We start from the raw sequence: 71640 nt of genomic DNA on the forward strand, positions 1-71640 counted from the left end.
ATTACAAATAAATTGTATATTTCAGCTGATTACATTTAATTAATTAGTAAAGGGAAAGCACAGATGAAAGACCTTTTTTGTAGTATGATTGATAAGGAAAATCAAATGATGCTGAGTGATGGTATGAGGCACCTTTCAGCAGAGCACACAAAGAAAGGAGGAAATATTCACAGATAAAGCCAATCAATATAAAGACAGAGAGTCTTGAAGAAGACAACAAGAACATTTTGTTAAAAGTGAATACAGGTGTTGTACACACGGAACTAATATAATATTGTATTTCAAGTATACTTCAATAAAAAAACCTAAATATAGAGAAATTTAAAAAGAAAAAAAAGCTTACATTTCTCAAGAAAGTATTCCATCTTCTGGAAAATAAAAGGACTATTTTCGGCCTACCACAGCTGTGTCATAACAGTAATAACACTTCCAGTGGGTCCACGGAGTGGCAGCTATTTTCCTATCCAATCAACACCTCCAAGTACATCCTTGGAAAGGAGGAAAGCCCATATTTTCCCTCTCTCATCCATAGTGGTGCAGGTGTCAAAGGATAATATTCTCCAGCATGGTTAGCAATGTCTTACAGATCTACTAACTGTCATTGTTTGTTCTTATAACTGGGATATAATAATACCTTGCTTTACTAACTATCATTTGTCACCTGAGGAAAAAGACAGATGTGCAATAAGACCAAAGCATTTATTTGAGATCTTAGAATTGCAATTGGGGAGCACAGATTCAGGTGGTAACCTAAATTGTGTCTCCCTGGGGAACAAGAGTGAGTTTTTTTTTTTTTTTAAAGACAAAAGGCAATACTTGTACGTGTTGTTTAAAAATATTTATGATTGGTGTTGGTGGCAGAAAACTAATCTTGAACACTACATTAAAAACTAATGATGTTCTATATGTTGGCTAATTGAACATATTAAAAAATAAATAAATAAAATAAAAAATAAAACTTTTAAATAAAAGGGGAAAAAAGAAACCTAATCTTGGCTAAACAGCACTGGTTCTTAATGCCATCATTGAACAAAAGTCTGTTACTGTAGCAAGTTACAGGTGTTCCTGCAGAGCTCCTGGAGTATTTGTGGTTTCACCCTGTTCATAAGGTCACAGTCCACCCAGTGAGGACGTGGGTAAGGTCCACCTCCTTAATGGCCTCCTGGCTCCATTTTGAAACCCTTTGACATAAGTGAGCCTATTTCCTTTCACCTCTCACCCATTTCAAAAGATTAGAATTCATATTTGCCCTATATGTATATTTTTAATATAAAAAAGACTTAGGACATTTTCAGTCACTAAAATTATATCCTATACCTATCAAGTCACAGGCAATACTTATTTGTTTCTTCCTAATGGCCTTTTAATGCTATATTTTATTAACATCAGATTATTACTTACAATGCAAAAGCAGGAATGAACAAAACCATAAAATTTTCTATTTCCCCTACCTCTTCTTTACCAATAAAGTGCATATTTGGAAGCTCAGACTTACTGTGTGATCATTGCTATTTTAGTTCATTCTTTACTTTTTTAAGTAGGTTCCATGCCAGCATGGAGACAAAGGGGCTTGAACTGGACCCTGAGATCAAGACCTAAGCTGAGATCGAGAGTACCACACTTAACCACAGAGCCACCCAGGTGCTCCTCATCATTGCTATTTTAATATCAGTTGCACAAAAATAGGAATAGCTGTTCTCTCAACACAAATTCTAGCAAAGTATCATCCTACTTTCACCACTGATTCAATCACATGTCAATTAAAATAACTAATTTCAACTAACTGAAAATGTGAGTAATTATCTAGCTTAAATTCAACTAGTTTTAGTTACCAGTAGAAAGCCTAGATACCCAACTTGGCTGGTTAAAAAATGGTGAACAAGTATCCCTTAAGATGTCAGTATGCTCAGGCACATCTTGCTGAGTGGCACACGGCAGGCATGGAATAGGTGTGTGGGCCCATAGAAGAGCAGATGATGAATGCAGAGAAGCAGAGAAGCAGGCAAGGAGGAAGGAAAAGCAGAAGGAGGTGAGAAGAAAGACCCAAAGAGTCCCTAAATCCAAGATGTACACAAGTACTTGCTTGCACGTCACTGGGGCCACCTGGTCCTGTGCTAGCAGCCCTTTCATCCAGGAGCTACCCACTACAGGGCACTGGGCTGCGGGAGGCAGGAAGTTTTCCAGGAGGTCACCAGGACCCCAGCCTCAGCCCTTAAAGCCAAGGTTGAAGTGCCCTAGAGATACCTGGGGGATCCTGTGGCCCTGCTAGTCAGGGTCCCTTACATTCCGGTGCCCTTCCTGTAAGCCCTGACTGTCCTCTCCCTGGTCGTCCAGACCTGCAGTTTAACCGTGGTGTGGATGGCCCATGAAGGGTGGTAAACAGCCTTGAGCAATTTAACATCCCAGGCACACTTGACAAGAACTGGTTTCAGTATAGAGCTACCTGAATCACTCACCTGGCTAATGCGTAGCTGTGACATACTTAGAAAAACTACCCTTAGGGCCAACAGTTTATCTGGATACCCTGCCAAGCAAGGGGATAAAAGCTTTAGACAAATTAATGCATTCCAGTTAGCCTAAGCAAACGGAAGGAAGGAAGGAAGGAAGGAAGGAAGGAAGGAAGGAAGGAAGGAAGGAAGGAAGGAAGGAAGGAAGGAATCCAAGATGTACACATAATATAATGCAGGCAGTAAGTATGGAGACATGCAGATGATGGCCAGTTAGGTCTAGCAGGTAAAGATAGGAGAGGAAATGGGAGTTTAATCAGCTCCTTCAGATGCTAAACCAGGAGAGACAAGTAGTGTGCTCCAAGAGCCTCTGCACTGTGTCAGCCAGCAGCATTGGGCTGCCAGGCCTCCAGACCTGTTGGAATTAGATAGGTTCCCTGAACTTGTAGAGTCCCCAGGGTGGACAATACTCACCCTCTGAAAATATTGCTGAGGTGGCGGCTTTAAACTGGCTCAGTCACTCCGCACTTAGACTGGCTGCCTCGTGGGGTCCAGGACTTACCATACTCAGGGCACTGAAACTGGCCATACTCAATCCCCATTTGGACCCACTCTGGATGGGGACCTGGGCTAGACCAGCAATAAAGGCTCCCCAGTCGGTCTTACTGGAAGATACCCTGGCCAGCCTGGCCAGCTCTGCCTTGGCAAGATTGGTTTCTCCATGTCTTCCTTCAATGGAAAACTGTGTCATTAGAGTTTGGAATGAGGCAGGTGGCCTTGTGCCCCCAGAAGCCTGCTCCAGTGACCGGCCTCTCCCGCTTCTTGCCCTGTTGATGCACAGCGCGTGCAGGGGCAGTAAGCACCCTTGGGCAGGCCTGTGTGCTGAGGCTGCTTCCAACCACCTGCATACCTTCCAGGGTAGAGGGAGTCAACCCCCAACTTTTTCCGCAGCAGCTTTTAAATGGTGACAGTCTGCCTGATGGGGTCCAAGTCTTCTCCGGCACTCAGTATTCCCACGTCTCTCATACTGGGCTGGGGCTACTTTTGTCAGTCGCCTGGTCCATCCTGGCAACGCAGTGCAGATACTCGTGGTTCTACCTGTAGAAACGATGAGCATTTGTGTAGCTTTAGTGCTTGGAAGTTGGCATATGTTGAGTACCCCCTCGAGCTCAGGATGATTTTTGGTGTGTGGGACCTAGAACTGGGCAGAGGTCAGGAGACGCTGGGACACAGGATCAAGATCTTGGGGGAACAAGGCCTCCGTAGAATCCCAAACCCTAACCTACATAAATGTGCATATTTCTCCTGAAGGCAGAGAAAGAGCACACTGTCCTGACTTGCCAAGGTGGGGCCAGTGGGTTGGCTGCTGTAACCTCCAATAAGAGACACTTAGTGCCCTGGTTGTTGGAGAAGGCCGAGACCCTAGAGGAGGCAAGTCCAAGGGGGACGGACCGTCACCACGTGCATCTACAACCTCAGGGTGAATGTGCAAGTGGTTGGGTCTGGGCTCCGGCTCAACAGGCAAGCAAGGCCCTATAAGGCCCTGGTCGGCCAAATGGGCGCGTCCTGCCCACATGCAGGCCGGGAAGTGCAGTGTAGCCAGTGATCCAGAACAGGCCAAGAGTCCCAGAACTGGGCTCTGGGGGGACAAGCGTTAACCTACCCGATGGGCAGAACTCCCCCTGAAGGTAAGGCTCAAGTTTACTCGTCAGCTCCCTGAACAGGGTACTGAGGGCTGGTCAGGGGGCCATCTAATGAGAAACACCTGGGAGCCCTGGTTGCAAGAGCAGGGACTCACCCTGAATGGTGGAGAAGCAGGTGTTCCGGGGCTTAGAAGAAAATGCCATCAAGCTTCCTCGACACCTCCTACTGGCTGCTCTCAGGAATGAAGGAGTCAACAGAGAATAAGAAAGCATGGGATCCAACTGAACTGGAAGAAGACCCTGTCCCATACACTGGGAGAAATGCTTTTTACAATATCTGGAGAAGTCCAGAAAGCAGAACATTTGAAGGCAGAAGGCTCTAGCAGACCATGACTGAAGAAATGTGAAGGAAGTGTTAGTGTGGGCCAGTCGATCAAGGAGGGCCTCCAGGAGGAAGATTTTAAAGAATTTTGGCGGGTGGAGGGGCATGGAGAAAAAAGAGTTGGAGGGTAGACTCCTGTCCGGGGAAGCTGGCAGCTCACTTGCCCAGGCTGGAGAACCACCCTAAGGGCTCTGACAGTGTGGTGGTGATCCTGCAATTATAGTCGGGCCCTGGCCTGGACACTCAGCTCTCCTGAGAAGACTGATAGAGGAGCCAGCGGTGAGCTAACCCTGAGCTGAGCTGTCACTGACAGGAGGGGCTGGAGTAGGGTAGGAAGTGTTCACAGGGCTCTTTTGTCCTTGAGGGAAATACCCAGCCCTGGGCCTAGAGCTGGTTTGGGAGGAAGCTGTTTGGTTAGCTCCCTTTCCCTCCACCCAACCCCCTGCCCTTCCTCTCCTCCCGCACCCGTGACGCCTTGGGTTTCTTCTGGCCACCCCGGGAGGTTGGGCGTTCCCACCTGGGTCAGCCAGTGGCTGGTGGGGGCTGCGGGCTCCTTGGGCGCCTGTCCCACTCTGCCTCCTCCATGTGCACAGCCCAGCAAGGATGGCTGAGCCTTCCCATGTCTGCCTGGATCTGTCCAAAGTGTTCTTAGCACGATGAGGGGTTGGCGTGGGATCTTAGCTCAATAGGGTGTGTGCTGGGGTTAGAAGGGCCCTGGGAGGTGATCAGCCCCCTTGTATTACAGAGGAAGAAATTGATGCCCCTAGAGAGACCTGAGCAGGACTAGGCAGTGCGTTAGTGATGTAGCAGGAATTGGGCCCAGATATCCTTGTTTCTGGCTAAGGGCAGTTCCCACGGCACCTCCCAGAGTCTGAGGAGAAATCCTCAGGGTGAATGGCTTTCTGCAAGTCCTCAGCATTACTCTTCCTAACCCTGTTCCCAGAATGACAGCCGTGCCCTGAAGGCACTTACAGCTTAAAAGACAACTAATTTTTTAAAAGATTTATTTATTTGAGAGAGATAGAGATTGACGTATTTATTTGGGAGAGAGAGCCTGAGAGAGAGAGAGAGAGAGAGAGAGAGAGTGTGAGCCCGGGGTGAGGGGGGGCTGGCGGAGGGAGGAATCTTCAAGCTGACTCCCTGCTAGCATGGAGCCCTACAAGGGGCTTGATTTCAGGACCCATGGTCTCTTGACCTGGGCTGAAACGAAGAGTCAGACGCCTACCAGACTGAGCCACCCAGGCGCCCCAGAAGACAAGTATTTTTCTGTTGCCTCTTGGTAAGCAAAACCTGTCCCTGCCCTACAAAACTGCCCTGGCTCCCCATCACCCAGGGGAGAAAGCTGAGCTGTTTAACACAGCACACATAGCCCTCTGGGAGTGGGCCCACCCTGCCCTGCAGCCCCCTCCAGGCCCTCACCTGGGGGCACATGGGGCCCAGCATCCCTGCGCCCCTCTGGGCCTTTGTCTTTGCGGCTCTCATCCCAGGGTGCCCTTCCCCACTAAGGGTGCGGTCCTACCACCGCTCTTGGCTCAGTTCAAATGTCACCTCTTCCAGGAGCCTGCCCTGTTCTTCCCACTGGAACCAATGTCTTCCTCCCAGAAAACTGCTCTCACACCACTCTGGCTCTCAGCACTTGCTCTCCTGGAGCACAGTCCTTTGCATATGTTGCCTTTGCCTTCCTGTCAGTCCTGGAGGGGAGATCTTACTCATGTTCACGTCTTCCCGAGCACACAGCCTGGGGCTTGAAATATGGGAGACCTCACATTTGCTCAGGGATGTGTCCTTACTAGCACCCCAGGCCCTTGACCCGGGAAGCCTGTATGGAGGACCTATTTTGGCACCTTCCCTTAACCCCTGGCTTCCTCCAACCTCTCTGCTTCCATCAGGCAAGGTGGTCTCCTCTTCCACCTCTACTGTCCCTTCTCTCCAGTCTTCATACAGCCTTCCCTCTCTGCCCCAGCCCCTCCTGACCACTCTGCCTTCTGAAAGCCCAAAGCTCCCCTGTGTGCTACACCTTGGCCCCGAGTGCATCCTGCTTTGCACTGCTGTAATGGCACAGGGACTAGTGGCTAAGAGTTCAGACTGGCTGTGTGACCTTAGGCAATTTCCTTAACCACTCTGTGCCTCACTTTACCAATAAAATAGGATAGTAACAGACCTACCTTGAGCATTAAGACACTATACATAGAAAGTTGAAAGAGCTCAATAAAGAAGAGGTATTACAATTAGTTATCTTTTTATTCATGCATACAAGTATCAGTTGAGCACCTACTATGTGCCAGACAGCAATGCCACATGCGGGGGGAAATTGGTGAGTGAGTGAGAATACATGGACAGGGGCGCCTGGGTGGCACAGTCGTTAAGCGTCTGCCTAGGGCTCAGGGCATGATCCCAGCGTTCTGGGATTGAGCCCCACATCAGGCTCCTCCGCTGGGAGCCTCTGACGTGTTCAAATAAACCTTCTCCCACTGTGTTCCTCTCCTCGTCCTCTGGGACCTCCATTATCCAGATATTATTTCACTTTGTGGAAGTGCTGAGTTCTCAAAATCTCCCTCCGTGATCCAGTAGTTTTCTTTCTCTCTTCTTCAGCTTCCGTATTTTCCATTATTTTATATTCTATATCACTGACTTCCTCTTCTGCCTCATTCGCCATCCTTTTAATAGTCTTCATTTGGTACTGAATCTCTGTGATAGCATTTTTAATTGGGGCCTGTCTAGATTTTGGTTCTTTTATTTCTACAGTGAGGGATTCTCCAGTGTCTTCTATGCTTCTTTAGCCCGTCTAGCATCTTTCTAATCATTGCCTGAATTCTAATTCAGATATTTGACTTATATCCATAGTGACTAAATCCCTGGTAGTGAGTACTACCTCCTGTTCTTTTTTTGGGGTGAATTTCCCCATCTCATCACCGTGTCCAGAAAAGAAAATCAGAAAGAAAAAATAAAACACAATGAAAGGAATCAAACAAACTATACACATACATATATATACATACACACACTATAGATATGTACACACACATTTATAAAATGTATATGTATAAACAAAAATAAGAAAGATGAAAAAATAAGAAAAAACTGAAACAACAAATAAAAGGCTAAAAAATAAAAATACATAGAATGCTACTCAGTGTTTTCCCTAAGAGCTGAAGTTTTACAGCCCTCTAGGATCAGTAAACTTGACAGGAGTGAGTTGTTTGTGCTGGCCTCCTGGGGGAGGGGCCTGTTGCACTGACTCTCAGGTGTACCTCAGCTAGTGCAAATGCACGTCTCGTAAGCAGAGGCGAGCCTCAGTGTAAGCAGCTCTGGATTCCAGGATGTGGTGCTGTTTCACTCCCTGAAGGCTTGCAGCACCAATGGGTGGGATGAGTATGGCTGAAGGCTGTTCTTTACCCAGGAGCTGAAAATTTGCCCCCAACTCTTCAGCGAGCCCTCACAGAAAAGCAATCAATCAGTCTTAACCTCCTTGGCTTCTGTCAGAACTCTGTGTTCAGGGGCGCCTGGGTAGCTCAGTTGTTAAGCTTTTGCCTTCAGCTCAGGGAGTAATCCCAGGGTCCTGGGATCGAGCCCCACATCAGGCTCCCTGCTCTGCTAGGAGCCTGCTTCGTCCTCTCCCACTCCCCCTGCTTGTGTTCCCTCTCTCACTGGCTGTCTCTCTCTGTGTCAAATAAATAAAATCTTAGGGAGAAAAAAAAAGAACTCTGTGTTCAGCCTGCCAGTGACAAAGCATTTTGATCTCAGGCATGCAAGTGAGTTCCAAGTCCAATTTCTATGGATTCCTGTGGCACAGACCCATGCTGTACCTCCTGGGTGTCGTGGGTCTTGCCATGCTTCTGCCTCTTGCTGGACCCTTCCCAGAGAAGTGATCACCCAACTGTGCTGTGATTCGAAGTTGAGGGCTATATAGAGCAGAAAGCCAGTTCCTAGATTCACGGTTTTCAGCCAGCTTCCCCAAACTGATGTCTGGGAACTCTGACGTATTCAGGCACCACCCGTTCTTCTTGTGACACCCCCCCCAGGACCCTGAGATCATGCTGTCACACCTGGGATTCCACCCCGCTTTGCCACTTGAACACCTGTAAGCCAGGGACATCCCCCACAGTAGCAGACTTCTAAAAGTTACAATTTTGCACTTTCTTCTTACAAAACTTTGCAGCAGCCTCCTTAAGCCTGCAGCCTCCCCTCTGCTGTATCCTCAGCTATATCACCCTCACAGTTTATTCCCACTCACACCACGTGGGCTCTGAAGCTGCAGCCGGTGCCCCAGTGGGAGCTGGAGGTAGCTCTTGAGGTGGTTCAGGATGTTGCTGTAGCTCCAGGAAGAGAAAGTATCATCAGCATGATTGGCTTTCCATGTCCCTTCTAAATAAAGGAAACTTTTCCCACCACTCAGTGTTGTCTGAGTCCAAGAACCAATCCCTGGGAGGTCTGCCCAGACTACAGGCCTTGGGGACAGGGATCTGAGAGTATTCATTACTTCAGGCCCAACCACAGGCGATGGAGGCTTGCTCTGTGTGACCCAACCTGTTCCCTCCCCAGGCCGATATCAGCCACCCCTGTCCTCCTCACCCCAGCCTCTGTCTGTTTTTCCTTCTCCCTCTGGCCCTCCTCCCCTGCTTGTGCTCTTTTCTCTCTAATGAATAAATAAAATCCTTAAAAAATAAATAAATAAAAGAGTGAGTGTAAAGATGGACCTTTTAGGCCTTCTAGACCTGGCGGGAAACACTCTCCTGTGTGTATTTCTTTGTCATTTTTCCCCTTGTGCTGATGGCTCCAGGAGTGCTTGACCTCCTATGGAGTGAGAAGGCCCATTGTGGAGGGACTCTGGGTTCCTGAATGACCACATGAAGGTGTTCAGCCTCCAATCTGAACAGCCACTCAATACCGTCATTTGGGGAAATCTATGGTGACATGCTACCAAAATTTGGGGAGTCATTTGGTAACTCAGCTTAACGTAATATACCTACAAAATGTTGAAATCACCAAGTTAACGTCAATAGTTATCAGCCTAGTACCTTTAAAAATGACCAGAGGGGCACCTGGTTCCTCAGTCAGTAGGGCACGTGGCACTTGATCTCGGGGTTGTGACTTTGAGCCCCACATCGAACACAGAGTTTACTTAGAAAAACAAAACAAAAGAAAACAAAAGGACTTACAAATGACCAAAGTCAATTAGGCTCTAACAGTTGAGCTGGGCGGTGGTGGGCTGGATCCTCTTGCCTGATCATTCAGCCACTGCGACCTGAGCACTCAGATGATGCAAGTGCTTATCAGTCAACCAGGTTCTCCCTCTAGGAGCTCAGGTCTACAGGGGAAGATGGACAAACATGAAACAAAAACATGAATGAGAAGAGCAATTGCTCCGTAGGAAAAGAGCAAGGGACTACAACTGGGTCCTGAGCTCCACCAGGTGAGGGGTCTGACAAGGCTGTGCTGACATGACATTGAGATTTCCTGTGTCAGGAAAAGAGGGAGACAGCCCTGCACAAATCTGAGTATATTTAGCCTGGCAGGGAGCTCAATGATGCAGAGGATTGGGGGCAGAACTTGTTGTCAGAGTGGAGGTTAGAAAGGAGGCCAGGGTGGCTGGAGGAAGCTGAGGAGGAGAGCAGAGAGGAAGGGAAGGAGGGGCAGGGCCTGGGGCAGGTCGACAGTTTCAGGGTCCTGCTCCTAGTGCTGTGTGGCCACATTTTCCCACACTCAGTGGCTTAACCCAGAAACACTTACTGTCTCACAGTCTCAGCGGTGCTCAGTGGGGGGCTCCTGCCAGAGCCTCTCAGTAGGTTGGGGCTGTTGACAACACCAAGGCAGGACCTGCTTCTCTTGGAACCTGAGCTCACTTACGGGTGTTGGCAGGATTCAGTCTATCTCCAAGGCCTGAGTTCTTCTGTCTGTTGTTGGCCTTCAGTGCTAGGCCATGTGCACGTGACTGTGCCATGGTTGAACATAGGGGCTCATTCCCCAGTGCAGGGATCTGAGAGAGAACAGGGGTCAGAGTCAACACGGGGCTGGGCACTGAGCTTTTATAACCAAATCTTGGAAGGAGCTTTGGGTCATGGTGCCATGTTCTGTGGAATGGAAGTGAATCACTAAGTACAGACCACACTCCAGGGGAGGGGGTTACACACGGATGTGTACACAGGAGTTGGGCATCCGAGGGAGCCAGTGAGGAGAGAAGGTGAAGATCCAGGCTGCACCTAAGCATTCACTGGGGGCTCCGGAAAAGGTTGTGTTGAAGTAAGTGGCTATAGACATGGAGATGGCATGGGGGCGAGGGTGAGCATTGATATCCTAGAGAGGAGGCATTCCAGCACCTTCTTGTCTGAGGAGGAGCCCAGGTCATGGCAACCCACTGAGTGGACCCCTAGCCACATCACACCCATTGGAAAGGAGGTGATGGTTGCAGCACAGGACAGGCAGTCTCTAGGGGTAAGGGTGGATTCTGACCTTCTTGGGCCAAGGCTCCAATCCCTTCTTTAGGGTTTGCTTCGGAAATTAGAAAGCCTAAGATCTTGGGAAGCTATTGCTCATCCCTCTGTAGGTGGGGCTGTCATCTTCTGGGCCTCCAGAACGTGAGCACTGATGAACACATGTGTGCACACAAGAGCGAGTGTGCACGTGCTCACGTGCGCACACACACACACACACACACACACACACACACATACCAGTAGGGACTGTGGGGCAGGATCTGACCAGTAGCAGCCTCAGAGAAGGTGAGAAGAGGAGGAAAATGTGGTTGGAGGTATTTCCTACATGTGACACCACTCCTCCAACCTCCTAGATATTATCCCATGTATGCCTGTGGACGTCTGGAGGAAATACATGCTAGAATAATCTGTATTGTACAGACAAGACACAGACCATCCCTGACAGGCACGATGGCATATCCAGGGTCAAAAACAGGTAAGAATGGAGAGTTGTGTCTGAAACCAGGTGTGTTTCCAATTGGTGCCCTGGCTGTACCCAGACCTTCCCTGGGGGCTGTGGAGAGGGGTGTGTTGGTGTTACTGTATACAGATGTGGCCTTGCATGCAGAAAGGGGATGAGCAGCGGGCAGCCCAGAGCATTATTTGGGTAGATGTCAATCCAGGAGTGGACTCAGGGAGGGGATCCCAGGCAGTGAAGTCACTTCCTTGACCACAGACCCCAACAGAATTTGGAACCCCGTAACCAGGCACCCACATTCTAGTGCAGTCCCATATCAGGCTCACTTGGCTGGAGACATTTGATAGTGAAAGATGTTCTCTTGCTGCTTGCCCACTTCCCGGGGCTCTGGCTTCCAGAAACCCCAGGGTAACGGCTTACTCTCATGCTGCAGACATTGGCTCAAACCTCGCCCCCGATGCCTGAGGGCATTTGGTAGGAGGGGTCATAAGGTAATACGGTGAAGCCTAGGCCAGGCCAGGTCACCTCTCTGAGCCATCCCAGGGTAACCCCATCCCTTTCTCTTGAGGTTCAGGGAAAAAGGGACATGTGGGGAGGTCCTGCCCTGGGCTGGAGGAGGTTGCGGGGCAGTGGATACCCTGGTGATTCCTTCATGTTCACTCCAATGTCGTGGTGGGCAGGGTGGAAAGAGGATTCCTGAGGTGCCTCTTACCTGTGCCAGAGTGAATCCAAGGGCCTGAAGCTGTGTCACTTTTCTCTCCTTGGTGGAGCTGTGTGCATGCTGGGGTGTGGTGTGTCTGGAACGCCGTCCCCGGGGTCTGAGGACCAGCAAAGGTAGCCAGACAGGGCTCTGAGGCCTCCTGCCTGGCTGACACACACTGTCTTTACAGAGCTCCACACAGGACATGGGGCAGGAGCTGGATGATGAGATCCTCTGCTCTACCTCCTCGAAGGACAGGAAGGTGCCCCACAGTGCCAACAGAGACCGGCACTGGCTCAGGGTGAGTGCGGGTGCTGGGGTGACCCAACCCCCAAGGCCCCAATGCAGCAAAGGGGCCCCAGGTCCAGAAGCCAGCCTGCTACTTCCCTGGGCTCCCTCCTAGAGTCCTGCTCCCATAGGACTCTGCATCCCCATCTCCTCCCCAAACTTGCCCTCAGGGCCCTGCCCCTGCCTTGGCCAGATGCAGAGTCACTCTCCACATATTTGTAGGAATATCAGAAAAGAGCCTTTAAACCACGTCTCATCCCATTCATCTAGAATCGCCTTGCGCTGTGCTATGCATTTTCCTAACTAGTGCTCCTAGGGGTCCCCGTTCTTCTGCAAGTCTTGCACCTGAACATGGTGAGTTGGGAGACTCTTCCCCAAAGGCACATGGGGCTCATGGCACTGTCTCTGGCTCTGCCCTTTGGTTGTGAAAGACCACATCCCTGGGACCCCTCCAGGGTGAGGAGCAGGGGTCTCATTGTGCTGCCCAACATTCCAGAAGACCAGTCAGTTACCACAGCCATTGAGCCCTTCACTGATGCAGGACTTTGATGTGATTCCCTTCTGTTGCCAACTCACAGTGCTGCACTAAACATCCTACTTGCCCTAATATCCTGAGCCCTCTCACCTAAGAAAACGTCTCTGTGTTCTCATCTGAAGAATGGAATATGTTGTCAGAAATCACAGGATCAACGCCATTCACGCAGGGAGGTGCTATCAATACTCAGCTAACAATCTGATCTGAGATACTAACATATTCAGATATCACCTACTTCAATTCCTTGTGCGGATGCCAAGAAGCTTTTTCCTTTTTCCTTAAAGAAGTATCGATCGATTGGTGGATAGATGATTTGAGAGAGAGGCAGGGCTCGAGAGTGGGGAGAAGCAGAGGGAGAGACAGAATCCTCAAGCAGACTCTGCCCTAAGGACGGAGCCCGACGAGGAGCTCGATCTCAGGACATTGAGATCATGACCTGAGCCGAAACCAGGAGTCTTACGATTAACCCAACGAACCACCTGGGCACCTTATTCTTTTTTCTACCGTAGGCCCTCTTGTTCCCCCTCTTGCCATAAGTCACCGAGATCTTGGGGTTTGGTCTGCGCTCCAACTCCCAACCCTCCTGGTGGCTACAGTGCTGACTGCATGTCTCCTCTGTTTCACTTCAGGGTAAAAACGGCTCAACCATGAAGACGAATGAGCCCTGCGTGCTCTGGACCAACCGGGCTGACCTGCTGAAGAAGCGAGTAGAACACCTGGTGCCCGCCTTCCTAGGCAGAGACTTCAGCTACATCTCCACATTCCTGGGCACATACAGGGCATTTGCCACCACCCAAGAGGTGCTGGACCTCCTGTTTACAAGGTGAACACCCTGCCCCTAGCAGTCCAGTGGGATTTGGCCACCTAGTGGTTGTGAGTCTTGGGAATGTCACCAAACTTGTCCGAGCCTCAGTTTGCTCCTCTGACTGGGGCAGAGTTATTATAGGGACTCAGTGGTGTCCTTTAGGGAAAGTACACTTGGGTGCCTGGGCCTGCGGAAAGGTCTGCTAGAGGGGCTGTGGTTGTGCTCATTTATCATTGTCCCGCTCCTCGTGATGAAGCCTCTGCCTCATCCCTCACTATCACCGAGGTCTTGAGCTGAGCTGTTTTGCCATTTGAAAGGGAGATTTGAGACTCCACCTGGGGTCTGTGTCCTGGGTGAAACCAGAGCAGGGATCCCTGGGGGTGAGCAGGGGGCCCAGACCCACTCAGATATTTGTGGTGGGGCTGGTTGGGCCCCTTTCATTCATCAAGCATTCAGGAAGCCCCACTCAGTGCAGGCGCTTTCTCTAGGAGCTGACTGTGATCCCTGCATGGAGCAGACAGCACCCCAGGGCTCCAGACTAGTCGGGGGTCAGACAGTGACACTAGACATGTTTAGAGGTAGCAGCCACAGGACACTGCATGTGATGCCCCCCCCCCCCGGCCTCCTCTAGATATGGGTGCGTTCTCTCTGACTGTGATGATCTCGGCGGAGCCCAGAAGCAGTGTAACACGTGAGTGAGAGCTTTGGCTAATACAGGAGGGCCTTCCCTCTCCATGAGGGCAGCGAGGGGACCGTAAGTTGGAGGGCCTTCTGGACCCCCATCCCACACACCTGCGATTCCTGTTTTAGGGTAAAGGTCTGAAGGCTTCTTCTGGAAAAAGGGAAGGGGTCCTGGGCAGCTGTGGGAGGGGCGTAGGCACCGTGGGAGAGCAGAGGGGGCTGGAGGACCGCTTCAGCCCCTAAGAGAGTCATTCCCCATCCCCGCCCCCTCCCAGCCCTGTCTCTACCCCAATCCTGGGACCCAGAACAAAGGGTGTGGGGACCATCACACGCAGTAATCTGTCGGAACCTGGACACTGGGTGTTCAGAAGGTGCTCAGGAGACCCAGTGAGTGTTCAGGGACCAGACGTCCCCCACTCCGTGGGAGATTAGCGTCAGTGGAAGGAGACCCACTCATGGCACCTAGTGAATGAGGCAGCACGTAGGCACAGGAGGTAAAGTTTGGGGTATTGGGAGGGTCCTGGGAAAGCCTGGCTAGAGACAGAATCCCTTTGTTCTCTCCTTGGTTGGACATTCACAGAGCAGTGCTGTGTGCAGTGAGGGCAATGTACAGGCCAGACACCACCCCTCCCTGGCTGCGTGCAGTTGAATTCAAGTGGCAAGTGGGCAAAGAGACAGACTGAGTGCGTCCAGCTCCCCCAAGAAGGACACCGATGGTCACACCGTTGATCAAGGACTCCCACTCACAAAGGCTTTTTGCCAGCCCCTCCTCTGTGACCAGGCCTATCTCAGGCAGGATTGCCAGATCCCAGGTGGACAAGGAGTAGGACAGGCCTCTGACAGTCAGGAGCTGGAGGCCCAGGGGCCCAGGTTCCCACAGGGGTTCCCTGGGACATCTGTGTGGGACGGTGCCCTGTCCTCTGACTCCTCTGCTTACCTGTCTGTCGCCAGGGCCATCGCCTGCATCCTGGACACCTGGCTGGGCCAATATTCCCGGGACTTTTTCCAGCCCCCAGAGTTTCCTTGCCTGAAGATGCTGCTGGCATATATGGCACTCAATATGCCAGGCTCAGACCTGGAGCGCCATACCCAGCTTCTGCTCTCACAGCTGCAACACCTTGAGCCCACGGAGCCAGAGGCTGGGGGTGAGGAGGATGGGGGATGACAGCTGTGGGCCTGTGGAGGGGACAGGGTGGGCCACACAGAGCTAGCCTCCATCGCCTGTGCTTGGGCCGAGAGCAGTGAGTAGTCTCAGATCCCTGTCCCTGTGGGCTACAGTCCAGGAAGACCTCCCAGGGATTGGTTCTTGGACTCAGACAACATTGGCTGGTGGGAAAATTTCCTCTATTTAGAAGGGACATGGAAAGCCAATCATGCTGATGATACTTTCTCTTCTTGGAGCTACAGCACCAGCCCCACAGCAAGACCCTGAACCACAGCAAGAACTCGCCCCAGCAGCCACTGTGGTGCCCGCTGCAGCTTCAGAGCCCGAGCTGGCTGAACCCATCACTGCTGCCGGAGCTCAGCAGTCAGACAGAGCAGCGATACCACTTGCCATGGCCGGGCCAGTGCAGCTGGTAGTCACAGCTCTAATTCATTCTCCTGAGCTGGGAGAGCCAGCTGAAACTTTGCCTGTCCCGGAGGTCGAGCAGAGTCCTGCCCCTGCTACTGGGGTTGCTGCCGGGCCTGAGCAACCCCCTGCCTCAGTGGAGGAACCAGCCCTGGCCCCAGAGCAGCAGCTCGTGCTGGCTGCAGCCCCAAAGGATGCCTTCGCCTTCCCTGTCGTTGCACTCTTCGTCATTCTTGTGTGTTTAATACCCCTGTATTGTGGCTTAATATATTTTGTTCTTTAAATAAAGTAGAATTTGAGTTTACATAAAATTTCAATTGTATATCGAGATGCCATCAGGTATATTCAGAGTGTTGCACAACTTCTAGAACATTTCCATCACAGAGACACCTGTGCTACTCATCAGGCACTGCTCATTCCCTCACCCCAGTCCCTGCAACCACTGCTCTTCTCTCTGTCTCTGGTACTTTACCTTTTCCGGCATTTTCATGTGCCTGGAATCCTACAATATGGCCTTTCGTGTCTGGCTACAGAACACAAGAGTGTAACACCCAGTGCACCATGCAATACGTGCCCTCCTTAATACCCATCCGCAAGTAATGAATCCTGGAACTTTACATCAGAAACTAGGGATGTCCTGTATGGTGACTAACATAATATAATATAATAAGATAAATAAATAAATAAAATTAAAAAAAAATAAATATATAGATCCTTTGCCAAAGATATTTGAGGATAGAAAAGCCATACTGTAGAGCAGGAGTCAGCAAACTTTTCTGGTAAAAGGCCAGATAGTGAATATTTTAGGCTTTGGGAGCTATACGGTCTCTGTCAGAGCTAGTCAACTCCATTGAGGCAGTGTGAAAGCAGCCTTAAAAATATGTAAACAAATAAATGTGGCTATGTTCCAATAAAACTTTATGGACACTGAAAAAAAAAGAACATAGAGTGATTCATAATTTTGTTCAATTTTTTATAAAAATAACATTGGTATTACAAAGGAATGGGAGTGCTTGTTCCTGAGAGAACAAAGATTATGGGAAGCCCCAAAATGAGTTATTTCCATTATCTGGGATAGGGTTCCCGCTTATAAGGATGCCTCGAAAGGCAGAAACCACAAGAGAAATGTCTGGGTCCACGAGACACATTTAAATTCTTTCGTTTTCCTACATGGGCCACATTTAAACTATTCTAACATGCATCTTAAATCTTCCCATTTCTTACTAACGAGTCAGGTAATAAAGTAAATAGTTCTTTAGGTTTTAGCCATATTATGTGTATTTAGTAAAATAATGATTTAAATATGAAGAAAAGAAGACACATTCCTTCTACCAAGAAATAATCGCCCATAACACATGGTGTCTCTCTTCCAGGCCTTCCCCTCCGAGTGCTGTGTGTGTGTGTGTGTGTGTGTGTGTGTGTGTGTGTGTAACACGGTGGGGCAGGGAGGGTTCCAGGGCTGGGCTCTTGTTCTACCCGATGTCTCCACAGTGGACAGGCACTGTGGCTCCTGTCCCCTTGGGCATTCTCAGTGGTGGCACTCAGCAGCCCCATCCGTTGAACGACTGAGCCATTTCCAATTATTTGACTCTCATAATTAAATTGTTAAGTATGTCTGTGTCATAAATCTGTTTCTTATAAGCACAATTTCTGGAACACACTTTAACCACATTTTGGAGTATTGGTTGCAGGCTACATCTATGCTTATCTATAAAGGTTTAGTCTTTTTCGGGAAAAGAGGGAGCCCCAAGTCTGTAGATGAACCCTGAAATCATGAGGATGAGAAGCCAGCATTGAGACCCTCAAGATACCTGAGAATGACCCATAGAGCAAGGAAGAGCCTGTATAAGGGTATCTTCCCCACAAACATCCCTTCTATCTTCATGAAACAAGATGTTAGTTGTAAGTTACATTCTACACAGACTTGTTCCTCAGAGATGGAAGCATATGGCACATTCCTGATGGTTTCACACATACTTTTGACAATGCTTCTATCTTCAAGAAATAAGGTGTTATTTGAAACAATTTCTCTCTACAGTGTTTTATATTAGAGTTGTGGATGGCTTTTTCCTTCTGCTTCCACACATACATTTGAAAACGCTTCTATGTTTATGAAACAAGATGTTAGTTGACATTTGCAATCTACACAGACTTGCTTCTCAGAGTTAAGCATATGGCACTTTCCTGATGCGTTTGCACATACTTTTGACAATGCTACTATATTCAGGAAGGAATATGATAGTTGAAAGATGCTTTCTCTACACTGTGGTTTCTTAGAGTTAACTCTATGGCACTTTCATTATGCTTCCATACATACATTTGAAAATCCTTCTATCTTCATGAAACAAGATGTTCGCTGTAAGTTGCATTCTACACAGACTTCTCTCAGAGTTAAGCATATGGCACTTTCTTGACGCTTTACAACATAGTTTAGAAAATGCTTCTCTCTTCAGGAAAGAAGATATTACTTGAAAGACAGGTTCTCTACACTGTGGTTTCTTAGAGTTAAGTGTATGGCACTTTCCTTATGCTTCCACATATACATTTGAAAACACTTCTACCTGAAACAAATTTTGAATGGAAAGATGCATTCTACACAGACTTGTTTCTCCAAGTTAAACATAGGGCACTTTATTATGCTTTCATACACTTTTGAAAATGCTTCCATCTTCAGGAAAGAAGGTATTAGTTGGAAGATGATTTCTATATACCATTTTTTTCATTGAGTTAAGTATATGGCAACTTCCTCTGCTTCCACACATATATTTGGAAAAGCTTCTCTCCTCATGAAACAAGATATTCGTTGAAAATTCCATTCTATGCAGACTTATTTCTTTCAGGCACACTTTTGAAATACTTCTAACCTCAAGAAAGATGTTCATTGAAGGACTATTTCTCTACAGTGTTGTTTCTTAGAGCTGTGTATTGCCCTTTCCTCTGGCTTCTACATAAACATTTAAAAACTCTACCATCTTCATGAAACAAGATGCTAGTTGAAAATACATGCTACACAGACTTGCTTCTCAGAGTTAAGTATATGCCACTTTCTTATGCTTTCACAAACGCTTTTGAAAATGCTTCCATCCTCAGGAAAGAAAATGTAGGTTGAAAGACAATTTCTTAACACCTTTGTTTCTTGGAGTTAAGAGTATGACACTTTCGTTATGTTTCCACACACACATTTGAAAATGCTCTGTCTTAATGAAACAAGATATTAGTTGCAAGTTTTATTCTACACAGACTTTTTCTCAAAGTTAAGTCTATTGTACTTATGCTTTCACACACACTTTTGTAAATGCTTCTATATTTAGGTAAGCTTATGTTAGTTTAAAGGCCATTTCTCTACAGTATTCTTTCTTAGAATTAGGTATATGGCATTTCCTTAGACTTCCACACATACGTTTAAAAACCCTTTTATCCTCCTGAAAAATGTCAATTCCAGGATGGTTTCTATATAGTGTTCTTTCTTAGACATAAGTACCTGGCAATTTGCTTAAATCTCTACACACATTTCAAAACTCTTTTGTTTCAATTGTGTCGAATCCCTTGTGCCTTGAGTCCTAGTGTTCAGATCATTTCGGACCCACAGGACTGTATAGGGTGAAAATGATTACCCCTAAGCTATTTGTGGCTTATCTGATGGCAGTGCGGACATCTGCCATGAAGGCTGAGTTGAAGACTAGCATTAGGGTGAGTTTCCAGCTTTCCGTGTGGCCTCAGGGGTTGCTGGCAGCTATGGTGAGGGTTCAATTTTCACTACAATCCTACTCTCCTTCTCCATTCTTGGGGTTGCATTTGGCACGTTCCCCTTCGGCATTACTGCTTGAGTACTCTGACATCCACCAGGTGTCCCAAATCCATTGTGCCCTCAGACTGAGGGTTCAGTCCCTATTATTGCCACAGACAGTGCCAGGGTTAGGGGTCCATCGCAGAAATGGTAGGGCCGATTGGAAGGCAGTGTGGAGACCTGCCTTGGGGACTCAGCTGAGGACTAACAGTAGGGCGAGGCTCTGGCTTCCGGTTTTGCTATCAAGGGGATGCTGATAGTGATAGTGAAAGTTAGGATTATCCCTAGAATCGTGCTCTCTCAATAGAAGCCAGGGGCTGCATGTGACACTGTTTCCTTCTGTGTTTCTGACTGAGTAGTCCGGCATCAGCCAGGTGCTGCAAATCCATTGTAACCTCAGACTTAAGGTTTGGGCCCTTTCAAAATGAGAGGTCATGTGTAGGGTTAGGATGCATGGCCAGAAGGCAGTTGTGACCAATAGGATGGTAGTGTGGAGAATAGCCCTGAGGGCTGAGTTGAGGACTTGCATTAGGGTGAATTTTGGATTCCACTGGGGCCTCAGGGGGATACTGATCAGATTTTCGCTAGAATCCTCTTCTTCCCCTACATTCTGGGGGTTGCATGAGACACCCTTTCCCTTTGTATTCCTGCCTGAGTAGTTTGGCATTGGTCAGGTGTCCCAAAACCTTTATGCCCTTAGGCTTAGGGTTCAGTACAGTCAGTGCCACAGACAAGACTAGGGTTATGGTTCCAGTCCAGGAGAGGATAAGATGCAATTTCATGGCAGTGTGGAGACCTGCCTTGAGACATGAGTTGAGGGCAAGCTTTAGGGTGAAGCTCAGGTTTAGGATTTGGTCTCAGGGACTAGGCCCATCGTGGGGTAGAGGAGGGTCATGTCTTCGCCAGCATCATTAGCTCCACCCTGGTGATTACCCAGAACTTGGCTTGCATCTGCATTCTTGGAGAATTTGTCTTTTGCCAATCTTGTGTCCCAAATCCCATTGTTTCTCAGACTTAGCATTTGGGCCAGAAGTGCAAGAGCCATGCCTAGGGATAGGGTGAGAATCTGAGAGATAGTAGGGACCTATGTGATGGTGGTGCAGAGAAGTACCCTGAGGGCTGCATTGAAGTCTAGCATTAGGGTAGAATCTGGTGTTCCATGTGCCCTCAGGGAGATGCTCCTAGTGTTTCTGAGGCATGATGACTGCACTAAAATCATCATAATCAGCAACATCTCTCGAGGTTGCAAGTCCCATGGTTTCCTTCGTTGTTCTTGCCTGATTAGCCTGGCATTGCCTAGGTATCCCAAATCCATTGTAGCCTCACAGATCAGGTTCAGTCCAGGTCAGGGCCACATCCAGAGCCAGGGTTTTTGTTAGAGTCCTGAAAGGGACCAATTGGATGGCAGTGCAGAGTCCTATCCTGTGGGCTGAGTGGAGGGCTGGCAGTATAGTGAGCTTCAGGCTTCGGGTTTGGCCTCAAGAGGGATGCTCACAGAGTTGCTGAATTTTGGGTTTTGGGCTCAAATCCTGTTGCCCAGCAAAAATAGAGGGTTGCAATTGCACGGTTTGCCTCTGTGTTCCTGACTTATTAGTATGGTCAGTAGAGCCAAATCCACAGGGCCTTCAGAACTAGGGTTCATGCATCATCAATTCCAAAGCCAGGGCTAGGGTTTGGGTTACAGTCCGGAAGTTAGAAGTTGGGTTACAGTCCGGGAGTTACTGATGGCAGTATGGAGGCCAGCCCTGAGCTGGAGTTGAGGGTGAGCTTTAGGGTGAAGCTCAGGGTTAGGGTTTGGTCTCAGGGGTAGGCCCTTCGTGGGATAGAGAGTCATGTTTTCACCAGCATTATGCTATTAGCTCCACCCAGGTGGAGGCCCATTGCATGGCTTCCTTGTGAGTTCTTCAAGAAATTGTGCTGTCTTGCGTCCCAAATCCTGTCCATGCTCAGACTTAGCATTAGGGTCCAAGGAGGGCCAAAACCATTCTTAGGGATAGAGTGAAAATCCCAAATGGTAGACACCTACCAGATGGAAGAGTGGAGAAATGTATAGAAGGCTGATTTGAAGGCTATAATTAGGGTGAGCATCTGGCTTCCCATTGGGCCTTCAAGTTCTCCAGCAACAGACCTGGGGGTTGCAAGTTGGATAGTTTCCTTTTCTGTTATTGCTAATTACCCTGGTGATGACCAGGTGACCAAAATCCATTGAAGCCTCACAACTAGGGTTCGGGTTTGTTCGGGGCCACATCCAGGGCTAGGGCTTGGGTTATAGGCCTGAAGACTTTAGGTGACAATTGCAAGGAAGTGCAGAGTCCTATCTGACAGCCCGAGTGAAGGAGTAGCATAGGGAGAGCCTCAAGCATCATGTTTGATCACGGGGATGCTCACTATGTTGCTGTGTTTCCGGGTTTTGGCTCCAAACTTATGCAGCAACAGCCGTGAATGCATGTGTCATGGCTTCCTTCTGTGTTCCTGAAACTGATTATCTAGCATTGCTTGGGTGAGCCAAAGAGAGTGCTCCCTCAGGGCTAGGTTTCAGCACAGTCATTTCCACAGCCAGGGCTAGGTGTAGGATTACAGTTCGGGAGGTGGAAGAGGGTCTATGCGATGGCTCTATGAAGACAATCAATGAGGCCTGAGTTGAAGGAGAGTTTTAGGGTGAAGCGCAGGGTTTGGGTTTGTTCTCAGGGACTAGGCCCATTGTGGGATCCAGGGGCAGGATTTCTGCAACATCATGCTATTGGACCCACGCTGGTGGCTACACGTGGCATGAGTTATTTCTTCATTCTTAGAGGATTTGTCCACTGCCAGTCTTGTGTGATAAATCTCGTAGTTCTTCAGACTTATGATTCAAAATTACAAAGGGCCAGACCATGCCAAAGGTTAGGGTGAGAATGCGTAGTGTAAGGCACAGAATTGATAAGGGTATGGAGAAGTGACAAGCAGCCAAGGCTGAAATCTTCCATTTCAGGGAGACTCCCATTTGGTTTCAGGGAAAAGCACTTGTTGTTCCTCAGCTATAGTTTTTTGACTAAGAATATGATCTCCACTCACATACCGAGGGGTTGTAAGTCATGCGATTTCCTTCTAACATCTTGTCTATTTAGCGGGACATTTTCCAGGTGTCCAAAACACATTCTAGCCTCACATATAGGGTTCAGCTATGGTCAGGGCCACATCCAGGGCTTGGGTTCAAAGACATTCAGGGCCAAAGTATGGCAGAGGTCACTTCTATACTGAGTTCTGAATGGACAGCTTCCAAAGGGGTAAAACTTAGACTTCAGGTTTGGCCAGGGGATGTTCCTTGTTTTGCTGAGTTCCCGGATTTGGTCTCGAAACCTGACGGGCAGCAAAGCCCAGAGCAGCATGTGGGACGGTTTCCTACAAGGATCCCTAAGATTATCTGGAATCGGTTATGTGAGCCAAATGCAGTGCTCCCTCAGGGCTAGGTTTTCGGGAACAGTTATATCTAGAGCAAGGTCACCAGAAGACATCAATCCAATGGCAAGGCAGAGACAATCCTTGAGGCCTGAATTGAGGGCAAGTATGAGGGTGAAGCACCACAGGGTTAAGGTTTGTTTTGAGGGACTCACCCAATGTGGGACTGAGGAGCAGGTTTTTGCCAGCATTACGCTAATAGCCCTACCATGGTGCTTCCCCATGGCATGAGTTGTTTCCAAATTCTTGGGCCATTCTTCTCCATCATCCCCCCTTGTGTTGCAAATGCAGTCCTTCCTTGGTCTTAGAATTGGGGCCAGGGGAGGGAAAGAGCCCTGCCCAAGTTTAGGGTGAGAATCCGGGAAAGGGTCATCACCTCATAGAAGGCATGGCTCTTCCCACCTGTCCAATATCCATTGTCCCCTCATAAATAGCGTTCAGCTTCCGCGAAGAAAACATCCAGGGCTTGTGCCTGGGTTATACTACTGAATCTGTTATGGGCGAATTGCCTAGCAGTGCACAGCCCTATCGTGAGTGCTGAATGGAGGGCTCTCATGAAGGAGAGACTCAGGCTTCGTGTTTGGCGTCAGGCACAGGCTCATTCTCTGGCTGAGTTTCAGGTTTTTGGTTGTCGTGCAAAAGAATATGCAGCAGTTGGAAGTGGCACGTTGACCTTCTCTGTTCCGCACCATTTTGTCTGGCATCAGCTCGGGGAGCCATAGCCTTGCTCCTGCAGAGCTAAGTTTCAGGCAACAGTAGCTGTGGCTGCATGTGGCATGGTATCCTACTGTGTTCCTGAGTGGTTATGTAGTTTCAGGTAGGGAGCCAAATGCAGTGCTCCCTCAGGGCTAGGTTTTAAGGCACAGTCATTTCTACAGTAAAGGCGCCAGAAGATATTAATCAGGTGGCATAGTGGAGAGCATCCCTGAGGCCTGTTGAGGATGAGCTTGAGGGTGAAGCACAGGGCTAGGGTTTGTTCTGAGGGACTAGCCCATGTGGGACTGAGGGGCAGGTTTTTGCCAGCATTGTGATAACAGCCCCACGATGGTGGTCCCCATGGCATGAGTTGTGTCCGAATTCTTGGGCCATTCTTCTGCGTAGCTCTTGTGATCCAAATCCTGCCCTTCCTCGGTCTTAGAATTTGGACCTGAGGAGGGAAAGAGTCCTGCCCAAGGTTAGGGCGAGAATCTGGGAGAGGGTAAACACCTAGTAGACGGCAGTGCGGAGAAGTGCCCTGAGGTGTGAGTTGGGGGCTCACATTAGCGTGAGCATCTGAGTTCTAGTTTGGCTCAGGGAGATGTTCCTTGTGTTCCTGATGTATAGTGTCCTCTGTAGATTCATGGTCCTCAGCAAGATCCTCCAGGGCCGCAAGTCTCAGGCTTAACTTCTTTGTTTTGTTTTGTTTTGTTTTTCCTGTTTAGCATGGCATGTCCCATGTACGCAAAATCCATTGTCCCCTCAGAAATAGGATATGGCTTAGGTCAGGGCCACATCCAGTGCGAACGTTTGGATTATAGTTTCAAATATGTTAGGGGCCTACGCATGACAGAGTACAGTCCTATCATCAGGGCTAAATGATGGTTCTCATGAAGGGGAGCGTCAGGCTTTGTGTTTGGCGTTATGCAGAGGCTCACTGTCCTGCTAAGTTTTTGTTTTTTGGCCTCAATCCTGTTTTCCAGCAATTGGCGGTGGTTGGACCTGGCAGGCTTTCCCTCTCTGTTCCTGATTGATTCGTTTCGCATCAGTCAGGTGTGCGAAATCCATGCTCCCTCAGAAGTTGGTTTCGGGTAGTAACAGCTGTGTCTGCATGTGGCACAGTTTCCTACTGTGTTCCTGAGTGGTTACGTGGCATCGGTCAGGTGAGCCACCAACAGTGCTACCCAGGGCTAGGTTTCAGGCACAGTCAGTTCCACAGCCAGGGCTAGGTTTAGTGTTACCATCTGGGTGCTGGAAAGGTGGGTCCAATGTGAGTGTGGAGACCAGCCCTGAACCTGAGTGAAGGGCCAGCTTTTGGGTGAAGCGCAAGGTTAGGGTTTCGTCTCAGGGACTAGCTCAGCCTGTAGTTGAGGGACTGGTTTTCACAAGCATCAGGCTTTTAGTTCCATCCTGGTGGTGGTCCATGACAGGGCTTGCTTCCTCATTTCGTGGTTTTATTCCCCGTCATTCTTGTATCCTGAATCCCAGGGTTCCTCAGACTTCAAATTCAGGCCTTCAAAGGGCCAGAACCATGCCAAGGGTTAAGCTGAGAAGCTGGAGATGTTAGGCATCCAGATGATAGTGGTATGGAGAACTGCCAGGTGGGATGAGTTGACGGCTGCCATTTAGGTGAGCCTCTGGCTTCTCATTTGACCTCAGGTAGATGAACCATATGTAGTCTTACTGAGGGCTAGGTTTCTGTCTCAGGCAGTTCCACAGCAGAGCATGGTTTATGGCTATTGTTCAGGAGCTTCAAGGGGTTATCAGATGGCAGTTTGGATACCTGCCCAGACGTTTGATTTAATGCCATTTTGTGTTTAAGGTCAATGTTAGGTTTTGGTGTTGGGGACTCTGCCCAATTTGTTGTCACTTTGGAAGTTTGCCAGAATCATTCTCTTAGCTCCACCATGGTGTTCTCCCTTGGCTTGGATTCCTTCCGCGTTATTTGGGGATTGTCCTGTGCTAGTCTTGTGTCCCAAATCCTGTCGTTCCTCAGCTTTAGTATTCTGACCCAACAAGATCCATAGCTTTCCCTAGGTTTAGTGTAAGAATCCAGAAAATGGTCAGCACCTATCTGATGGCTGTCTGGAGAAGTGCCCTTAGGGTGAGCATCTCCTTCCCATTTTGTCTCAGGGAGATGCTCCTATTGTTCCCTGAGGCATGGTGTCTTCGGTAGAATCATGATCTCCAGCAACATCCCTCGGAGTTTCAAGTTCCAGGGTTTTCTTCTTTGTTCTTGCTTGAATAGCCTGGCTTTTCCCAGGTATCTCAAATCCATTGTGCCTCACAACTAGGGTTTCATTCTGCTCAGGGCCACATCCAGGGCTAGGATCTGGGGTATAGTCCCGAAGACATTAGAGGCCAAATCGTGTAAGTGCAAGTCTTATCGTGTGTGTGGTGTGGAGGTCTGACATAGGATGAGACACAGGCTTCGGAATTGGCATCGGTACTATGCTTACCATTTTGTTGCCTTTCTGGATTTTGCTCAAATCCTATTTTTGAGCAACCCCTGTTATTTGCAAGTGGCATGGGTACCTACTGTGCTCCTGACTGATTAGTCTGGCATTTGTCATTTGATCCAAATCTAATGTGCCTTGAGAAGATGTTAGTTGAAAGATGGTTTCTATATTCTGTTTTTTCTTGGAGTTTAAGTATATAGCACTTTCCTTAGGCTTCCACAAATACATTTGAAAATGCTTCCATCTTCATGAAACATGATGTGAGTTAAAAGGTGCGTTCTACACAGACTTGTTTCTCAAAGGTAAGCATATGGCACCTTAGTTTTTGCACAGACTTTCCAATATACTTTTAACCTCAGGAGAGATGTTAGTTGAAAAACATTTCTATATAGTTTTTTTTTTTCATAGATTTAAGTATATAGCATTTTCCTTAGCCTTCCATAATACATTTGAAATCACTTCTATCTTAATGGAACCAAATTTTATTGGAAAAATGTGTTCTCCCCAGACTTGTATGTCAGAGTTAAGTATATTGCATTTTCTTTATACTTTAACACACCCTTTTGCAAATGTTTCTACATTCAGGGAAGATGTTAGTTGAAACACAGTTTTTCAATATTGTTGTTTCTTAGTCTTATGTGTATTGCACTTTCCTTGTGATTCTATACATACATTTGAAAACGCTTCTATCTTCATGAAATGAGATGTTCCTGGAAAGATGTATTCTTCACAGACTTGCTTTTCAGAGTTTACGTATATGGCACTTACTTTATGCTTTTACACACATTTTGAAAATGCCTCCATCTTCAGGAAAGGAGATGTTAATTGAAGGAGGGTTTCTATATTTTAATAAAAAAGAAATTTGTATTCTCTTTGGAAAAAGAAAGAAAGTGTGTTCTGTACATTACTTTTTCAGGAGTTAAGCGATTAACACTTTTCTTAGGCTTCCACACATATATTTGAAAATGCTTGTATCCAAAAAACAAGATGGTTGAAAGGTCTATTGTACACAGACTTGTTTGTCAGAGTTTAGTATATGTTTCTTTTCTTATGCTTTTCCTCATACTTTTGTAAATGCTTCTATCTTCAGAAAAGATGTTAGTTGAAAGACCGTTTCTCTACAATGTTGTTTCCCTTATGCTTCTAAACATACAACTGAAAACACTTCTATATAATTTCTTTGCTGATCTTCTGCTTAGATCATCTGTCTATTCCTGTTTGTAAAATTAATGTGTTATTATCAATATATTTCTTTATTTTGTTTGTTAATTTGTCCTTATAATTGCTCCCACATTGGGTGCTCAGCAAGCATGATCTCAATATTTACAGTTGTTGGATTTTCCTGTTAAATAGACCCTCTAAGTATGATGTAGTGTCCCTCTACTCTTACTATGGTCTTTGATTTAAAATCTGATTGATATGAGTTTTGCACTACAGATTTCTTTTGAGGTTCTTCTGTGTGGTAAATGGTTCTCCATCCCCTCACTTTAAATCTTGAGGTGTCTTTAGTTTCCAAAATGAATCTCTTGTAGATAGCATATGGATGGATCCTACATTTTTTTAATCCAGTCTCAAACTCTGTGTTTTTTGATGGGAGCATTCAGTCCATTTACACTGTAACACTCTAACCGAAGGTTAGAGCAGTTAAAAGTACATTGCTGAAAGACCTAGAAAGGTCCAAACACTCTTTAAAAGAACAAAGCAGGAGAACCACATTTCTTGATTTTACGACCTGTAAGAAAACAATAGTAATCAAGATAGTGTGGTATAAAAGGCTTCAGAAAAGACTGATCAAAGAGCAGAGTCCAGAAATAGATCTACACTTTACATACTGGTTTCTTGACCAAACACAAAGATAATTCAATGGCAGGAGGGGGATTTATATTTTATGTACTATTCAGTTTTTTATTTATTTGGAATAACATGATGTTCTTGAGATTCTTCAATTTTATCACCTTGATCGAAAGCTTGATTCTTTGCTGAGAAAGAATACTTTCTTTCATAAAAATATAGTATGTGGGTTCACTTAGCCTTTGTCCTCTTGACGGATATTTGAGTTGGTTCCAATTTGGATCTCCTATGAAAAGGTAGCTAAAAACTTGATAAAACTCTGCTTGTGGACCCTTGTTTTTTCTCTCTTGACTAAGTACTGAGGGTTGGAGTTACTGGGCTATGGTAGGTGTTTATTTACTTTTAGGAGAAACTGCCCTGGAGTGTACCATGTTACACCCCCACAAGTAACTTATGAGTGTTTTGGTAGCGTCAGATCTTCTCTGACCCTTGGTGATGATGTGTTTTTCAATTTTTAGCCCTTTGAGTTTGAGTATTAGGTCTCTTAGTTCTAATTTGTTTTTCCTGACAACTATTCATGTTGAACCTTGTGCCCCTGTTTACTGATATGGTTTGAAGTGCTGGGGTTCTGAGCCTATGGTCAAGAAAGAATTCTGGAGACTTCTTTGGTGCAAAAAGGTGGTTTTATTAAAGCAGGGGGACAGAACACCTGGACTGCAAGAGCTGCCCTGGGTTTGTGAGGAATGGCTGGTTATATGCTTTGGAGTTGGGTGAGATAAAGACAAAGGGAAGTTTCTGAAAGGACTTTCGTATGTGGGAGAAGATTCACAGGATCCTGGAGTCCTAGCTATTTTTAAAAATAATTTTTATTTTGTTATATTAGTCACCATACTGTACATCCCCAGTTTTTGATGCAATGTTCCTAGCTATTTTCAAACTAAGGTTGTTCTTCCCCCTTCAACATAGTTTTAACATTAAGACAGTTGGGAGTTTCCTGGTGTAATGTTATACTCTGCCTGCCTCAATTTTGTCAATGGGCTGCAGGGTATAAGGAAATGTAATTTTATCTACATATTCTATTTACCTTTGTTCTCCACATCATTTACCACCATTTTCCTCTAAGAAGGACAATCCATCATTTCTTATTCTCTCTTTTTTTTTATTTTGCACAGCACAGTGAATTTAAATCCGCCCTCTTGCTCACACTTGCAAGAAGGGAAGTCAAACTGCACACTTTAAGAGACATTCCAAATGTTGTCTGGCACTTTGATGCAGGAAGGATTTGCTCCCATCTCTTGCTGGCTTAGGACACTAAAAGGCACATAAAGTTTGTGGCTCAACCCCTCTGGGCTGGGCTGAGGCAAAAGGTGGACAGGGATGTGGTCTGCAACAGATGGGCAGAGCCTGGGCAGAGGCTAATGTTTTTATTCCCAGAGGTAGTTTGTCCGGTGTGGATGCTCTGGTGTCCTTCATATGCCCAGTCCACCAGCTCACTGCTCTAGATCCAAGGTGGGTCTCCCTCTTGGTTCCTCCATGGAGTCAGTGGCACTGATGACATTCTTCCTGGAGACGTCTCAGTCTATGCGGTGTACCCTGTCCTGGCTGGTAAGGTGCAGACCACATTGGGACCTTCCCAACCCATGGCCACTGTGGGGCTGGAGCTTGTGTTGCTGATGGGGACTGAGCAGGACTTCCTCTGCAGAATGGTTGGTGCTCAGCAAAGAGGATCTCAAGTACCTACAGCATCTTCATTCCCAGTAGCTTGAAGCCCCTCCTCTCAAAGTGCTGGATCACATCCTCAACCAGACACCAAGCCACTGCTGTACCCCATCTGGTTTTACCACCACCAGGGGCCGTTCCTGGGACTAAGAGGGCTCTCCCTTCCTGGTGTAGGTGAGCAGGTTTGGCCACTCAGCAGCCCATGATGCTGGGCTTTCTGACCACTGGCAGAGTACAGGGCTCACTTTTTCATTTTCATGCCAGTTTTTGGTTTGTTTGTTTGTTTGTTTGTTTACGTAAGCACTATGCCCATCGTTGGGATCAAACTCAGGACCCTAAGATCAATTTGCATGCTCTACTGACTGAGCCAACAGGTTGTTTTAATTAACAAGGAGAAGGAAGTATCTCTATTTCTCTATCTGTTCGATTCCAGTACACTTAAGAAATATATATGTATTTACATGATATATAAATATATGCATATTGTATATGTAAATGTGCAATACTGATATGAATTTTATTTGATGTGTATATGAAAATTCTCATGTACTTGATATATAAATATATACTAGAGATATACAATATCTACAATATTTAATGTGTTACACAAATGCATCAGATAAATACTTGATATTGAATACAGCAAACATAATAGATGTAATATATTTGTAACATACATTATAAGATAATGTCCAGATTTCCTCTTAAAAGTTTACAATTTTAGTGTTCCTATTTGGATGTTTGGTCCATATTAAGTCAAGTTTGAGATACTGTGTGATTTATGGAAGTTCTTTAGTTTGTCTGGAAATATTCTAAAGTTCTAGAAACTTTTGCAATGTCCTTTTCAGTAGTGTTTGTAACAACTGCTCAAAAGAAGATTCAGGACATTTCCATAACTCCAGAAATATCCCTTTTGCTTTTTCACAATCACTTCTCCCTCCTTCCCTAGAGCACTGATATTTGTTACATTCAAACAAGACAGAAAAGTCAAATCCCAGACTATTCAGTTCAACATGAGATGTGTTAACAAGGTCAGCATCTACTCAGGATGCAGACCCCACCAGTGACAGGAACACAGCCTACTTGTTTGTTTGTTTGTTTGTTTGTTTGTTTATTTAAATTTTAGCTAAAATACAAATATTGGTTTCTGGAGTAGAACTCAGTGATTCATCACTTACATATAACACCCAGTGCTCATCACAGTAAGGACCCTACTTAATATATGCCAACCTTCTAGCCAATCCCCTTACCCACCTCCCTTCTTCTACCCTCTGTTATCTATCATTTTGAATCTCTGGTTATTTCCCTCCCTTCTTTCCTCTCCCCCCAATATGTTCATCTGTTTTGATACTTAAATTCTAAATATGAGTAATATCATATGGTATTTGTTGCAAATGGCAAGATTTCATTCTTTTTGATAGGTAGTAGTCCATTGTGTGTATATGTACATATAAATATGTATATCCATATATACACCACACCTTCTTTATCCATTTATCAGTCAATGGGTAGTTGGGCTCTCTCCATAACTGGGCTATTATTGATAATGCTAGTATAAATACTGGGGTGCATGGACCACTTTGAATCTGTATTTTTATATCCTTTGTGTAAATACCTAGTAGTGCAATTGCTGGTTTGTAGGGTACTTCTATTTTTAGCTTTTTGAGGACCCTCCATAATATTCTCCAGAGTGGCTGCACCCATTTGCATTCCTAGCAACAGTGTCAGAAAATTTTCCCTTTCTCCGCATCCTCTCCAACAACCTCTTGTTTCTTGTGTTGTTCATTTTAGCCGTTCTGACAGGTGTGGCTTGGATTTGTATTCCCCTGATGAGTGATGTTGAGCATTTTTTCAAATGACATCACTTCTGGATGTCTTCTTTGCAAAATTGTCTATTCATGTCTTCACATTTCTGACCAGATTGTTTTTTTTGGGTGTTGATTTTGTTCAGTTCTTTATAGATTTTTGGATACTGACCGTTTATCTGATATTGTCTGATGGAATTTCATTTAGGAAGTAAGCTACTCACTTTTCTGGTGAAAGTGAGTGCATGTGTCCGGCTGTTGGAAGCATCAAGGGTGGCCAGAACAGCTCCCTGATAGAGAGGGGTTCAGGGCTGGGAGTGGCAGGGGCAGTGAAGTCTGGACATTGGGGTGCCACCTGGTGTCCATGAGGGAAAGAACAAGGCAAACCCTAACAAACAATTGAAGGCACATTGAGCCAGCTGCTTCCCATTGTGCACTTGTCTTCTGATGCTGACACTCTTGGCAGAGCTTCCTGTCCCAACACTTCACTGGCCTCTATCATCATCTTTCCAGTGGTTACCTTTTTTGTGGCCTACTATTTTTTTAAAAATCACATTTATGTCAGTTTTTCAGAGCACCAGTTTTAAGCTTTACTATTTTTCCCTACCATGCATCTGCTTTCTTCTAATGAAGCTCTGCTTTTATATTTGTAATGTAGTTGTTACTACTTCCTTCTGTACCATTTGCTATTCCTTCTCTGTTTCTTATGGGAGAAGCTTCCTTAATTGATTTTCAGCATTTCTTCTTCTTTAAGACACATGAAACTCTCACTGTCCTTCTACACCACATCCCACACAAAATTGTGTTTTTCTTACCCTCAGTCTGGAATATTTTCTAAATTTTACTGTAATGTGTTTCTTGACCCATGGCTCATGTAGGAGTGTATTGATTCATATTTGAACCAGAAGGGATTTCCAGGTTTCTCTCTGTTGTTGATTTCCCATTGAAATCCACAATTTTCAGAGGGTTTACTCGGTGTGATTCATTCTTTTAATATTTGTTGAAACTTGGTTCATCATCCAACATATGGTCTGTCTTGGCAATCATTTCAACTTGAATGCCAAACGAGGGATATTTGGAGTTGGTATGTGTAGTGTTGGATATATTCGGCCCAGTTGGTCAGTCAGGTTTTTCTATTCTCCATGTCACGACTGGGTTTTCCAGCTTGTTCTAGCAGTTATTTTGAGACTGTGTAAAACCTCCAGTGATGCTTTGGGATTTTCTGTTTCTTCCTTTATTTTGAGGTCATGTTGTTAAGTGCATAGAAATATAATATTTTTATATTGTCCCGCTGCCCTGCCCTCTTAATTATGAAATAGTCCATCTTCCTCAGGTAATAATTCTTCACTTGGTGTTGGTGTTTGTCTTATAGTAATAGAGCTGCACAGCTTTCTGTTTGTTTGTTTCTGCACAGTGTTCATTTGTGCATCTTTTTAGTTTCAACTTTTCAGTTTCAGTCGGCATAGAGTTCGGTCTGTTGTTTATTTCAGTCTGCCTGTGTTTGCTGGAATTTGCTTCTCATTAGTCTACCTACATTTCGTGGAATCAATACATGCAAATCTTTCTGTTCTGTGCCACCTTCCTGCTCTTTGATTCTTTAAACTTCTTTCTGCTTTTGGTTTTCATGAATTATTTTAATTATTCTATTTTTTCCAGTATTTCTCTATTAATGATAGTAATTTTAATTGTCCTTTGTGACTATCTTTGATATTCAGCTTTATTTCTTTTTTTGATGAATTATTTGTAATGATTCTATATTTCTCCTCTGCTTTCTAGTTATGTATATATATAAGTTGATATTCATTTCTATGTCAGTGAAGATAGGTACACATAATTATTTCACTTAAATTTGCAGTGAGGCTAGAGATTCAATACGTAGCCCTCTTCAAAATGTGTGGTTGAGAGCAGTTTTCTCATTTCTAAACAGTCTTAAGACTTTAGGACTCACTAGATTGACTTTTAAGTGTCACCCTTGTATTTTTTTTCTCATTTTATTTTATTTATTTATTTTTAATGCATATTATTTTAATTAAGAAACTGTATTCACTGTGGAAATATACAGCATATGAATAGACCATTTTGGTAAGTGTACAATTGAGTGGTATTAAGTATATTCACAATGCTGTGAAACCATCACCACTATCAATTTCCAGAACTTATTTTTTAATGAAATCCTTTTTTTTTTATTAATAATGATTTTTTATTATATTATGTTAGTCACCATACAGTACATCCCCGGTTTTCGATGTAAGGCTCGATGATTCATTAGTTGTGTATAACACCCAGTGCACCATGCAATATGTGCCCTCCTTACTACCCATCACCGGTCTATCCCATTCCCCCACCCCCCTCCCCTCTGTAGCCCTCAGTTTGTTTCTCATAGTCCATAGTCTCTCATGTTTCATTCCCCCTTCTGATTACCCCCCTTTCTTTATCCCTTTCTTCCCCTACTGATCATTCTAGTTCTTATGTTCCATAGATGAGAGAAATCATATGATAGTTGTCTTTCTCTGCTTGACTTATTTCACTAAGCATTATCTCCTCCAGTGCCGTCCATGTTGTAGCAAATGTTGAGAACTCATTCTTCCTGATTGCTGAGTAATATTCCATTGTATATATGGACCACAACTTCTTAATCCAGTCATCTGTTGCAGGGCATCTCGGCTCCATCCACGATTTAGCTATTGTGGACATTGCTGCTATGAACATTGGGGTGCATATGGCCCTTCTCTTCACTACGTCTGTATCTTTGGGGTAAACACCCAGTAGTGCAATGGCTGGATCATAGGGTAGCTCAATTTTTAACTTTTTAAGGGACCTCCACACTCTTTTCCAGAGTGGCTGTACCAACTTGCATTCCCACCAACAATGTAGGAGGGATCCCCTTTCTCCACATCCTCTCCAACAATTGTTGTTTCTTGCCTTGTCTATTTTTGCCATTCTAACTGGCGTAAGGTGGTATCTCAGTGTGGTTTTGATTTGAATTTCCTTGATGGCTAATGATTTTGAACATTTTTTCATGTGTCTGTTAGCCATTTGTATGTCTTCATTGGAAAAGTGTCTGTTCATATCTTCTGCCCATTTTTTGATTTGTTTATTTGTTTCTCGTGTATTGAGTTTGAGAAGTTCTTTGTAGATCTTGGATACCAGTCCTTTATCTGTAGTGTCATTTGCAAATATATTCTCCCATTCCGTGGGCTGCCTCTTAGTTTTTCTGACTGTTTCCTTGGCTGTGCAGAAACTTTTAATCTTGATGAAGTCCCATAAATTCATTTTATCTTTTGTTTCTCTTGCCTTTGGGGATGTGTCATGAAAAAGTTTGCTTTGGCTGATGTCGTAGAGGTTGCTGCCTATGTTCTCCTCTAGAATTTTGATGGATTCCTGTCTCACATCGAGGTCTTTCATCCATTTGGAGTTTATTTTTGTGTATGGTGTGAGATAGTGGTCAAGTTTCATTCTTTTGCATGTAGCTGTCCAATTTTCCCAGCACCATTTATTGAAGAGACTGTCTTTTTCCCACCGGATGTGTTTTCCTGCTTTATCAAATATTAGTTGCCCAAAGAGCTGAGGGTCCATTTCTGGGCTCTCTATTCTGTTCCATTGGTCTATGTGTCTGTTTTTGTGCCAGTACCATGCTGTCTTTGTGATCACAGCTTTGTAGTACAGCTCGAAATCCGGCATTGTGATGCCCCCAGCTTTGTTTTTCCTTTTCAACAGTTCCTTGGAGATTCGGGGTCTTTTCTGGTTCCATACAAATTTAAGGACTATTTGTTCCAGTTCTTTGAAAAACGTTCTCGGTATTTTGATCGGGATAGCATTGAAAGTGTAGATTGCTCTGGGTAGCATGGACATTTTAACTATGTTAATTCTTCCGATCCATGAGCATGGAATATCTTTCCATCTTTTTATGTCTTCCTCAATGTCTTTTAAGAGTGATTTATAGTTTCTAGAATAAAGGTCCTTTACGTCTCTGGTTAAGTTAATTCCAAGGTAACGTATGGTTTTTAGTGCTATTGTAAATGGGATGGATTCCCTGATTTCTCTTTCTTCGTTCTCGTTATTCGTGTACAGAAATGCAACTGATTTCTGAGCATTGATTTTGTATCCCGCCACGTTACTGAATTGCTCTATAACTTCTAATAGTTTGGGAGTGGCTTCTTTTGGGTTTTCCATATAGAGTATCATGTCGTCTGCGAAGAGAGACATTTTGACTTTTTCTTTGCCGATTTGAATACCTTTGATCCCTTTTTGTTGTCTGATTGCTGTTGCAAGGACTTCTAGTACTATGTTGAATAATAGTGGCGAGAGTGGGCATCCTTGTCGTGTTCCTGATCTTAAGGGAAAGGCTTCCAGCTTTTCCCCATTGAGAATAATATTTGCAGTAGGCTTTTCATAGATGGCTTTTATGAGATTGAGAAATGTACCTTCTATTCCTACACTCTGAAGGGTTTTAATCAGGAAAGGATGCTGTATTTTGTCAAATGCTTTTTCAGCATCGATTGAGAGGATCATATGGTTCTTGAGTCTTTTCTTGTTGATATGATGTATCACGCTGATTGATTTGCGAATATTGAACCACGCTTGCATCCCAGGTATGAATCCCACTTGATCGTGGTGGATAATCCTTTTAATGAACTGTTGGATTCTATTAGCAAGTATCTTGTTGAGGATTTTGGCGTCCATATTCATTAGGGAAATCGGTCTGTAATTCTCCTTTTTGAGGGGGTCTTTGCCTGGTTTGCGGATCAAGGTAATATTGGCCTCATAGAATGAGTTTGGTAGCTTTCCTTCTGTTTCTATTTTTTGAAATAGCTTTAGGAGAATAGGTATTATTTCTTCTTTGAATGTTTGGTAGAATTCCCCAGGAAAACCGTCCGGGCCTGGAGTTTTGTTATTTGGAAGGTTGTTTATCACTGACTCAATTTCTTCATAATTAATTGGCCTGTTTAAGAAATCAATTTCTTCCGGTTTCAATCTTGGTAGTTTATAGGTTTCCAGGAAGGATTCCATCTCTTCCAGATTGCTTAGTTTATTGGCATGTAGCTGTTGATAAAAATTTCTAATAATCCTTCCAATTTCAATGGTGTTCATCGTGACCTCTCCTTTTTCATTCATAATTTTAATAATTTGGGTCCTTTCTCTTTTCTTTTGGATAAGTCTTGCCAGTGGTCTGTCAATTTTATTGATTCTCTCCAAGAACCAGCTTCTAGTCCTGTTGATCTGCTCTACTGTACTTCTGGTTTCTGCTTGATTGATTTCAGCTTTAATTTTGGTCAACTGCTTCCTTGTGCATGGATTAGGCCTGTCCCTCTGTTGCTGTTCCAGCTTCTTGAGGTGAGAATATAAAAACTGCATTTTAGATTTTTCTATTCTTTTGAGTGAGGCTTGGATGGCTATGTATTTCGCCCTTAGGACTGCCTTTGCAGTATCCCATAGGTTTTGGACTGTTGTATTTTCATTCTCATTGGTCTCCATAAATTGTTTAATTTGATTTTTGATTTCCTGGTTTATCGAGTCATTCCTGAGCAGGATGGTTCTTAGTCTCCAAGTGTTTGAGTTTCTTCCAAATTTTTCCATGTGGTTGAGTTCCAATTTCAGAGCGTTGTGGTCTGAGAATATGCAGGGGATAATTTCAATCTTTTGGTATCGGCTGAGACCTGTTTTGTGTCCCAGAACATGGTCTATTCTTGAAAATGTTCCATGGGCATTAGAATAGAATGAGTATTCTTTGGTTCTGGGGTGTAGTGTTCTATATATATCTAAGAGGTCCAACTCGTCGAGTATGGCATTCAAAGCCTTTGATTCTTTGCTTAGTTTTTGCCAGGGTGTTCTGTCTATTTCTGAGAGTGGAGTGTTGAGGTCCCCTACTATTAATGTATTTTTATCTATATGTCTCTTTATTCTGGTTAAGAGTTGGCTTGTGTATCTTGCTGCTCCCCTGTTGGGGGCATATATATTTATAATTGTCATATCCACTTGTTGAATACTTCCTTTAAGAATAATATAGTGCCCTTCTGCATCTCTAACTATAGTCTGTAGTTTAAAATCCAATTTATCTGATATGAGAATTGCTACCCCAGCTTTCTTTTGAGGTCCATTTGCGTGAAAGATGGTACTCCATCCCCTTACTCTCAGTCTGAATGCATCTTTGGGTTCGAAATGAGTCTCTTGTAGACAGCAAATGGATGGGTCATTTCTTTTTATCCAATCTGCAACCTTGTGGCGTTTGAAGCCAGAATTTAAGCCATTAATGTTAAGGCTGAGTACTGAGAGATATGCTTTTAATTCCGCCATGTTGTTAGTAAAGTCTTTGTTTGTATTGGCTGTGACTTTCTGTTTTGTATCACTCTTGGGGCCTTTTTACTTTTATAGAACCCCCCGTAATACCTCCTGTAGGGCTGGTTTCGTGGTTACGAAATTGGCTAGTGACTGTCGATTCTGAAATGTCTTTATTTCTCCATCAATTCTGAATGACAGCCTTGCTGGATAAAGGATCCTTGGCTGCATGTTTTTCTCTGAAAGAGCTTTAAAAATGCTCCCCCAACCCTTTCTCTCATTCCAGGTCTGTGTAGACAGGTCTGATGTAATTCTGATGCCTTTGCCTTGGTACGTGAGAAATTTCTTTGCCCTGGCCGCTTTCAATACTGTTTCCTTGGATCTCATATTTGCGAAATGCACTATGACGTGACGTGGTGTAGGTCTGTCATGGTTGAGCTTGGGAGGGGTCCTCTCTGCCTCTTGGACACGAATTTTTGTTTCCCTTGCTAGATTAGGGAAGTTTTCAGCTACAATTTGTTCAAATATCTCTTCTAGACCTCTGTTTTTCTCCACCCCCTCGGGGATGCCGATGATTCTAACATTGGATCGTTTCGTTGAGTCAGTAATCTCCCGTAGCCAACATTCGTGGGCGTGGATTTTTTTAAGACCATCTTCTATTTTTATTTTTTCCTCTATTAACCCATCCTCCAATTCACTAACCCTTTCCTCTGCTTTGGTGACCCTGGCCGTCAGAGCCTCTAGTTTTGCCTGCATTTGGCTCATAGAATTTTTAATTTCTGTCAAATTCGCTCTCATTTCCGCCCTTAGGGATTGTATATTCTCAGTAATATTTTCCTGAATACTTTTTTCAAGTCTACTCATTATCTTGACCATTGTTACTCTGAATTCCATTTCTGATAATTTGGTTACATCCATATCCGTTACTTCTGTGGCAGAGGCCACAGACTCACTGTCTTTTCTTTGCTGGGGGGGGGGCTTCTCCTTCTTGTCATTCTGATGAAGAGAGGTTGCGGGGTTTCCAGAGCCCAAAATTATTGACTGGGTCCCAGGCCGTGCCCCTTGTTTTATAGGGATCTTAGAGATGTGGGCTTCTTCTTTAAAGATTTTATTTATTTACTTATCTGAGAGAGGGAGACAGACAGTCAGCAAGAACGAAACAGAAGCAGGGGAGTGAGAGAGGAAGAAGCAGGCTCCCAGCGGAGGAGCCCGATGAGGGACTCCTTTCCGGAACGCTGGGATCACGCCCTAAGCCGAAGACAGGCGCTCAATGACGGCGCCACCCAGGTGCCTCCGGTTGTGGGCTTCTTGATTTTTCAGCCTGCCTTCTGTGTTCTGGGGGAGGGGCCTGCCGCGCCGATACTCAGGCAACCCTGTTTGGTTAGAGTCTCCGTGTCCCCTGTGAGGGGGGATGGGGATGGGCACTCTCTGAGCTGGTATTTCCAGGCTTTTGTTCTCTGGCGGCTTTCACTGGCGGCCGGCTATGCCTCTCCTGAGGGTCAGAGCAGCAGAGGCTGAATTGTCACAGAACAGAGGGATTGCGGCCCGTTCTCCACTGATGTTCTGGCCACTTTAACTCTATTACTGTTGGTGCTGCTCAACCCTGCAGCGTCCCGGGATGTGCGCCCCACACCCGGCGTCCCTGCCCTCACTTCCAGGGCCGGCGCATCTCTGTCCTTTGTGTTTCTAATGCCGCCAGCCACCGGCCGCTCCGAGCGCTCCCGGGTCTCCCGGTCTCAGTCTATGCCCGGTGAGCACACCTCGATTCCGGAGTTTCGTGAGAAGCCTGGTGGCGCGCGCACCCGGTTCAGGGTCTCAGTCTGCTGTTTCGCGGTTGCCGACCGCGAGTCCGCCCGCTCCCCCGTGCAGGTGGCCCGCCAGCCGCCAGCCGCCCCGTGCGCGCTCCGGGAGTTCCCGGTCTCCTGAAATCCTTTTTTTTAACACAGTCCATTTTCTTTTCTTTTTTTCTCCTATTAACAGTTCCATGGGATTTTGCCCAAGAGCTACGTTTTGATTTCACATTTCTTTTTTTATAATAATTTTTATAATATTTTTTATTATATTATGTTAGTCACCATACAGTGCATCCGTAGTTTTCGATGTAAAGTTCCATGATTCATTACTTCTGTATAACACCCAGTGCACCATGCAATACGTGCCCTCCTTACTACCCATCACCAGCCTAACCCATTTCCCTCGCCCTCCCCTCTGAAGCCCTCAGTTTGTTTCCCAGAGTCCATAGTCTCCTGTGGTTCATTCCCCCTTCTGTTTATAATTTTTAATTATATTATGTTAGTCACCATACACGACATCCCTAGTTTTTGATGTAAAGTTCCATGATTCATTACTTGCGTATAACACCCAGTGCATCATGCAATACATGCCCTCCTTACTACCCATCACCAGCGTATCCCATTCCCCCACCCCCCTCCCCTCTGAAGCCCTCAGTTCATTTCCCAGCGTCTATAGTCTCTCATGGTTCATTCCCCCTTCTGTTTACCCCTACCCCTTTCTCCTTCCCTTTCTTCTCCTTCCAATCTTCCTACATCTTATATTCCATAAATGAGTGAAACCATATGATAATTGTCTTTCTCTGTTTGACTTATTTCGTTTAGCATTCTCTCCTCCAGTCTCGTCCATGTTGCTGCAAAGGTTGTGAAATTTTTCTTTTTGATGGCTGAGTAATATTCCATTGTATATATGGACCACAACTTCTTAATCCAGTCATCTGTTGAAGGGCATCTCGGCTCCTTCCACAATTTAGCTATTGTGGACAATGCTGCTATGAACATTGGGGTGCATATGGCCCTTCTCTTCACTATGTCTGTATCTTTGGGGTAAGTACCCAGTAGTGCAATGGCTGGGTCATAGGGTAGCTCAATTTTTAACTTTTTAAGGGGACCTCCACACTGTTTTCCAGAGCGGCTGTACCAACTTGCATTCCCACCAACAGTGTAGGAGGGATCCCCTTTCTCCACATCCTCTCCAACATTTGTTGTTTCTTGCCTTGTCCATTTTTGCCATTCTAACTGGTGTGAGGTGGTATCTTAGTGTGGTTTTGATCTGAATTTCCCTGATGGCTAATGATGTTGAACATTTTCTCATGTGTCTGTTAGCCATTTGTATGTCTTCATTGGAAAAGTGTCTGTTCATATCTTCTGCCCATTTTTTGATTTGTTTATTTGTTTCTCATGTAATGAGTTTGAGAAGTTCTTTGTAGATCTTGGATACCAGTCTTTTATCTGTAGTGTCATTTGCAAATATCTTCTCCCATTCCGTGGGCTGCCTGTTAGTTTTTTTGACTGTTTCCTTGGCTGTGCAGAAGCTTTTTATCTTGATGAAGTCCCACAAGTTCACTTTTTCTTTTGTTTCTCTTGCCTTTGGAGATGTGTCATGAAAAAAGTTGCTGTGGCTGATGTCAAGGAGGTTGCAGCCTATGTTCTCCTCTATGATTTTGATGGATTCTTGTCTCACATGGAGGTCTTTCATCCTTTCGGAGTTTATCTTTGTGTATGGTGTGAGAGAGTGGTCAAGTTGTGTTCTTTTGCATGTAGCTGTCCAATTTTCCCAGCACCATTTATTGAAGAGACTGTCTTTTTTCCACTGGATATTTTTTCTTGCTTTATCAAAGATTAGTTGCCCAAAGAGCCGAGGCTCCATTTCTGGGTTCTCTATTCTGTTTCATTGGTCTATGTGTCTGTTTTTGTGCCAGTACCATGCTGTCTTTGTGATCACAGCTTTGTAGTACAACTTGAAATCCGGCATTGTGATGCCCCCAGCTTTGTTTTTCCTATTCAACACTTCCTTGGCGATTTGGGGCCTTTTCTGGTTCCACACAAATTTAAGGGCTGTTTGTTCCAGTTCTTTGAAAAATGTCCTCGGTATTTTGATCGGGATAGCATTGAAAGTGTAGATTGCTCTGGGTAGCATGGACATACTATGTTAATTCTTCCGATCCATGAGCATGGAATATTTTTCCATCTTTTTTGTCTTTTTCCATGTCTTTCAAGAGTGATTTGTAGTTTCTAGAATACAGATCCTTTACGTCTCTAGTTAAGTTAATTCCAAGATAACGTATGATTTTTGGTGCTCTTGTAAATGGGATGGATTCCCTAATTTCTCTTTCTTCAGTCTCATTGTTCGCGTATAGAAATGCAACTGATTTCTGAGCACTGATTTTGTATCCCGCCACATTACTGAATTGCTCTATAACTTCTAATAGTTTGGGGGTGGATTCTTTTGGGTTTTCCATATAGAGTATCATGTCATCTGCGAAGAGAGTCAGTTTGACTTCTTTGCCAATTTGAATACCTTTTATCCCTTTTTGTTGTCTGATTGCTGTTGCAAGGACTTCTAGTACTATGTTGAATAATAATGGCGAGAGTGGACATCCTTGTCATGTTCCTGATCTTAAGGGAAAGGCTTCCAGCTTTTCCTCATTGAGAATGATATTTGCTGTAGGCTTTTCTAGATGGTTTTTATGAGATTGAGGAATGTACCCTCTATCCCTACACTCTGAAGGGTTTTAATCAGGAAAAGATGCTGTATTTTGTCAAATGCTTTTTCTGCATCTATTGAGAGGATAATATGATTTTTCTTGTGGATATAATCTATCACACTGATAGATTTGTGAATGTTGAACCACCCTTGCATCCCAGGGATGAATCCCACTTGGTCATGATGGATAATCCTTTTAATGTACTGTTGGATCCTATCAGCTAGGATCTTGTTGAGAATTTTGGCATCCATATTCATGAAGAAATCGGTCTGTAATTCTCCTTTTTGATGGGGTCTTTCCCTGGTTTGGGGATCAAGGGAATATTGGCCTCATTGAATGAGTTTGGTAGTTTTCCTTCTGTTTCTTTTTTTTTTAAAGATTTTATTTATTTATTTGACAGAGAGAGAGACAGCCAGTGAGAGAGGGAACACAGGCAGGGGGAGGAGGAGAGGAAGAAGCAGGCTCCCAGTGGATGAGCCTGATGTGGTGCTCGATCCCAGGACTCTGGGATCACACCCTGAGCCAAAGGCAGATGTTTAACGACTGAGCCACCCAGGTGCCCCTGTTTCTATTTTTTGAAATAGCTTTAGGAGAATAGGTATTATTTCTTCTTTGAATGCTTGGTAGAATTCCCTGGGGAATCCATCACACCCTGGCATTTTGTTTTTTGGAAGGTTTTTAATCACTGTTTCAATCTCTTCATAATTAATTGGTCTGTTTAAAAAATCAATTTCTTCCTGTTTCAGTCTTGGTAGTTTATAGGTTTCCAGGAAGGCCTCCATCTCTTCCAGGTTGCTTAATTTATTGGCATAAAGCTGTTGATAAGAGTTTCTAATAATCCTTCCTATTTCATTGGTGTTGGTTGTGACCTCTCCCTTTTCATTCATAATTTTATTAAATTGGGTCCTTTCTCTATTCTTTTGGATAAGTCTTACCAGTGGTCTATCTATTTTATTTATTCTTTCAAAGAACCAGCTTCTAGTTCTGTTGATCTGCTCTACTGTGCTCCTGGTTTCTAATTCATTGATCTCTGCTCTAATCTTGATCAACTGGAAATTCTGGAATCTCTATCCTGTTCATTGATCTATGTGTCTGTCTGTATGTCAATACCATACTGTTTTGATTTCTACAGCTTTGTAATACACTTTTTTAAAAGATTTTATTTATTTATTTGACAGAGAGAGAGACAGCCAGTGAGAGAGGGAACACAAGCAGGGGGAGTGGGAGAGGAAGAAGCAGGCTCCCAGCGGAGGAGCCTGACATGGGGCTTGATCCCAGAACACCGGGATCACGCCCTGAGCCAAAGGCAGATGTTTAACCACTGTGCCCCCTAGGCGCCCCGCTTTGTAATACACTTTGACATCAGAAAGCATGACGCTTCCAGTTTTGTTCTTCCTCCAGATGGCTTTGGCTATTCAGGGCCTTCTATGGTACCATTCACTTTGTAGGATTATTTGTTCTGTTTCTAGAAGTGCCATTAAATGTTGATAGGGTTTGTACTGAATGTTTAGATTGCTTTATGTAGTGTGGACCTTTTGATTACATGTATTCTTGGGATCCATTAGCATGACATGTCTTCCAACTGAATTCTGTCTTCTTCAAATTCTTGTACTCATGATTTATGGTTTTCAGTATATAGGTCTTTCACCTCTTGGTGAAAATAATTCCTAAGTATTTTGTTCTTTTTGAGTGGTTATAAATTAAAAATTATTTTCTTAATTTCTCTCTATGATAGCTTGTTATTCATGTATAGAGATGAAATTCATTTTTATATATTGAATCTGTGTCCTTAAGCATTACTGAATTCATCTATTAGTTCAATGAGTATTTTTGTAGAGTCATTAAGTGTTCAATATATCATACAATGTTCTCCTAATAAGTAAAAAATTAACTGGGAATATAAGTTGATGCCATCTAACTTAGAAGAAAGGATACGGATTAGCTGAGCAATAGTTCTCAAATTCTCTAAAATGTTTTGTGGTTAATATAATCAAAGGAACCCATAAGTATGACTTGTTTTAATTTGCTGTTTTCTTTAAACCGGATATACAGAGCTGTGGCGTAGACCAGTTGTTCCCAACACTTCCCCACCCTACATCCTGTGCATCTTGGGAGGCATCCACCATTCTCTCTACCTTCTGTGGTGGAACCCAGTGCCTGACTCAGCTGCTCAGAAAATACTTCTAGAAATAGTGCACTTGGGAAAAAGCCTACTTTTTCTTAGATTTCATGGAAGACAAAACATTGAATTTTACAGAATTTTTTAATAAGACATGCTTAAAACATTTATTAAATATCATATGATGGAAAAATGTATACCAGAAAAGTAACTAAAAATTAATACAGCTATTTTAGTATGGAATGAAATACAATTTTAGGGGAAATTATGGATAAAATGGATCACAAAAGAAACAATCTATCAGTAACTTACTGTAATTACAAACTTGTATGCACATAACTTATGGTCTTACAAAATATATGATAAAACTCAACAGAATTACAAGTAAAAATTGAAAAATCCATAATGAGCAGGAGTTATTACCAGGTGTCTCCCAGACACTGATAGATGAGGTTTACAGAATTGTTTTTGATCTCTCTGGGAATCCTTGAAGATGTCCAAGGAGGAATGTGCCTTGTTTTGCAGACAGATCAGGGAGCCCTGCAGCACTCCTGCAATGTCTCCTGCGGCCACCAGAAGGTGGTGTATGCTCTTAATAAGGACATGGCTCCACCTCCAGGGCAGATAGAAGTTAATCTCCTTTAGGACTTTCTTTATGGTCTTAGGGGATTGCTTCAAGGATTATTTATTCTTCAAATTCTTTGGGATCTATGGACAATTCCCTACAAGTAACAACCTAAGGTACTACAGTGACTAAAACGTGTCCCTTCTTACACATGGAGAGACATAAAATTATACATGAATGAATGAAGGTGGACCCTCACCTAAAATGAAAGAGAAAATGAACCCCAAATGGATCACAGGCCTAAACTTAAGAGCTAAAACTATAAACCTCAGAGAAGAAAGCCTAAGAATAAACCTTCCTGACCTTAGATTTGACATGTTTTCTTAAGGATGACACCAGAATCTACAAGAGGAAGAACAGATACATGGGTAAATTGGTCACCGACATGACTGCCTTTCCTCTTGGCTCCCCATGTACTCCACGCACCAGGCAGGAGCTGTACCAGTCACTGCTTTCTACAACCCACTTAGCAGTACCCGTTACGTTCTCTAGTTTAGGGATGGTGTCCGCAGCTTCAGAGCCCTGCCTGGGGTCACCCGGCTACAAAGAGGCTGAGAAGGGGCTAGACTGTTGTCTCTCTGCCATTGGACTCTGTGCTCCATTGACACGGTTCCTCCCTGGAACTCAGAGGTGTGCAAAGCTCCACATCCAAACCCCCAGGTCTGGAGACCTCACTGAACTCGGGGGCAGTGGTGCCACCTCTGACTGGGGCTTGGCCTGGGTCTGTTGTCTAACGATGGCAGGCCGTGGCCCTGAGGACTCTCCCAGTACCAGCCAGCCTTTATCTGTGCAGGAGGAGGTTTCTTCCTGGGCACCAGGCACAAACGTTCACGTAACCTCAGAGCTGAGAAGTCCCTTCTGAAGCATCTGGAGGCAGCCTTCTTGTCAGGTGAGGTCCACAGAGGCGGCAAGCCCTGGATTCAAATCCTGCCTCTGCCTCATTGTGGAGCATGGAAGGGGGCAGTTTTTTAAAGACTCGGTTTTCTCATCAGTCAAACAGGGCTAGCGTTTCTACCTTCCTCATGAAATTGTTATGGGGACTGAGATGATTCATGTTCCCAAAACACACTCAGTAACCCTTAGCTGTATCTGCTTAAGTCAGCCCACTGTGAGCCCACTGCTGCCATGGGCTCTGGGCCTCTGACTTACTCTGTCCCCTCTGCCTGGCAAGGCTGGCTCCCCCTGACTCAATTGTCCTTCCAGAAAGCCTTCATCTCCTCCAGTATGGGTGACATGTCCTTCAGCTGGGATCCCACAACACTGGTTGGTGTTCACCCATCAGACCCAGGCCAGCCCTGGGACAGGACGTCACCCAGAGCTTGTGTCCTGGACATGGACAATCCTCAGTGTGGAGACTAGCACTCTAGAGCTCCCTGAATTGTCACCTGTTTTTGGAACAAATGTTGGGGTGCAGTGTGATGGGGCTCTTTCCTTCCAAAGCAAGCAGAATGAGCTGCCCTCAGTATCATCACACCTGTCCCCCTCTCCTCCTACTATGTAATCATTGGTACATAGTATCTTAGGCCTCCTTGGCTGCCAGGATCACAGAGCCTTCTGGTGGCTGGAGTTGAAAATATTTTCTGGAGGTGCATTTGGTTTTTGATGGAAATGTTGGTAGGACGAAGCTTGGCCACTCCCTGACCAATATGGCAGAGCCCCAGCCCATGGCAGCCCTTCCCCTAGTGCTCAGAGCTCTCCTTTCTCACCTAGTGCCATTCAATGGTGTTTCTCTCTCTTCCTGCAGGGAGAGCCCCAAATGTCCTCTGTCTGAGGATCTATCTTCTGTGCCTGGGGAGCTCCATCTTGTGGCACAGAAGACAGGGATTACTGACCATGGCCTCTCTAACTGCCTCAGATCAAGTGGAGTCCCCATACCTGACTTTATGGGAGGAGAGGGATCTCCCCCTTCTCCTCACATGGTGTCTTGAGCAGGAAACACAGCCCCCTCTCTCACACAAGTTGAACTTGAGGGATACCAAGGTTGGGGATGGCAGGGGCAGAGGGCCCCTGCTGAAGGAGCCTGAGGGTTGTGGAGGGGCTGTGTCCAGTGTCAAAGCCCCGGTGGAGGCTCTGTCCACCCTGCAGCTTCCACGAGCACCCAGTGTGCTTTCTAAAGGTCTCTCCTGCTCATAGAGGTTCAAGTAGTTCTTGCCGTTGCCACTAAAATTACATCTGGATGAACACATGTCTGTAACTCACTGACCTGTGCTGTCCTCAGAGGTTCCTCCCTGAGAGGATGGGTCCAGCCAGAATGGACAGGGAGCAAGCTGACAGGAGTGGCCTGGCATGCACCCCTCCACTTGCCCGGAAACTGGGTCTGGTTGCTCTAGTTAGAAGCTGAGTTATCGAGCAGGAGGGACTGGAGTGGCTGGAGCGTGTTATGGGCCAGGGTCTGGGTGAGGTGTGTCCCAGGACACGGGGCAAGGACGCCTGTGGGAGAGGACACCTGAGGGGGGTGTGGGCAGGCTTTTCCCTGCTGGCTTGTCCATCTCATGATTTCAGGTCTCATCTGTAGACTCCGGGGTCCCGCCTTTCCCGAGCATGGCTGCCCCTTAATAAAGAGAACATAGATAGAGGAGCCTGCAGCCAATACTACAAAAATGTGGGTAAGGTGTGTTCCAGAAATTGTGCTTGTAGAAATCAGTCCTAAAGAAACTGAGATTTATGGCACAGACTACACATCACTTAAATTATGAGAGTCAAATAATTGGAAATGGCTCAGTCGTTCAACGGATGGGGCTGCTGAGTGCCACCACTGAGAATGCCCAAGGGGACAGGAGCCACAGTGCCTGTCCACTGTGGAGACATCAGGTAGAACAGAGCCCAGCCCTGGAACCCTCCCTGCCCCACCGTGTTACACACACACACACACACACACACACACACACAGCACTCGGAGGGGAAGGCCTGGAAAAGAGACACCATGTGTTATGGGCGATTATTTCTTGGTAGAAGGAATGTGTCTTCTTTTCTTCATATTTAAATCATTATTTTACTAAATACACATAATATGGCTAAAACCTAAAGAACTATTTACTTTATTACCTGACTCGTTAGTAAGAAATGGGAAGATTTAAGATGCATGTTAGAATAGTTTAAATGTGGCCCATGTAGGAAAACGAAAGAATTTAAATGTGTCTCGTGGACCCAGACATTTCTCTTGTGGTTTCTGCCTTTCGAGGCATCCTTATAAGCGGGAACCCTATCCCAGATAATGGAAATAACTCATTTTGGGGCTTCCCATAATCTTTGTTCTCTCAGGAACAAGCACTCCCATTCCTTTGTAATACCAATGTTATTTTTATAAAAAATTGAACAAAATTATGAATCACTCTATGTTCTTTTTTTTTCAGTGTCCATAAAGTTTTATTGGAACATAGCCACATTTATTTGTTTACATATTTTTAAGGCTGCTTTCACACTGCCTCAATGGAGTTGACTAGCTCTGACAGAGACCGTATAGCTCCCAAAGCCTAAAATATTCACTATCTGGCCTTTTACCAGAAAAGTTTGCTGACTCCTGCTCTACAGTATGGCTTTTCTATCCTCAAATATCTTTGGCAAAGGATCTATATATTTATTTTTTTTTAATTTTATTTATTTATTTATCTTATTATATTATATTATGTTAGTCACCATACAGGACATCCCTAGTTTCTGATGTAAAGTTCCAGGATTCATTACTTGCGGATGGGTATTAAGGAGGGCACGTATTGCATGGTGCACTGGGTGTTACACTCTTGTGTTCTGTAGCCAGACACGAAAGGCCATATTGTAGGATTCCAGGCACATGAAAATGCCGGAAAAGGTAAAGTACCAGAGACAGAGAGAAGAGCAGTGGTTGCAGGGACTGGGGTGAGGGAATGAGCAGTGCCTGATGAGTAGCACAGGTGTCTCTGTGATGGAAATGTTCTAGAAGTTGTGCAACACTCTGAATATACCTGATGGCATCTCGATATACAATTGAAATTTTATGTAAACTCAAATTCTACTTTATTTAAAGAACAAAATATATTAAGCCACAATACAGGGGTATTAAACACACAAGAATGACGAAGAGTGCAACGACAGGGAAGGCGAAGGCATCCTTTGGGGCTGCAGCCAGCACGAGCTGCTGCTCTGGGGCCAGGGCTGGTTCCTCCACTGAGGCAGGGGGTTGCTCAGGCCCGGCAGCAACCCCAGTAGCAGGGGCAGGACCCTGCTCGACCTCCGGGACAGGCAAAGTTTCAGCTGGCTCTCCCAGCTCAGGAGAATGAATTAGAGCTGTGACTACCAGCTGCACTGGCCCGGCCATGGCAAGTGGTATCGCTGCTCTGTCTGACTGCTGAGCTCCGGCAGCAGTGATGGGTTCAGCCAGCTCGGGCTCTGAAGCTGCAGCGGGCACCACAGTGGCTGCTGGGGCGAGTTCTTGCTGTGGTTCAGGGTCTTGCTGTGGGGCTGGTGCTGTAGCTCCAAGAAGAGAAAGTATCATCAGCATGATTGGCTTTCCATGTCCCTTCTAAATAGAGGAAATTTTCCCACCAGCCAATGTTGTCTGAGTCCAAGAACCAATCCCTGGGAGGTCTTCCTGGACTGTAGCCCACAGGGACAGGGATCTGAGACTACTCACTGCTCTCGGCCCAAGCACAGGCGATGGAGGCTAGCTCTGTGTGGCCCACCCTGTCCCCTCCACAGGCCCACAGCTGTCATCCCCCATCCTCCTCACCCCCAGCCTCTGGCTCCGTGGGCTCAAGGTGTTGCAGCTGTGAGAGCAGAAGCTGGGTATGGCGCTCCAGGTCTGAGCCTGGCATATTGAGTGCCATATATGCCAGCAGCATCTTCAGGCAAGGAAACTCTGGGGGCTGGAAAAAGTCCCGGGAATATTGGCCCAGCCAGGTGTCCAGGATGCAGGCGATGGCCCTGGCGACAGACAGGTAAGCAGAGGAGTCAGACGACAGGGCACCGTCCCACACAGATGTCCCAGGGAACCCCTGTGGGAACCTGGGCCCCTGGGCCTCCAGCTCCTGACTGTCAGAGGCCTGTCCTACTCCTTGTCCACCTGGGATCTGGCAATCCTGCCTGAGATAGGCCTGGTCACAGAGGAGGGGCTGGCAAAAAGCCTTTGTGAGTGGGAGTCCTTGATCAACGGTGTGACCATCGGTGTCCTTCTTGGGGGAGCTGGACGCACTCAGTCTGTCTCTTTGCCCACTTGCCACTTGAATTCAACTGCACGCAGCCAGGGAGGGGTGGTGTCTGGCCTGTACATTGCCCTCACTGCACACAGCACTGCTCTGTGAATGTCCAACCAAGGAGAGAACAAAGGGATTCTGTCTCTAGCCAGGCTTTCCCAGGACCCTCCCAATACCCCAAACTTTACCTCCTGTGCCTACGTGCTGCCTCATTCACTAGGTGCCATGAGTGGGTCTCCTTCCACTGACGCTAATCTCCCACGGAGTGGGGGACGTCTGGTCCCTGAACACTCACTGGGTCTCCTGAGCACCTTCTGAACACCCAGTGTCCAGGTTCCGACAGATTACTGCGTGTGATGGTCCCCACACCCTTTGTTCTGGGTCCCAGGATTGGGGTAGAGACAGGGCTGGGAGGGGGCGGGGATGGGGAATGACTCTCTTAGGGGCTGAAGCGGTCCTCCAGCCCCCTCTGCTCTCCCACGGTGCCTACGCCCCTCCCACAGCTGCCCAGGACCCCTTCCCTTTTTCCAGAAGAAGCCTTCAGACCTTTACCCTAAAACAGGAATCGCAGGTGTGTGGGATGGGGGTCCAGAAGGCCCTCCAACTTACGGTCCCCTCGCTGCCCTCATGGAGAGGGAAGGCCCTCCTGTATTAGCCAAAGCTCTCACTCACGTGTTACACTGCTTCTGGGCTCCGCCGAGATCATCACAGTCAGAGAGAACGCACCCATATCTAGAGGAGGCCGGGGGGGGGGGCATCACATGCAGTGTCCTGTGGCTGCTACCTCTAAACATGTCTAGTGTCACTGTCTGACCCCCGACTAGTCTGGAGCCCTGGGGTGCTGTCTGCTCCATGCAGGGATCACAGTCAGCTCCTAGAGAAAGCGCCTGCACTGAGTGGGGCTTCCTGAATGCTTGATGAATGAAAGGGGCCCAACCAGCCCCACCACAAATATCTGAGTGGGTCTGGGCCCCCTGCTCACCCCCAGGGATCCCTGCTCTGGTTTCACCCAGGACACAGACCCCAGGTGGAGTCTCAAATCTCCCTTTCAAATGGCAAAACAGCTCAGCTCAAGACCTCGGTGATAGTGAGGGATGAGGCAGAGGCTTCATCACGAGGAGCGGGACAATGATAAATGAGCACAACCACAGCCCCTCTAGCAGACCTTTCCGCAGGCCCAGGCACCCAAGTGTACTTTCCCTAAAGGACACCACTGAGTCCCTATAATAACTCTGCCCCAGTCAGAGGAGCAAACTGAGGCTCGGACAAGTTTGGTGACATTCCCAAGACTCACAACCACTAGGTGGCCAAATCCCACTGGACTGCTAGGGGCAGGGTGTTCACCTTGTAAACAGGAGGTCCAGCACCTCTTGGGTGGTGGCAAATGCCCTGTATGTGCCCAGGAATGTGGAGATGTAGCTGAAGTCTCTGCCTAGGAAGGCGGGCACCAGGTGTTCTACTCGCTTCTTCAGCAGGTCAGCCCGGTTGGTCCAGAGCACGCAGGGCTCATTCGTCTTCATGGTTGAGCCGTTTTTACCCTGAAGTGAAACAGAGGAGACATGCAGTCAGCACTGTAGCCACCAGGAGGGTTGGGAGTTGGAGCGCAGACCAAACCCCAAGATCTCGGTGACTTATGGCAAGAGGGGGAACAAGAGGGCCTACGGTAGAAAAAAGAATAAGGTGCCCAGGTGGTTCGTTGGGTTAATCGTAAGACTCCTGGTTTCGGCTCAGGTCATGATCTCAATGTCCTGAGATCGAGCTCCTCGTCGGGCTCCGTCCTTAGGGCAGAGTCTGCTTGAGGATTCTGTCTCTCCCTCTGCTTCTCCCCACTCTCGAGCCCTGCCTCTCTCTCAAATCATCTATCCACCAATCGATCGATACTTCTTTAAGGAAAAAGGAAAAAGCTTCTTGGCATCCGCACAAGGAATTGAAGTAGGTGATATCTGAATATGTTAGTATCTCAGATCAGATTGTTAGCTGAGTATTGATAGCACCTCCCTGCGTGAATGGCGTTGATCCTGTGATTTCTGACAACATATTCCATTCTTCAGATGAGAACACAGAGACGTTTTCTTAGGTGAGAGGGCTCAGGATATTAGGGCAAGTAGGATGTTTAGTGCAGCACTGTGAGTTGGCAACAGAAGGGAATCACATCAAAGTCCTGCATCAGTGAAGGGCTCAATGGCTGTGGTAACTGACTGGCCTTCTGGAATGTTGGGCAGCACAATGAGACCCCTGCTCCTCACCCTGGAGGGGTCCCAGGGATGTGGTCTTTCACAACCAAAGGGCAGAGCCAGAGACAGTGCCATGAGCCCCATGTGCCTTTGGGGAAGAGTCTCCCAACTCACCATGTTCAGGTGCAAGACTTGCAGAAGAACGGGGACCCCTAGGAGCACTAGTTAGGAAAATGCATAGCACAGCGCAAGGCGATTCTAGATGAATGGGATGAGACGTGGTTTAAAGGCTCTTTTCTGATATTCCTACAAATATGTGGAGAGTGACTCTGCATCTGGCCAAGGCAGGGGCAGGGCCCTGAGGGCAAGTTTGGGGAGGAGATGGGGATGCAGAGTCCTATGGGAGCAGGACTCTAGGAGGGAGCCCAGGGAAGTAGCAGGCTGGCTTCTGGACCTGGGGCCCCTTTGCTGCATTGGGGCCTTGGGGGTTGGGTCACCCCAGCACCCGCACTCACCCTGAGCCAGTGCCGGTCTCTGTTGGCACTGTGGGGCACCTTCCTGTCCTTCGAGGAGGTAGAGCAGAGGATCTCATCATCCAGCTCCTGCCCCATGTCCTGTGTGGAGCTCTGTAAAGACAGTGTGTGTCAGCCAGGCAGGAGGCCTCAGAGCCCTGTCTGGCTACCTTTGCTGGTCCTCAGACCCCGGGGACGGCGTTCCAGACACACCACACCCCAGCATGCACACAGCTCCACCAAGGAGAGAAAAGTGACACAGCTTCAGGCCCTTGGATTCACTCTGGCACAGGTAAGAGGCACCTCAGGAATCCTCTTTCCACCCTGCCCACCACGACATTGGAGTGAACATGAAGGAATCACCAGGGTATCCACTGCCCCGCAACCTCCTCCAGCCCAGGGCAGGACCTCCCCACATGTCCCTTTTTCCCTGAACCTCAAGAGAAAGGGATGGGGTTACCCTGGGATGGCTCAGAGAGGTGACCTGGCCTGGCCTAGGCTTCCCCGTATTACCTTATGACCCCTCCTACCAAATGCCCTCAGGCATCGGGGGCGAGGTTTGAGCCAATGTCTGCAGCATGAGAGTAAGCCGTTACCCTGGGGTTTCTGGAAGCCAGAGCCCCGGGAAGTGGGCAAGCAGCAAGAGAACATCTTTCACTATCAAATGTCTCCAGCCAAGTGAGCCTGATATGGGACTGCACTAGAATGTGGGTGCCTGGTTACGGGGTTCCAAATTCTGTTGGGGTCTGTGGTCAAGGAAGTGACTTCACTGCCTGGGATCCCCTCCCTGAGTCCACTCCTGGATTGACATCTACCCAAATAATGCTCTGGGCTGCCCGCTGCTCATCCCCTTTCTGCATGCAAGGCCACATCTGTATACAGTAACACCAACACACCCCTCTCCACAGCCCCCAGGGAAGGTCTGGGTACAGCCAGGGCACCAATTGGAAACACACCTGGTTTCAGACACAACTCTCCATTCTTACCTGTTTTTGACCCTGGATATGCCATCGTGCCTGTCAGGGATGGTCTGTGTCTTGTCTGTACAATACAGATTATTCTAGCATGTATTTCCTCCAGACGTCCACAGGCATACATGGGATAATATCTAGGAGGTTGGAGGAGTGGTGTCACATGTAGGAAATACCTCCAACCACATTTTCCTCCTCTTCTCACCTTCTCTGAGGCTGCTACTGGTCAGATCCTGCCCCACAGTCCCTACTGGTATGTGTGTGTGTGTGTGTGTGTGTGTGTGTGTGTGTGTGCGCGCACGTGAGCACGTGCACACTCGCTCTTGTGTGCACACATGTGTTCATCAGTGCTCACGTTCTGGAGGCCCAGAAGATGACAGCCCCACCTACAGAGGGATGAGCAATAGCTTCCCAAGATCTTAGGCTTTCTAATTTCCGAAGCAAACCCTAAAGAAGGGATTGGAGCCTTGGCCCAAGAAGGTCAGAATCCACCCTTACCCCTAGAGACTGCCTGTCCTGTGCTGCAACCATCACCTCCTTTCCAATGGGTGTGATGTGGCTAGGGGTCCACTCAGTGGGTTGCCATGACCTGGGCTCCTCCTCAGACAAGAAGGTGCTGGAATGCCTCCTCTCTAGGATATCAATGCTCACCCTCGCCCCCATGCCATCTCCATGTCTATAGCCACTTACTTCAACACAACCTTTTCCGGAGCCCCCAGTGAATGCTTAGGTGCAGCCTGGATCTTCACCTTCTCTCCTCACTGGCTCCCTCGGATGCCCAACTCCTGTGTACACATCCGTGTGTAACCCCCTCCCCTGGAGTGTGGTCTGTACTTAGTGATTCACTTCCATTCCACAGAACATGGCACCATGACCCAAAGCTCCTTCCAAGATTTGGTTATAAAAGCTCAGTGCCCAGCCCCGTGTTGACTCTGACCCCTGTTCTCTCTCAGATCCCTGCACTGGGGAATGAGCCCCTATGTTCAACCATGGCACAGTCACGTGCACATGGCCTAGCACTGAAGGCCAACAACAGACAGAAGAACTCAGGCCTTGGAGATAGACTGAATCCTGCCAACACCCGTAAGTGAGCTCAGGTTCCAAGAGAAGCAGGTCCTGCCTTGGTGTTGTCAACAGCCCCAACCTACTGAGAGGCTCTGGCAGGAGCCCCCCACTGAGCACCGCTGAGACTGTGAGACAGTAAGTGTTTCTGGGTTAAGCCACTGAGTGTGGGAAAATGTGGCCACACAGCACTAGGAGCAGGACCCTGAAACTGTCGACCTGCCCCAGGCCCTGCCCCTCCTTCCCTTCCTCTCTGCTCTCCTCCTCAGCTTCCTCCAGCCACCCTGGCCTCCTTTCTAACCTCCACTCTGACAACAAGTTCTGCCCCCAATCCTCTGCATCATTGAGCTCCCTGCCAGGCTAAATATACTCAGATTTGTGCAGGGCTGTCTCCCTCTTTTCCTGACACAGGAAATCTCAATGTCATGTCAGCACAGCCTTGTCAGACCCCTCACCTGGTGGAGCTCAGGACCCAGTTGTAGTCCCTTGCTCTTTTCCTACGGAGCAATTGCTCTTCTCATTCATGTTTTTGTTTCATGTTTGTCCATCTTCCCCTGTAGACCTGAGCTCCTAGAGGGAGAACCTGGTTGACTGATAAGCACTTGCATCATCTGAGTGCTCAGGTCGCAGTGGCTGAATGATCAGGCAAGAGGATCCAGCCCACCACCGCCCAGCTCAACTGTTAGAGCCTAATTGACTTTGGTCATTTGTAAAGTCCTTTTGTTTTCTTTTGTTTTGTTTTTCTAAGTAAACTCTGTGTTCGATGTGGGGCTCAAAGTCACAACCCCGAGATCAAGTGCCACGTGCCCTACTGACTGAGGAACCAGGTGCCCCTCTGGTCATTTTTAAAGGTACTAGGCTGATAACTATTGACGTTAACTTGGTGATTTCAACATTTTGTAGGTATATTACGTTAAGCTGAGTTACCAAATGACTCCCCAAATTTTGGTAGCATGTCACCATAGATTTCCCCAAATGACGGTATTGAGTGGCTGTTCAGATTGGAGGCTGAACACCTTCATGTGGTCATTCAGGAACCCAGAGTCCCTCCACAATGGGCCTTCTCACTCCATAGGAGGTCAAGCACTCCTGGAGCCATCAGCGCAAGGGGAAAAATGACAAAGAAATACACACAGGAGAGTGTTTCCCGCCAGGTCTAGAAGGCCTAAAAGGTCCATCTTTACACTCACTCTTTTATTTATTTATTTTTTAAGGATTTTATTTATTCATTAGAGAGAAAAGAGCACAAGCAGGGGAGGAGGGCCAGAGGGAGAAGGAAAAACAGACAGAGGCTGGGGTGAGGAGGACAGGGGTGGCTGATATCGGCCTGGGGAGGGAACAGGTTGGGTCACACAGAGCAAGCCTCCATCGCCTGTGGTTGGGCCTGAAGTAATGAATACTCTCAGATCCCTGTCCCCAAGGCCTGTAGTCTGGGCAGACCTCCCAGGGATTGGTTCTTGGACTCAGACAACACTGAGTGGTGGGAAAAGTTTCCTTTATTTAGAAGGGACATGGAAAGCCAATCATGCTGATGATACTTTCTCTTCCTGGAGCTACAGCAACATCCTGAACCACCTCAAGAGCTACCTCCAGCTCCCACTGGGGCACCGGCTGCAGCTTCAGAGCCCACGTGGTGTGAGTGGGAATAAACTGTGAGGGTGATATAGCTGAGGATACAGCAGAGGGGAGGCTGCAGGCTTAAGGAGGCTGCTGCAAAGTTTTGTAAGAAGAAAGTGCAAAATTGTAACTTTTAGAAGTCTGCTACTGTGGGGGATGTCCCTGGCTTACAGGTGTTCAAGTGGCAAAGCGGGGTGGAATCCCAGGTGTGACAGCATGATCTCAGGGTCCTGGGGGGGGTGTCACAAGAAGAACGGGTGGTGCCTGAATACGTCAGAGTTCCCAGACATCAGTTTGGGGAAGCTGGCTGAAAACCGTGAATCTAGGAACTGGCTTTCTGCTCTATATAGCCCTCAACTTCGAATCACAGCACAGTTGGGTGATCACTTCTCTGGGAAGGGTCCAGCAAGAGGCAGAAGCATGGCAAGACCCACGACACCCAGGAGGTACAGCATGGGTCTGTGCCACAGGAATCCATAGAAATTGGACTTGGAACTCACTTGCATGCCTGAGATCAAAATGCTTTGTCACTGGCAGGCTGAACACAGAGTTCTTTTTTTTTCTCCCTAAGATTTTATTTATTTGACACAGAGAGAGACAGCCAGTGAGAGAGGGAACACAAGCAGGGGGAGTGGGAGAGGACGAAGCAGGCTCCTAGCAGAGCAGGGAGCCTGATGTGGGGCTCGATCCCAGGACCCTGGGATTACTCCCTGAGCTGAAGGCAAAAGCTTAACAACTGAGCTACCCAGGCGCCCCTGAACACAGAGTTCTGACAGAAGCCAAGGAGGTTAAGACTGATTGATTGCTTTTCTGTGAGGGCTCGCTGAAGAGTTGGGGGCAAATTTTCAGCTCCTGGGTAAAGAACAGCCTTCAGCCATACTCATCCCACCCATTGGTGCTGCAAGCCTTCAGGGAGTGAAACAGCACCACATCCTGGAATCCAGAGCTGCTTACACTGAGGCTCGCCTCTGCTTACGAGACGTGCATTTGCACTAGCTGAGGTACACCTGAGAGTCAGTGCAACAGGCCCCTCCCCCAGGAGGCCAGCACAAACAACTCACTCCTGTCAAGTTTACTGATCCTAGAGGGCTGTAAAACTTCAGCTCTTAGGGAAAACACTGAGTAGCATTCTATGTATTTTTATTTTTTAGCCTTTTATTTGTTGTTTCAGTTTTTTCTTATTTTTTCATCTTTCTTATTTTTGTTTATACATATACATTTTATAAATGTGTGTGTACATATCTATAGTGTGTGTATGTATATATATGTATGTGTATAGTTTGTTTGATTCCTTTCATTGTGTTTTATTTTTTCTTTCTGATTTTCTTTTCTGGACACAGTGATGAGATGGGGAAATTCACCCCAAAAAAAGAACAGGAGGTAGTACTCACTACCAGGGATTTAGTCACTATGGATATAAGTCAAATATCTGAATTAGAATTCAGGCAATGATTAGAAAGATGCTAGACGGGCTAAAGAAGCATAGAAGACACTGGAGAATCCCTCACTGTAGAAATAAAAGAACCAAAATCTAGACAGGCCCCAATTAAAAATGCTATCACAGAGATTCAGTACCAAATGAAGACTATTAAAAGGATGGCGAATGAGGCAGAAGAGGAAGTCAGTGATATAGAATATAAAATAATGGAAAATACGGAAGCTGAAGAAGAGAGAAAGAAAACTACTGGATCACGGAGGGAGATTTTGAGAACTCAGCACTTCCACAAAGTGAAATAATATCTGGATAATGGAGGTCCCAGAGGACGAGGAGAGGAACACAGTGGGAGAAGGTTTATTTGAACACGTCAGAGGCTCCCAGCGGAGGAGCCTGATGTGGGGCTCAATCCCAGAACGCTGGGATCATGCCCTGAGCCCTAGGCAGACGCTTAACGACTGTGCCACCCAGGCGCCCCTGTCCATGTATTCTCACTCACTCACCAATTTCCCCCCGCATGTGGCATTGCTGTCTGGCACATAGTAGGTGCTCAACTGATACTTGTATGCATGAATAAAAAGATAACTAATTGTAATACCTCTTCTTTATTGAGCTCTTTCAACTTTCTATGTATAGTGTCTTAATGCTCAAGGTAGGTCTGTTACTATCCTATTTTATTGGTAAAGTGAGGCACAGAGTGGTTAAGGAAATTGCCTAAGGTCACACAGCCAGTCTGAACTCTTAGCCACTAGTCCCTGTGCCATTACAGCAGTGCAAAGCAGGATGCACTCGGGGCCAAGGTGTAGCACACAGGGGAGCTTTGGGCTTTCAGAGGGCAGAGTGGTCAGGAGGGGCTGGGGCAGAGAGGGAAGGCTGTATGAAGACTGGAGAGAAGGGACAGTAGAGGTGGAAGAGGAGACCACCTTGCCTGATGGAAGCAGAGAGGTTGGAGGAAGCCAGGGGTTAAGGGAAGGTGCCAAAATAGGTCCTCCATACAGGCTTCCCGGGTCAAGGGCCTGGGGTGCTAGTAAGGACACATCCCTGAGCAAATGTGAGGTCTCCCATATTTCAAGCCCCAGGCTGTGTGCTCGGGAAGACGTGAACATGAGTAAGATCTCCCCTCCAGGACTGACAGGAAGGCAAAGGCAACATATGCAAAGGACTGTGCTCCAGGAGAGCAAGTGCTGAGAGCCAGAGTGGTGTGAGAGCAGTTTTCTGGGAGGAAGACATTGGTTCCAGTGGGAAGAACAGGGCAGGCTCCTGGAAGAGGTGACATTTGAACTGAGCCAAGAGCGGTGGTAGGACCGCACCCTTAGTGGGGAAGGGCACCCTGGGATGAGAGCCGCAAAGACAAAGGCCCAGAGGGGCACAGGGATGCTGGGCCCCATGTGCCCCCATGTGAGGGCCTGGAGGGGGCTGCAGGGCAGGGTGGGCCCACTCCCAGAGGGCTATGTGTGCTGTGTTAAACAGCTCAGCTTTCTCCCCTGGGTGATGGGGAGCCAGGGCAGTTTTGTAGGGCAGGGACGGGTTTTGCTTACCAAGAGGCAACAGAAAAATACTTGTCTTCTGGGGCGCCTGGGTGGCTCAGTCTGGTAGGCGTCTGACTCTTCGTTTCAGCCCAGGTCAAGAGACCATGGGTCCTGAAATCAAGCCCCTTGTAGGGCTCCATGCTAGCAGGGAGTCAGCTTGAAGATTCCTCCCTCCGCCAGCCCACCCCCCCACCCCGGGCTCACACTCTCTCTCTCTCTCTCTCTCAGGCTCTCTCTCCCAAATAAATACGTCAATCTCTATCTCTCTCAAATAAATAAATCTTTTAAAAAATTAGTTGTCTTTTAAGCTGTAAGTGCCTTCAGGGCACGGCTGTCATTCTGGGAACAGGGTTAGGAAGAGTAATGCTGAGGACTTGCAGAAAGCCATTCACCCTGAGGATTTCTCCTCAGACTCTGGGAGATGCCGTGGGAACTGCCCTTAACCAGAAACAAGGATATCTGGGCCCAATTCCTGCTACATCACTAACGCACTGCCTAGTCCTGCTCAGGTCTCTCTGGGGGCATCAATTTCTTCCTCTGTAATACAAGGGGGCTGATCACCTCCCAGGGCCCTTCTAACCCCAGCACACACCCTATTGAGCTAAGATCCCACGCCAACCCCTCATCGTGCTAAGAACACTTTGGACAGATCCAGGCAGACATGGGAAGGCTCAGCCATCCTTGCTGGGCTGTGCACATGGAGGAGGCAGAGTGGGACAGGCGCCCAAGGAGCCCGCAGCCCCCACCAGCCACTGGCTGACCCAGGTGGGAACGCCCAACCTCCCGGGGTGGCCAGAAGAAACCCAAGGCGTCACGGGTGCGGGAGGAGAGGAAGGGCAGGGGGTTGGGTGGAGGGAAAGGGAGCTAACCAAACAGCTTCCTCCCAAACCAGCTCTAGGCCCAGGGCTGGGTATTTCCCTCAAGGACAAAAGAGCCCTGTGAACACTTCCTACCCTACTCCAGCCCCTCCTGTCAGTGACAGCTCAGCTCAGGGTTAGCTCACCGCTGGCTCCTCTATCAGTCTTCTCAGGAGAGCTGAGTGTCCAGGCCAGGGCCCGACTATAATTGCAGGATCACCACCACACTGTCAGAGCCCTTAGGGTGGTTCTCCAGCCTGGGCAAGTGAGCTGCCAGCTTCCCCGGACAGGAGTCTACCCTCCAACTCTTTTTTCTCCATGCCCCTCCACCCGCCAAAATTCTTTAAAATCTTCCGCCTGGAGGCCCTCCTTGATCGACTGGCCCACACTAACACTTCCTTCACATTTCTTCAGTCATGGTCTGCTAGAGCCTTCTGCCTTCAAATGTTCTGCTTTCTGGACTTCTCCAGATATTGTAAAAAGCATTTCTCCCAATGTATGGGACAGGGTCTTCTTCCAGTTCAGTTGGATCCCATGCTTTCTTATTCTCTGTTGACTCCTTCATTCCTGAGAGCAGCCAGTAGGAGGTGTCGAGGAAGCTTGATGGCATTTTCTTCTAAGCCCCGGAACACCTGCTTCTCCACCATTCAGGGTGAGTCCCTGCTCTTGCAACCAGGGCTCCCAGGTGTTTCTCATTAGATGGCCCCCTGACCAGCCCTCAGTACCCTGTTCAGGGAGCTGACGAGTAAACTTGAGCCTTACCTTCAGGGGGAGTTCTGCCCATCGGGTAGGTTAACGCTTGTCCCCCCAGAGCCCAGTTCTGGGACTCTTGGCCTGTTCTGGATCACTGGCTACACTGCACTTCCCGGCCTGCATGTGGGCAGGACGCGCCCATTTGGCCGACCAGGGCCTTATAGGGCCTTGCTTGCCTGTTGAGCCGGAGCCCAGACCCAACCACTTGCACATTCACCCTGAGGTTGTAGATGCACGTGGTGACGGTCCGTCCCCCTTGGACTTGCCTCCTCTAGGGTCTCGGCCTTCTCCAACAACCAGGGCACTAAGTGTCTCTTATTGGAGGTTACAGCAGCCAACCCACTGGCCCCACCTTGGCAAGTCAGGACAGTGTGCTCTTTCTCTGCCTTCAGGAGAAATATGCACATTTATGTAGGTTAGGGTTTGGGATTCTACGGAGGCCTTGTTCCCCCAAGATCTTGATCCTGTGTCCCAGCGTCTCCTGACCTCTGCCCAGTTCTAGGTCCCACACACCAAAAATCATCCTGAGCTCGAGGGGGTACTCAACATATGCCAACTTCCAAGCACTAAGCTACACAAATGCTCATCGTTTCTACAGGTAGAACCACGAGTATCTGCACTGCGTTGCCAGGATGGACCAGGCGACTGACAAAGTAGCCCCAGCCCAGTATGAGAGACGTGGGAATACTGAGTGCCGGAGAAGACTTGGACCCCATCAGGCAGACTGTCACCATTTAAAAGCTGCTGCGGAAAAAGTTGGGGGTTGACTCCCTCTACCCTGGAAGGTATGCAGGTGGTTGGAAGCAGCCTCAGCACACAGGCCTGCCCAAGGGTGCTTACTGCCCCTGCACGCGCTGTGCATCAACAGGGCAAGAAGCGGGAGAGGCCGGTCACTGGAGCAGGCTTCTGGGGGCACAAGGCCACCTGCCTCATTCCAAACTCTAATAACACAGTTTTCCACTGAAGGAAGAGATGGAGAAACCAATCTTGCCAAGGCAGAGCTGGCCAGGCTGGCCAGGGTATCTTCCAGTAAGACCGACTGGGGAGCCTTTATTGCTGGTCTAGCCCAGGTCCCCATCCAGAGTCCAAATGGGGACTGAGTATGGCCAGTTGAAAACTGCAGCCTCCGTGGAGGAATCACATTCCCTGATTTCAAACTCTACTACAAAACTCAGACATATAGAGGAATGTACTGGAATAGAGAGCCCAAGGAAAGCCATGCTTATAAAGGTCAATAAACTGATGACAAAGGAGGCAAGTACATACAAGGGGAAAAGACAGTGTCTTCAATAGAGGGTGTTGGAAAGACTGGACACACATAAGAATGAAACTGGACCACTCTCTTACAGCATACACAAAAATAAATTCAAAATGAATGACAGACTTAACTGTAAGACCTGAAATGATAAAACTCCTAGAAGAAAACATAGTCTGGAAGCTCTTTGACCCTGGTCTTAGCAATACACTTTTTGGACCAGTCCCCTCAGGCAAGGGCCACAGAAGCTTAAATAAACAAATGGGTTAATATCAAACTGAACAGCTTTTGCACAACAAAGGAAACCATTAGCATAATGAAAAGGCAACCCAGCCAATGGGAGAAAACATTTTTCATCATCCTCAGGGAAATGCAAATAAAAACCACAATGAGATATGGCTTCCTACCTGTCAGAGTCACTAGTACCAAAAAGACAAAAAATCACAAGTGTTGGCGAGGATGTGGAGAAAATGGAACCCTCGTGCACTGTTGGTGGAAATGCACATTGGTGCAGCCACTACAGGAAACGGTACGGAAGTTCCTCAAAAAGTTAAAAATAGAAATACTGTATGACCCAGCAATTCCACTTCTGGGTATATACCTGAAGAAAACAAAAACCACCAATCCAGAAAGTTATATGCATCCTTGTGTTTCTGGCAGCATTATTTACCAGGGCCAAGATCTGGATGCAACCCTATGTGTTTGTCGATAAATAAATAAAGAAGATGTAGTATGTATACATAAGTCATATTACTCAGCCATGAAAATGAATGCAATCTTCACATTTGCAACAACTTGGACGGACCTAGGAGTATTATGCTAAGTGAAAAAAGTCAGAGAAAGACAAATCTAGTATGATTTCACTTATATGTGGAATCTAAAAAACAAAGCAAACAAACAAAACAAAACAGAAACAGACTCATAGATGCAGGAAGCAAGCTGTTGGTTACCAGAGGGGGAAGATGGGGTCGGGGGCAGATGATACAGGTGAAGGGGACTAAGCAGTACAAACTCCCAGTTATAAAATAAATAGGCCATGGGGATGTAATAGACACGTAGGGAATATAGTCAACATAATTGTAGTCACTTTGTATGACGACAGGCGGTCACTAGACTTACCCTAAGGATCATTTTGTAGTGTATAAAAATATCGGATCACTCTGATGTATACCTCAAACTAGGATGACATTGTATATCAATGATACTTCAATTTAAAAAATTAATTAAATTGAAAAAATAAAAAATAAAACTGCTACCTCACAAAGATCTAGGGCTGGGCTCCCTCTAACCAAGCATACTGTGCGGTTGCTTGGGGCCGGGCCCCAGCTGCCCAAGACCTGCTGAAGGAGTGCGCACTGAACATGCGGGGCTGCTCAGTGCAGGCTACCAGGGACCTGGAACACAGCAAGGGTTTGCAGACGCTGGTTACAGGAGATGGCTCTCAGGGTACAAGGGGTTTGTGCAATCACGTGCCTTACATGCCCAAAGGAGCATAGGCTCACCTTAGGCACAGCTGAAGGGTACTGAACCAGCCAGGGCCAGGAAGGGCGACTGGCTGGCAATTCCTCCAATAAGAGACAGCTGCACCGTCTGGCAAGGGAGACACCCGGTCCCCAATCAGGCAACCGGTCCAGATGTACTGTGCGTGGACTGTGCATGCGGGCCTTGCAGTTCAAGGTTGCCCGGGATCTGGAACAAGGCAAGTGTCCGGAGAGGCCTGGTCATAGGGTGCGTCTCTAGGGGCATAAGGAGTATGTCTAATTTCAAGGCATAGCCTGCAGAAATGAGCATACTTTTCCCAAAGGCACAGCTGGAAGATACTGGAATATATTCCCAGGGCCTTGCTCGTTGGCTGGAAGGTGATTCTTCCAAGAAGAGTCTTCTGGGTTCTCCGGTCCTGGAAGAGCCCCTGACCTGATCCGGCAACAAGTCCAAATAAGGATTTGCAGCTGCTGCCTCAGTGTGATTCTTGAGAGTGAGCTGGGGGGTGCTACCAAAATCCAGGCCCAAGGCCCTCCCACCTGCTCCGTGCTGCCTTGCAAGCAGGTGAGCTCCAGGTGAAGCTGGCGGCCTCTCAGGCAGAAGTCACACATTTCCCATTCTTGGTGGTCTTCATCCACTCTTGTTCACCGCAAGGCCCTCTCCATTGGGTTGCTTGGGCCCCATGGTAGCAAGAAACTAACCACTGTGCCCCCAGCTCAATGTCCTCAGGCCTCCAGTGGAGGCTTCACAGTGCAAGGACCTGGGGTTTGCTCACCATGCAGCTAGAGCAGGGCCTGTCACCAAATAGGTACCTATAAATACTGCATGAAGGTTGGATTCTGCCAGGGAGTCTGGGATGGGGGGAACCAGGAGCTCTACTGGCATACAAATCTTGTAGGGTCAAAAACTCCACCTCCCAGCCTGTGGGAAGAGTCTCCCACATGACTGGAAGCAGCCTCCATTAGAGAGCACACCACTGTCCTTAACAGCTCCTCCCAGCCCTAAGATACCCTATGATATCTAATCCCAAAACAACCTAGGGGGCCAGTTCTGGTGTGGGAAACAAAGGCAAAAGAAAAATTATTTAGTTTCCTTACTACTTACGGCCCACTGATAAGTCCTTGAAACAGGCAGAGTGACATTCCTCTAGGGGCTCAACTGTCTCGATGTCAAAACTTGGCTAAGGGTGAAAGGGAACACTAGCCCGAACCCCACCCCACCCCCCGCCCGGATCCTGTAGGTCTACTTTAACATATAAAAATTCCTTTGGAAACTTCCTTTATCTCTAAACCCCCCAAGATATGTGTTGGTAATCACCACCCAAGCATATGGCCCATCTGAAGGTTCTCATGACTAAGGTTTTATTAAGAAGGTAATAAATGACCTTTTCCCGACAATAGCTAGCCCCCTAAAGGGCCTGGAAACCTTGTTCCAAAATTCTTTAGAGACTTACCCTATCCCTAACTTCCTCCCAACTTGAAAGTATATAATTGGCCACTCCTCAGGACCCCAGTGCAGCTCTTTACGCCTAGGGGTCCTGTCCCTGTGCTTTCATAAAACCACCTTTCTGCACCAAAGAGGTCTCAAGAATTCTTTCTTGGCCATCGGATTCGAACCCTAATGTTCTTTCCTACCTCAGTTCCACCTCCCGGAACTTTCCCATCCTCCCACCTTGAGAGTGTACTTTCACTTTAAGTGTTTTGTGCTTGCTACATCCCTGTTGACTGTCTTGATTCAAGCACGGATCAGATCCCCACATAAATCTTCTGGAGAATCCAAGAACTGAGACCTCCATTCACACAATGCAGACTATTGGGTAACAGCTTCAAATGACGCCTGAGTGCCACCAATTGGCAGCTGCTGCCTCAGAATGATTTTGGGGAGCTGGGCTCCACCATCCCCTACACCATGAAGTCATTTGGGGACAGGCACTAATCCCCAGGCTTGGAGGGCCCCAGTGCCCAAGGTCTGCTGAAGGACTATGTGCTGGGCATGTGCAGCTGTGCAGATCAGTGTTGGGAGGGATCTGGAACTGGCAAGGGTCTCTGGAGTCCTGATCACAGGATTCAGCTCTTGCAGGACCAAGTCTGTGCCTAACTGGAAGCTCCACTCGGCACAAATGTGCACAGTCCCCCTGAAGGCAGAGATGGAGGAAATTGTACTGCCCTGCCAGCATCAGCCCAGCCCACTGGCTAGCGTATCCTTCACTAAGAGACTTGCTTACTGGTATGCCCAGGGCACTATCAGGCAGCCAGTCCACATGGGGACTGGTAGTCCCCAGTTTAAAGCTGCCACCACAGGAAGATTTGGGGGGATTCGGCACTGTCCCCTCTGCATGCTATGCAGCTTTGGGAGACCAGCCTGAGCCCAACAGGCCTGGAGGTCCCCAAGTGCCAAAGGCCAGCTGACAGAGTACATACTGCACATGCATGGGTGACACAGCTCAGGGGAGCCTAGGACCTGAACCAGGGCATCTGTAGGGAGAGGCTGGGTTCCAGTAGTGAGCTACTGGGGTACCCGGACACCACGTAATTCCAAGTGCTAATCTGCACAAACGTGCATATTCTTCCCCCTGAAGACACACCTAGAGGAATCTGGACGGCCCTGCCAGGAGAGGTGGTGCAGGATGGATTGAGATTCCCTCCAGTAAGAGACACCCGAGCACCCTGAGTATGGTAAGCCCGGGACCCCATGAGGCAGCCAGTCTAAGTGGGGAGTGACTGAGCCAGCTTAAAGCTGCCACCTCAGAAAGAATTTGGGGGAGTGAGCCTTGTCCACCCTGGGGACTTTGCAGGTTTGGGCAACCAGACTAAGTCTTCTGAGCCAAGTGACCTGCCAGTGTTCCCTCCCAATGACCACTTTCACCTGCAGAGTGACTTCTGCTGGAGAAAGCTAGCAGTCCCCAGGAGAATGGGTGTAGCACAGGGGTAACAGAGGGGCCGCAGAGAAGTTTTGCTCATAGATCACTGTCATGGGTCTTCTACTTCCTTTCAGTGCCTGCTTCCGAATGCCCAATCAAGTTCAGTTCTGTCGGTGCAAGGAAGAGAATTCACTTCAATCTAGGAGGCAGGTTATAGTCAAAACAGCTCCTGTGGTGTGTGTCTGCCCAATCACTCTATAATTTAAAACCAACAGGTGATGCAGGCAATTCTCCCCTCAGCCACTCACCAGCTCAGTATGCCTGTGTCTCTGCTGTCTTTTTGGCTAGGATATTTCTCAGTATATTTACCAAATCTCCATTCTTAACAGATGGCCCCCCTTGACAGTTGTCTAGCCTGCTTTCAGCAGTGACGATTTTAATGTGGCTCTGAGCTTGTGCTGATGACTTTGCTGGTCATAGACATTCCTTCAGAAGCAGTGCCTCAGGGCAAGAGGTTTGTTCCCATGGGCTGCAGGGTTCCACCTGGCAGCATTCCTCCACAGGGCAATCCAGAGACAGAATCACAGATGTAGTTGCATCTTCATCTGATGAAATTTGTCAAAGTCATGCCAGTCTCCATGACCCATCTGGTATTGGCAGTAGAGATGTCTAGTAAAATGAGCAATGGTTGGAATAACCTGCCCTGTCTCTCTGCAGAGCTTCATAATCTTACTAATCTCTCCTAGCCCCTCCAAGGATGCTGCATGTCCTGTGCTTTAGTCTCAGGGAAGGCATGGTTCCAAGGGCCTCTCTTTGCTCTTGTCTCCCCATATAACCATCATTCCAAGGTTCAGAAAACCAAAGTGGGACTTCCACCAGGTGTAATACATGTATTTCCATTCCACATTCTGGAACTGTGGAAATGAGCACAGGATGAATCTGTGGTCTCAGCAAACACACTGTTAAATGTGGGCCAAGGCTCCTTCTGTTTGCACACCTCCCAAAGCCCTACTCCGACTGATGGGCAGGCCATGTAACAGTCCTGGTCTTTGGGCATCAGCATCTGTTCAGAATCATTCTATACAACTTCCCAGAAAATGTAGTATTTCCCTTTTGTCCTGAGTTGGTCCCACTGGTAAACATATGTACCTTTGGAGACATTTGGGGAAAACTAGCCGGGAGTGGGGAGCAGAGATGCATGGCACACATCTAGAAGTTTGTAGAGTCATTCCTCAAGGGGCTCTCGTCTCTCCCTCAGTCTAGGGGCTCAGAGGCCCACCCTGGTTTAGGGCTCACAGCTGGGGAAGAGACCATGACTCTTCACTGTAGTAACTACTGTATCTAGGTATTTATTTTTCTCATACACTGCTCAACAATTTCAATCTGGACAGACCTAATCAACTGCCCAACAGCACATACCCCTGAGGTTCCCATCCTCTGGTTACCATTCTGTCTCTGGCTACTATGGACTGCATACACCTTGACTCTGCTGGCTGAAGCATCCTCTCCTGCCATCCTTTCCTCCTATCTTCTCCTACAGTGTAGGACAGCTCCCACAGAGCTCTCAAGGACGCTGGTTCCTGTACCAATGCAGCTTTAAGTGTGTTGATGAAGGTGGTGCACTGATGGCTGTATCTCTTAGCAAGCATGACTAGGGATGGCTGAGCAGACTACACATCACAGGTCCATTCCAACATTCCTGATTCTTATGCTTCCTGACTTCTTCCTGCCTTCCTCAACAGTATACCAAGGAAATCCCAGCATTTGGCCCTTATCGACTCAATATAGGGTCCAGAATATCAATACCACGTGCAAGTGGTCAGGGCAGTCCTTTAAATCCCAACTCTTGACTGAGCATATTCCTATCAATGAATTCAGTCCAACCCATATCTTTATTTTGTCCCTTTGGTCTACCACTCTCACAACTTACTCCACCCCCGCCACTCAGGCTTTTGCCAACACAAATGGGCTAGGTTCTCTAAGCTGTCAGTGTATGGCCTCTCCTTCAGGAAAGGCCTTGGAACTTTTTAATTGGCTAATTTTCAAAAATTTCCTTCTTTTTTCTTTTCTTTTCTTCTTTTTTTTTCTTTTCTTTTCTTCTTTTTTTTCTTTTTGAGAGAGACAGAGTGTGACTATGAGCGGGGTCATAGGGGAAGGGCGGGGGGGTGGCGAGAACCCCCAAGGAGGCTGCCTGCTCCGCATGGCACCTAATGCTCAACCTCACAAGCCTAAATTTGTGACATGAGCCAAAATCAAGAGTTGGACACTCTACCAACTGAGCCCCTCAGTCGCCCATAAAATTTATCTTTAGATCAACCTCTATTACAACCTCCTATCAATACAGAGCAAGAAAGTCCAGCTATTCTTTCATTCTATAGAAAAACTTCTCCCTGAGCAAGAGTGACTCTGCAGGGAGCAACAGAAGTTATACATCAAGCTAACCATGGAGTACAAAACAGGGGGTGATGGATACACGTACATTACCTTAATTACAGCGATTGCTTTACTGGTGTGTACGTATATCAAGAGTCATGAAATTGTACACTTAGATCTATGGGAAGTTTTGGTTACATAATTATACTTCAAAAAGCTATAAAAATATTCAAAGACTCACACACCTAGGAAGGTAAGCACTCTGTACTTATTGATCTGAAATACTTACTAAATGGACACCTCATCTCAAAAAATAGGACCTCATCATAATGAGGAATTCTGATAGGTCAGAAGAATTGAATGTAATAGAATGAACTCACTGAGGTACTTGAAATATAGGAAGCTAGAAGTTAATATATTGAAGTCCTATTTACTCTCCAATTTCCCTCTTGATATACTCTTTTTTTCTTAAAGATTTTATTTATTTATTTGAGAGTAAGAGAGAGGGCGCACTCACAGAGGCAGGGGCGAGATGGGCAGAGGGAGAGGCAGAAGCAGACTCCCCGCTGAGCAGGGAGCCCGATGGAGGCTCCATCCCAGGACCCTGAGATCATGACCTGAACTGAAGGCAGCTGCCCAACTGACTGAGCCAAACAGGTGCCCCGATATTCTCTTTTTTTGTTAGTTTCTATCTTCTTACCTACTTTATCCACTTCTCCCCCCTCACCTTGGCAAATCATATATATGTTCCCTGTATCTATGAGTTTGAGCTATTGTGTTTTTTCTTTTCTTATGTTTTGTTTCCTGGGTTTTGTTTGTTTTAGATTCCACATATATGTGAACTCATGTGGTATTTGTCTTTCTCTTTCTGATGTATTTCACTTAGCATGCCCCCTTGGCTATTATGCATAATGTGGCAATGAATACAGGTGCGCAGGTATCTTTAGGAGTTAGCGATTTCAGTCTCTTTGATTCTAACGCGTAGGAGGGGGATTGTCAGAGGATGCGGTTATCTACTTTGGAAGTATTTCTACTGAAGCAATCCGTACCCCCAATATGAATCTCGAACCCATGACCCTGAGATCAAGAGTCACACACTCTTCTGATTGAGCCAGCCAGGTGCCCCTAAGTTGAATTTTTTGAGAAAACTTGATACTGTTTTCCATTGTGGCTGCACCCATTTACAGTCCCGCCAACAGAGCGCAGGGTTCCCTTTCCTCCACATTTTGGCCAACGCTTGTTATTTCTGCTCTTTTGGGTACTAGCCATTCTGACAGGTGTCAGGTGCCACCTCTTTGGGTTTTGAGCTGTATTTCCCTGATGATCCGTGGTGTGTGAATTTGTTTTCTTGGAAAAAATGTCTATTCTGAAGTCTGCTGATTTTATAACTGCTATTTGTTTTGTGTTATTGAGTTGTATGAGTTCTTCAATAGTTTGGATGTTAACCCTTCATCAGTTAGGTAGTTCGCAAATATTTCCTTCCGTTAAGTATGTTGTCTTTTCACTGTGCTGATAATCGGTGACACTCACAAGTGTCTGCACTTGGCCCTACCTGTTTGTTTTTCTAGATCACAGTGCCCTACATTCTGAGAAAGTAGACCCCAACCACAAAACATATTCTTCTCTGGCCTGACCATAACCTACATCTGGGACAGAGCACCTCAAATAACCTGCCACCTCCTGCTCTACCTGGCCAAGACTCAACCCTCTCCCCTCACCCCTCAATGGGCACAGCTGCAACCCTCTCACATCCTTAAAAACTCCTTGAAAGGCCCAGCCTGACAGAAACTCGGGGCTGACCTTCCTCTTGGTGTTTGGCCCTCTCTTCCCTTGGAGAGTGAATCAATTCTGCCCTGTTTGTGGCTCTACGCTTTGTGCAATTCTTTGCCACCCGCGTCACCGGCCACCCTCACCCTAACATCAGAATATATTACATCTTTCAAAATTGGAGAAAAATGATATTGGTTGTTAAATCTGTTTAGAGTTTGTTCTTTCCTCTTAATTCCCACCTGATCCCTCTTCAGGTCTTTATGACTTCCTGCCCAAGCATCCAAGAGGTTCCCCATAGTTTGGCCTCTCTATGCTCTAGTTCCTCCTGCATCACGTGGCTCCACCCACAGCTCCTCCTTCCTCCCTTCCACCCCTCCTAATGACCCCGGTGGTCCTCCTTGTCATTCGCATAAGACTTCCCTCCCTCCAGCAGGCAGTGCTCTCAACACTGCCCCCCAGAGCTTGCGTCCTGGAATTGCCCTGTGTGGGTAAATACTTCTGCTCTCTAAACCCCTCCCTTACCTGCACAACTGGGGCAGTGACTCTCCATCTAGTCTTTCCCACTGTGTCCACGCAGAAGCCCTCAGCCCCCTTCAGGGGACGGCAGCACGCTGTCATGGTTGCAAGGGGCAGCTCAGCTTTCACCGCCTGGGCCACTGCTGTGAGG

The 71640-nt window shown here is 46.8% G+C and overlaps 1 protein-coding gene across 1 annotated transcript; it reads right to left on the minus strand.

The window, feature by feature from the left end:
* Nucleotides 1–49152: 49152 nt before the first annotated feature.
* Nucleotides 49153–54162, minus strand: LOC113251019 (ral guanine nucleotide dissociation stimulator-like). The gene is made up of 6 exons (XM_026492868.4): nt 53996–54162; nt 53013–53123; nt 51668–51861; nt 50996–51055; nt 49861–50054; nt 49153–49598 (listed from the first exon to the last, which is right to left on the minus strand). Exons 2-6 carry the CDS (start codon nt 53106–53108, stop codon nt 49153–49155), a joined length of 990 nt encoding a protein of 329 aa, XP_026348653.2. The 5' UTR covers nt 53109–53123; nt 53996–54162.
* Between the last annotated feature and the right edge of the window lie 17478 nt (nt 54163–71640).

Source organism: Ursus arctos, unplaced genomic scaffold (assembly GCF_023065955.2).
Source record: "Ursus arctos isolate Adak ecotype North America unplaced genomic scaffold, UrsArc2.0 scaffold_10, whole genome shotgun sequence".
Taxonomy (NCBI): Eukaryota; Metazoa; Chordata; class Mammalia; order Carnivora; family Ursidae; genus Ursus; species Ursus arctos.

What these genes read in the sequence shown, in the direction of transcription:
- LOC113251019 (XM_026492868.4), bottom strand. Translation starts at nt 53,108, where the DNA reads ATGGGGCAGGAGCTGGATGATGAGATCCTCTGCTCTACCTCCTCGAAG. An exon ending in CTGGACCTCCTGTTTACAAG is followed by an intron (nt 51,056 to 51,667) that starts GTGAACACCCTG and finishes GGCCTCCTCTAG; the next exon opens with ATATGGGTGCGTTCTCTCTG. An exon ending in CACGGAGCCAGAGGCTGGGG is followed by an intron (nt 49,599 to 49,860) that starts GTGAGGAGGATG and finishes TTGGAGCTACAG; the next exon opens with CACCAGCCCCACAGCAAGAC.